This window comes from Platalea leucorodia (genome assembly GCF_965183815.1).
Source record: "Platalea leucorodia genome assembly, chromosome: 3".
Lineage (NCBI taxonomy): Eukaryota > Metazoa > Chordata > Aves > Pelecaniformes > Threskiornithidae > Platalea > Platalea leucorodia.
The window spans coordinates 4,773,800-4,845,517 of NC_138825.1; the positions used below are offsets into that span (position 1 = coordinate 4,773,800).

The 71,718-nt window shown below is 42.7% G+C and overlaps 1 protein-coding gene across 1 annotated transcript; it reads right to left on the reverse strand.

The window, feature by feature from the left end:
- Positions 1-4,041: 4,041 nt before the first annotated feature.
- Positions 4,042-26,366, reverse strand: FERMT1 (FERM domain containing kindlin 1). The gene is made up of 15 exons (XM_082306323.1): positions 26,295-26,366; positions 22,474-22,646; positions 19,415-19,648; positions 17,726-17,872; positions 16,925-17,138; positions 15,811-15,913; positions 14,104-14,211; positions 13,066-13,197; positions 12,869-12,918; positions 10,144-10,268; positions 9,034-9,140; positions 8,157-8,378; positions 7,360-7,484; positions 5,531-5,672; positions 4,042-4,246 (listed from the first exon to the last, which is right to left on the reverse strand). The coding sequence occupies exons 2-15, from the start codon at positions 22,622-22,624 to the stop codon at positions 4,073-4,075; spliced, it is 2,034 nt and encodes a 677-aa protein (XP_082162449.1). The 5' UTR covers positions 22,625-22,646; positions 26,295-26,366; the 3' UTR covers positions 4,042-4,072.
- Between the last annotated feature and the right edge of the window lie 45,352 nt (positions 26,367-71,718).

Consider the following 71,718-nt stretch of genomic DNA (forward strand, 5'->3'; position numbering starts at 1 on the left):
GCCTCGCTTTGCCTTGGGCTATTAAGTACCAGTTTTGTATTTGCTGCCTTTAGCTCAGTATTTACGGACAGTGAATTTTCATTGGTTATTGTATTGTTTTTAATCTCTTAGAAAACTACTTCATGAAACCTGGCAAGCCAAATGCTGCCTTACTTTTAATGTGTTCAACCATACTGACTTCATTTTGGAGACTGAGATAAGCAGCCTTGGAAGACCGGGAAGTTCGCAAGCGGGCCACGCATTTCAGTGAAGGTGGGAGGGAGGTGGAGTCTTTGCCCAGAGGCTCTTGATTTCTGAGTGATAGGGAGAACCTCTCACAAGAAGCAGAGCACTCTTGGAAAATGAGCTTTTGTTATTTTTATTTTCCACCTTTGTTTCTGCTTTTTGGATGCCCAGCTTTTGAGGCAGGCATCGTATTTTCCCAACTCTTTGCCTAGCTGCAGACTCTAATCATCTGAAACGTTACTGCTACGGTACTATGTCGCAAACAGCTGCCCAGGCATTGGCGAAGGTTTCCCAGGGCAGACAGCAGCTCTCTCTCTCTCACCAGTTTCTTTGAAATGGTCTGGTAGCAGCAGGCAGAGATTTCCCCTTTGTGAGTCACTTTGGCCTGTTCTTATGTCACTGTGTTTCTTCAGGTTATTCTTCTCCTTTTTTCTACTTTTCTAAGAGTTTCAGTGGCAACTGGGGGGAACGTTTAATAAAGGCAGGCATTTTTGTCAGCCTTTTCACATGGATGATGCACAAAGAGCTGAACCAGATGCCCCCTCCCCGGGGCTGATTCAGTGCTGCACATCCCTCTGCCTGCAGGGATGCTAGGGATGAGCGCTGCATTCCTGAGTGACACGGAGATAAGCAGGAGCACGGGGAGAGCAGGAGAAGGCGAGGATGGTACCAGGCTGTAAAGTTTAAGAGATGAATATTTCTCACTGGCCGTGGTCCAAGTGATGGTTAAGAATAAAACGATCTTGAAAAAATCTGGAGAATGGCTTTTAAGGCCAACAAAAGAAAAGCAGAATTTTGCAGGTCAGTTCACAGAGCAAACGCAAGCAAGACATTTTCCTGCAGAGAACCGGGAGAGAATGCAAGAAGAGGGTTATTTAGCCAGAGGTTTCAGGAAACTATGGGGTGTGCGTTGTCCACCGCAGTAACGCATGCTGAAGGCAGTGGTGAAATCCCCTACGGAATTTGTTGTGAGTAAGAACAGACAGCAGCCATCTGACATCGGTAGTGTTTCACCCTGACCTGACTTTGGTTTAATTAAGCGCGATGTACAGAATAGGGTTGCAGCTGAGCCGAGGTATTAGTTTCCTAAAGGTTTTTGTTTTTATCTAAACAACATTCCTGTCCAGGATTTTGTCTCTGCATTGCGAAATTTCAGGGCAGACGCCCTTGTCCTGCTTTCACTCTCTGTGTAAAACATCTCGCGCATCTGGCACCGTGCAATTAATAACTCGGTTACTACAGACCCCTGAGCCTATGGTCTTTAACCCTATGTATAAATCAGATGGTACGAAGAAGCGAAAGCCAAGTCTCGTCAGGTTATCGCATGAGTAAGGGAGGGTGTGGTACCCCGCGCGCACTGGGGGGAATGTCTGGAGCCTGGCTGGGACACGCTCGGTGGCTGACGTGGGGAGGGATGAAAGATGCCTCGATGCTGTGGCTGGCCCTGAGCTGGGCTGGTGCAGGTGCCAGGCAGAGCAGGCTGGTGCAGGCCTCCTCTCAGGAGCTGCCGACCGTATCCAGCCCGGAATTACGGAGGCGCAGGAGTGCCCTGGGTCGTGCCTTCCCACTCCGACCTCTTCAGGGGCTACTTGTAGGAAGCAAGGCTACAGTCACTGCCCCCACGCAGCACTGAAGGCAGCTGGATAAAAACAGATTCCTTTCCTAAGTGTTCCTTACCTGTCATGGAAAAGCCTTGCAAGGTGAGTGGAGCGAGGAGAAAGATAGCTGATGATCTAAAGAAACACGGAGACAGGACAGCAGCAAGGGATCATTCCCTTCAAGCTAAAATGACAAGGGTGGGGCTCACAGCCAGCCTGGATGAGCTGGCAGAGCTCCTCCTTGCAGAGCGGTGGGAAGTCTTCACCAGAAAGGCAGTGACACATGGAGTGAGACTGAGGGAGGGGCAGGAAAGAAAACGGAAATATTTGATAGTTTCTCTGAAATCCCAGCGCAGGCAACTTGGCTGCAAGTAGGTGTGTTTGCTTAGCACTAAAATGAGCCATACGCTCTGCTAATGAGAACTACGTTCAGAGCTCCTGTATCTCTGCATTCATGTGTTCAGATCATTTAGACAACAGGTGGCAACTAAGGGCTTCCCTGCAACAGTCATGTGGCAAGCTCTGCTCCGAGCGTGGCAAGCACGGGGCTGTGCTGCCCGATGAACGACGTAAGGGAGTCTGTCATTGCCAAATGAGGGGCTCTAATGCAGGCACGGTCACGATCCCGACCGCAGCTCAGTAGCCAAAGTGGAGGCTGAGTCTGGAAGAGGGCTGCCTGTGGAAGAAGTGCTGGCACTAAGATGTGCATTCAGCTCTCCCACAGCACCCTTGGGCAGGTTTTAAATATTGCAAGTGTTTGGACTTGGACTATCTGTTATAGGTGGTTCTCACACTGAGGAAAATACTTGGCCTGTGTCGAGAGAGAAGCGGGTAAGTCAGTCCTCTAGGGAAGGAAAACTGGGTGGTCCCTCAGCCCCCGTGTAAGAAGTGCTGAGGAGAGGGAAGTACAGAGGGCTGGGAAGCAGGCTCTATCAGCTCTTTCTTTTGAAAAATGTAAAGCTATAGTTTCTTTAAACTGGCAGAAATTGGGAGCAATTCCACTGCAGCCTACTGACAGCCACTGGAGAAAGGCAGAGGACATGACAGAAAAATGAGGGGTATCCAGTCCCGGCTGGGAATTATGCAGTGGTTTCTGCAACATCTCTTGGTGATATGACACCACCTGTCCATTGTGTTTCGATATGCGAAACCAGTTTCGGCTTGTCCAGCAGTTTCACAATCCTAGCTTCATTCTCTCCTTGCTTTACTGATCACTATGCATTGCAGGGCAGAAATTTCTTTCAACTTGGTGGATGTGCGTGGCTCCTTCCAGCAGACAGAGCTGGCTGCTACAGATCTGGTTCCTCAGGCACAGTATCACCGAGTAATCTCTTTGTACTCTGCATTACATACGTGAGATAATTTCTGCAGGCATTTCTGCGTCTTACTCAACTTATGAACAAGTTTAGTTTAGAGTTAGATGTCACAGTGAAACAGAGCAACAGGGACAGAAAATGGAAAGGCCTACTCTCAGAGGCCTTTTTAACAAGCCAATAATTTTAAATAGTACCTAAAGCATTTTTTTCAACCCGGAAATTAACAAAGTTCCTCAGAAGATCAACGTTTTGAATCCAGTTTTGCCAAGATTAATGCTTTGGTTTAGCTGTCTGGTAGCTCCTCAGGCTTTCAGGGAACTACTTAAGTGGGTGAAGGTAGACACCGGTGCTGCATTTTTGAACGTTTGTGTAATCACTACTTGGGTTGTGATAGCTCAGTCTGCAGGACTTTGGAACACTGATGGAATGTTTTCTGTTCCCAGTGCAGGTGTTACACAACTACTGGAGCTTTAAAATATGTATTTATTCAGCTTTCGTTCTGTTAAATGCTGGTCTTTTCAGCAATGGCCAGTTTAACAGTGGGAGTTGCACGGCTGTAACAGAGAAGAAAATTTGCTGTACAGTATCCTCAAATTACTTGTTCTAGATGCTTAAACGGATTGTTGCAATTAAAAATAGTAGATTAAAAAATGCCCAGTGGCTAGACACTGTTTATTTAAAAACTTCTAGCTGTACAAAAGGAAAATAAAGACAATTTAATTTTCCTGTTGTAGATGATGGAGTTGCCATACTGCATCCAGTGACCTTGGCTTCAGTATTTAACAGAAACTGTAAACAATCCAGTCATATTCCAAGATGGATTGACATGTACAAGATTTATTAGTCAGCAATTAATAATCAGAGAGATTTTTGTTTAATCTCTGGTCTTAGCTGTGGGGAGAAGCAGGCAGAGGGAGGAGAATTTACTTCACCTCATTCCTGACCTCCAGTTAATTTATGGAACAGATCTTCGTCCAGTGTTTCATTCTGGTCTTTGGAGCGGGTTGACAAGAAGATGTAGCCCCCGATATACTCATGGATGATTTTGCAGTCTGCGCTCAGACATGTAAAAGCGATAGATACATTCTGGTCAAACTCGATTGCAACCTAAAGAAAATACATACGGCAAAATCAGGAACGGAGATAAGCTGCATCTGGGAAAAAAGAGCAAGTGTGAGAGCACAGCTGGACCACAAATACTGGGATAAAGCAGTACCTGTCTCTGCTAACCAAGAGCTGTAAAGATTTCTGGGTCTGCAGGATGTCGAGAGTGTTTGGCCGCTTGTTTCTTAATTTTCTGTTATGGCAGGGCCCTCTTGTGGTCGAAATCTTGTTGCTTGTTTAGGCAGGCAAGAAAAACGTGCTCTTAACTAGTTTTTCTAATGGTGTATAAAGTGAGCACTGAGAAGAGCAGGAACGGTACTCCTGACTCTTCGTACACTGAACCAATAATGTTTACTACTGTCCGTTGTTATGTGCTGACCTTAAATCTGCTTTTTGGGTCCAGGTTTTGATTTCCAGCTCCTGTCAGTTCTAAAATCCAGCAAACTGAGGTTAATTGCTAACTGTGGTTTCTGCCTTTTCTGGGAGAGATTTAAAGGAAACCCAACAGTTTTACCCAGTGTTACAGGCTCTGGCACAGGGAGTACTGCAGGAGAGTACTAGGGGTTATATCTGATCTCTCCTGGCTCCTACAGATGGATGCAGAAAACTCTATAAGCAGGAACAGTTTCCAGGCTGCTTGAATTTACATCAGGTCACACGAGTTCTACCCCAGAAACGCACAATTTACAAAGCTGGCTTCGAGCTTTCAAGCCCAAACTCTGCAGTGGACTGCTGGGCAACAGCTGGCCCCGCTGCGCAGCCTTCCTCAGGGTCAGGAGCACCCTGGTGTAAAGCACACGGCGGAGCTTCTTTCTCAGGACCGTGTACGGACACAGAGGAGCTTGCACCCTGGCCTTGCAGTCGCAGTTTGGGATTTGAAAGACAAACTGGGTTCCTGTATCCTCAGCTTGTATTAGAGACTGAATCACCACAATTGAGAGGATGATGCATGAGCTAGACTATACAGAGAGTTAAAAGGAGATTTTTACTGACAGAGTAGTAAACATAATGGGTTGGAATTTACTTTTGAGTCTCTGTATTTCATCCCATCAGAATCAAGGGCAACTTATAGAGAATAAGCTTGGTAGGAACCTTTTAAACTGGAGATCTTTTACTTTCTGAATTTCGACTACAGACTCCACTAAGAAAAAATTTAGACAGATTATGTAGTAACATGTCACAACACATTCAAAATCTTTTCACCCTGAGGTTTAAAAAGATTTTCTGAAAGCATCCTCCAGTGTTTGAAATGCAATGACTGAATGCAGAGAGCTGTTCCAGTTTTACCTGGCGTATTTCCCAGTTCACATTCCACTGCTTCATGTTGGAGAACCTCCACGTTGTGATAGGATCTCCTGTGGCTATATCTATTCGTATCAGCCTGTTATAGGACACCCCAAGCACATCATCCTTTTTGCTTCCTCTAAACCTGAAAAAAAACCCAAAACAACCAACAAAGCCTTTGAGAAGATCTGGTTTGCAGTGATTTCTGTCTAGAGAACCATTTCATCTGCCTTCCTCTGAAAGTGCAAAAAATGTGGGAAAAGTCACAACAGCCTGGGATTGAGGAGAGCTTGGACCCTTCTTTAGAACAGTATTTGTTATACGGCAAAAATGTAGGCTGGTGAACCATGGTATAAGATGGAAAACGATCAGGCAGGTAGATCTAGCTGCAATCTTTCCAATTCATTGTTTTCTGCTAAAAAATACTGTTCTGCCAAAATGCATGAATTTGATTATACTTTTACTGGAAAAGCATCAACAATAATTTTCCTTGCTTCATTTCACTAACGTTGAAACATGTTCTTGTACTTACAGTCACCTAAATTATATGCGCATGTAATAGGAATAGCTAGGAAAAGGTTACTCTGGTAAAGAAACTACCATCCTCTACATTCATGCTGAAAGTGGAAGAAATCTCATCTCTCTCCGCTGTTAATATTGTCAATATTTTTGATCCTGTTTCTGAACCTTCTCTCCTTAGATGAAGCTGGCTTTTAGGGAAAGAATGTGACCTGCACCACATTTTGTGCCTTACTTAATGCCCTCACTGAGATACTGCCCATCAGTAAATTCACCACAAGGTGTTTTGTCACGCGACAAAATGCAGTTTAGGTGTTGGGTTTGTTTGTTTGTTTAACAGAATTAGTGCTGACAGATGGGGCAAGACATCTATATCTATGTTAGTAAATTCAGTAGTGACAGGGAGCATTCCCAGGCACTGAACTTGTGTTCTGTTCGATTGCTAGAAGAGTCCCTGGCAGAATTCTGGCTGCAGCCAAGCAGCGCTCTCTCGATGACTCCCAGGTATGGCTCAGGAGCTGGAACATCCAGGGACCAACACGATCTCGTAGTTTGCATGAGGCTACTGGGTTTTGGGAAGTCAGAAAGTTTAATTATACAGATGTGGGCTGTTCTACGCCAGCTGGCTTCTGTGCCAAAGAATGGTTCCCAGCCGGTTCAATTTATACCGCAGATGATTCCTAAGCAGCCCTGGAAGAGGTGTTAAGCACAAATTAAGGAAGGTGCCTCCAGGTATGGTTGTATCAGTACTTTTCAGTTTTTTGGTGGTTTGTCAAGAGAAAAGAATGCAGGTCAGAACCCTGCCATATTCAAGGTAAGTGTCCAGGGAAACTGCTGTGAACACAACAGGACCTTTCTTGTGCTGACTGCTCTTCCCGATGAACCTAAAAAAGGGATCGTTTGCCATTTTCTTAATCAAATGCCAAAGAAATTAGCATTTTATCATATTCCAATGAGCAAGAGTTGGAGCAAACAAATATACTGCAAACCTGAGAACACCAAAATATGCATTTTTTTAGATTTTAGTGAGTTTACGTCAGTAAGGGTTTAACCCTAGTGATATGTTACCTGAGGCAAAACGCAACAGGTCTGTATGAAGGCAGACATAACGGAGGGTCTCACTCCAGGAATGGAGCTACTGAGTGGTACTGCTGTAGAAAAAACCCAGCAATATGGAAGTTACTAGAATTAAAAAAAGTCTGTGGGGGGAAAAATAGAGAACGTTTCCAGAACAGGGAGTCAAAGAATTTCCTGCAAATCACTGACCGTGAACACGTTATGGCAGCTTGACATCGCTGTAACGGTGTGATTACCTTACAATGTAGTAGGATAAGCCAAACTCGGGGAGGGACTGCCATGCTTGAATAAAATGCAGCTTGGCCTCCACTAGGAGCATCTGGGATACATTTTGGTGGGCTTCCAGAATACGAGCAGCCAACTGGGAAACACAGGACAGGAGAAAGGTTTCAGTTGACTGGAGAACAAAAATACCCTTGCTTTCACTAAATCAAACAGCATTAGCTCTGATGCCATGTTCAGACACTTGGTTGTCACCGTTCATGCAGATCCTGATTGGGGACAGATCCCGAGCTCCAAGGGCAGAGCAACACAGGGAGGTCTCAGTGTCTGGGTTTGTGCTGCACTGGGGCCAGCTCCAGCACACTGCTCTGGAGACTGGGTCCTGAGGATGGGCAGGCTGAACTCTTTCGCAGCAAAAGCAGTGGACAAGGGATTAGGTGGAGAGGAAGGAGAGGCACCCAGGCGAGGACAGGAAGACACTGTTATTTAAGATGTAGACGGTAACATCCTGTCCTTGAAAACCTTCCTTTCTTACTCTGAAGAGACTTTCAGGGACGGTGTTAGCAGGAGGAGAACATGATGAGTGACTTAGGAGGCGGTGTGGGTGTAGGAGGAGTACTTGGAAGAAGTGTCGGAGACCTGTCCGTGTGTTCATTTTAAACAAAAGGCCTCTTGCTAAATATCAAAGGGACAAGTGAGTATTGCAAGATGATTCTACTGTATGGTTTCCAAATGCTGCTTCGATCCACCCTCACTCCTAAGCAATCCTTGGAACCACCCATTCCCAACCACCAAACCATGCTCAGGATACCTGCTTGGACTTGTATTTTTTGGTAAAACGTAGTGAGACGAAGCATTCTGGTTTCATATCTATGCTTTCTGGATCAGAGACAGCCTGGGGAGACATGGTCCAGTTCTTCATCTTTAGAAATGAAAGGATCTTGTGGACCTCAGGATGATAAGAGCTATCAGCCATCGTTTTGCCTTTTGAGGCTAAAACGCAAGCAGCCATCCACCGAGCATATTGATTCTCCTGCAACAGAAACAATCGTTAGGTATTTTTGGACAAACCATTTATGAAGATGGCTACTGCTCACGCATCTTTCACTGCGCGATAAAACCACTCTGGAGTTCTTCCGCTTCATTTGCGTGGATGTGTAGTTACCATAGTACTGTTGTTCTTCCCTGACTGGGCTCGTTCCACCTACAGGACTGCCTTTGCAGAATAGTTAGGTTTTAAATTTTCAAAGAAATCCAGTACTTTGGAATAGATTCCCTTGGAAATGGTATTGCATGACTATTTTACACCTAGTGAACATTTGTACACAATTTGGATCGATACATTTCAATACAAATGAAGGAAACTGAAATTGAAAACAAATGTAAGATCCTTACCACACTACCCTGATCTGAATGGGGAGAGTTCTAATTAAGAAAAAAGAAGAGAACAAAACCCAAGCCCCAGTCCTCTGAAAGCACTGAAGCAAAATACTGTAATTTCTTTTTACTTTTTTGATAGGATGTTTGTTAGACCACCACATCATTCTTAAATTTTACTAAACACGTAGATAATAAACTCTCTGCAGCATCCTTATTTTTCTATACAAATCCTAGAACAGGACAATGGGTCTTCTAGGCAATCTGCCAATAAATCTGGAATACAAACCTTCCCTTGTCTTATTACTCACGTTTTCGCATCTTAAATATACTTCATTCATGCCATCAGCAACAGGAATTAGTAATTTGATTCCAAACTTCTTCGCTGCAACATTTACGTCTGGTACAACTTCACATCCTAGATCACAGCGAATCAGAAAGAAATGAATTTATTTAATTACTACATCACTAACTTTAAGTACTGATCAATACTGAAGAACAATACTTAATAGTTGTTTTTCTTTGAGATCAAGGGCCAAGATGTTTGAAGATTAGGCCTCTTCTAGCCTTCTGTTCTAATTCACTGCCTGGTCTGTCTTGCCAGGGTGATGAATGCTCTGAGCTCAAAGAGCATCTTAGTCAATGTGGCAGAGAAAAGATGCATGCGCTCTCAAAACCTCAGCCTGATCTTAGGAAATGCTCAACGCTTCAAATAGAGAGGAGCTGATGAGATGGGCACTTTTGGAAATTTTAGCCTAATTGTCTTGAAAGCCTGGACTCTATTTTCAGAAGCAACTTAGTACTGACAATGGGACGTAGGTGACATCTGCAACAGGGCTGGCCAGTTCAGGGATCCCGGAGAACTCTGGGGACCTGGTATTTCATGTCGATGGTGCTATTACAGGCCTTCTGGATTCAGCTGGCTTCGAGGATGCCTACAGTTCCCCTTTGTGTCAAGGGACACCAAGGCTGTGGGCTACTTGGTGAGGTTCCGGTCACCCTGGCTAGTTTTACCATGCATTTATCTGACCTACTGAGGATATGCAGATTGGTATGCAGAGCCATTTGTTCACAGGGGTCAATCTTCTTTTTATTTCAAAGGTTTCTTCTAGGATGAATCCTGGGCATCACTGGTTCCCTGACGCTGAACAAATGATGTCCCTGCAGGAGCAGATGTAGACGGAGGCTATATATGGTGCTGGTGTTTGCCGTGTGTACACCCGGGGTTTCTCCTCCAGAAGTACCTAAAGCTGGTTGTAGCTATGGAAATCCCCATGCGTGATACAAACAAGGCCCGGGGAAGGTCTTGGAGCTGTCCCTGCACAGCAGCATATAGGTGCAACCTATGGCATTCCTGTCCACTGCATCATCCAGAATCCTCTACTACCAGTGTGCATTTGCCAAGAAAAGAAAATTCTTACCTTTTAGGTTTAGTTTCTCAATAGGTTCTCCCTGTGCAGATTCCTTGTTTTTAAAATAAGATACAGAAGTGTCTTTAAAGACAAACCAATATGGCTTGATAGTTTTGAGTGACAGCTTCCTGGGCCTGAAAGAAAAAAAGAAATCACATTTGTTTATATTGAAATGCACAAATTGCTACGTCACTCACAAATATTACTGTGGATCTCAAATTGCTTTGAGGTCATACACGTGGCTTCAGTTGGGTTACTCATACTTGTGTCACTGGGGGGGGTGGGAAATGCCTGGAACCAACACCACCCCCAAGTTATCCTGGGTATGGATGTATTTTTTACCCCAGATTCTAGCTGAATCCCATCTATGATTTCTCCCGGGTTTTTTTCTTTCTCTTCTATGTGGTTTTTCTTCCTTTTTTTTTTCTTCCATTCCTAATCAAAGACATTCCCTTCTAACAAAGACTAATTCTGTTTTTTACACGAACTCAGTAATGCTAATGTAACCCACTAGTTTGTTCACATGCACTAGAATTAGCTTCAGATTTTCATAGCTCTTTATCTAGAAGATTTGCACCCATAAAACTAACCTGTAGTCATTAAATTCTAAGGGAGTAGAGACCATCTTTTTGGTTTTATCTGAATATTATCTAACACCACAAAATTCTATTCCTTCAGTAATTTTATAGAGGTTCTGTAGCACTCCAAGAAAAGGTAATAGTTTAAACCATCTTCTTCCACTAGGGCAGCGTTATTCCATCTCCTCACACAAGTATATAGACGGATATAACCCTAATTTTAATTATTTTACTTAATTTCAATACTTCGCTAATGTAAATTGATTTCTTTCATAGATTAAATTTAAAAATACCTACTTTGGAATTGAGAATTAACTGATAGATACTAATGGTCAAACATAATCATTGTGCCCACCCCACCTCTCTTCAGTAAGAGATAAAAATCATAACGAATTCTACTAAGAAGAGACTAACAAAGTCACAGGGCGGGGAGGGAATAAAATCCCAGGTTCAGTATATTTCAGGAGAGAAAAACAGAGGTATTAGGGCTATTTTAGTAGAGAAATACTTCACAACTAGCTACAAAGGTCAACAATGAAGTTAAAAAGAAGAAAAAAGAAGAAAAAAATAAATTTCACTGTCTAATTAGTACTTCCCTGTAAATCTAAGATGATGGTACAAAGAGTATACAGTTAGCTGGGAAACAGTGACGACTTATACCCACTCTTGCTTTCTCCAGAGCCCTTCTAGAAATCCTAGTTTAGAATCCTTTCTAGGAAATGGTGATTTTTATATTTAAATTAAAAAAATAACTTGGATTTTCAAAACTGCCAAATGTTCTGGCTTTTAATTTTCCAATACAGTGACATTCTTCAAAAATAAGGGACTATAATTTTTGTAGACTAACAAAATTTTTTTCTATCCAAAAGAAGTCGCTGAAAACTTTTTTGAAAGCTTTTGTTGTTGTTTTTGAAAAGAAAAAAATCGTAATTCTCCACCATGTTGTCACCCACCTGGAAGCAGTATTTACTGGTGTGCTAATGTGGTGCATACTGTGAATAAAAGTTCCCTGTATGAACAGACCCAGCAGTATGACAGGCAGAGCTTTCCCATTACGCTTACAATTAATAATTATAGTAAGAAAATGCTGTTGTTCCTTTAAAGAAATGTTTTACACCTTACCTAGTTTCTACAATGTCTTAGGTTTAGTAAGCGATTTATCATGCATATAGGAAATTTTTCATGATGAAAACCGCTGAATGCTTTTAAAAGCAAACTGCTCTACCGCTGGGGAAAAATGAACAACGCATTGTTAGAGGCGAGTAACTGACAGAACTTAAAAGGCTTAAATTCCCTCTCATCTTAAGCCACCTTAGTAATTTGAATGTCAAATAAAATTTCTTAATTGGGAATTAATAATTAACCATTCTTAACAGTTAACACCAGTTAACACTGTTCAAGTGCAATTTTCAGTTTGCTGACTACCAACATGATTTGTCAACAGCATGAATCGTAAGTATTTGTGCAACAGAAATCTTTATCTTTCTAAACCACGAAGACTGTTTTGTGATAAAAGGCATTACAGACTTGAGGTCACTGCAGTCCTTTGAATAACCCATAAATCAAGATATTATAGTGGGATCACAGATTTGTACTTCCCTCAGTTTACTTATTTAGGTGAGGTATTACTGGTTTGGTTTACCATACTGCTACTCCAATTTGAAACTCGTTTTGATGTTAGAAACAGACTCCATGTTTGGTTAGAAAGGGGTAATTTGTTTGTTTCTTTTGTTAAAAAAATAAATAAATCCCCAGGGTTGCTTTCAGAAATTCTTCTCAGGGAGAGCTGAAAGTTTTTTCTAGTTTTTCATTGGCAAAACCCAGTAAAATGTGATTGAAAACAAAATTGTAGATTCTCTTGTTTAGAGGTGATGATTGATGAACACTAGGAAATATAAAGAGCCTGGCCTTCTAATAAGCATAAGTATAGCTACCCCAGCACCCCAAGAGCTAGAAAGATTTGCTGAGAATCTTGCTCAGAAGCAGTAAGAGAAAGATTTGAAGAGGATGATGTTAGGCTAGTTAGACCTATTTGGTGTATTTGTTGATTCATAACCTTAGGATCTACTGTTAGATTAGAATGAAAAAATCAAGACATCTCTTGTGTGGTTAAGGTTTTTGGTTTGTATGTTTTATTATTAGTTTTAATAACTCACCTAACTAGCCTGAGATTATCAGCAAGTTTCGGGATGTCTGTGATGTCCTCCTATCAGGAATAATTAGGAATAATTTTAGTACAATGCATTTTGTAATCGTCTGTTAACTCTGTTAAAAAAATCAGGAACCAGGTGGGCTTATCAGAGTCAATGCATTTGACACAGTGAAAGCAATTCTGGGATCCGAAAGGACGTACCAAAATGTTACTCGTGTTTCCGCCTTCCAGTGTCACTTCCAGATTAGAAAGTGCAGCTTCTACTTCATCTACTTCTGATTCAGAGGTGAAATCTTGTGCCTCTGATGATAATGATAACTTGCTTACATGATACTAAAATAAAACATCAAATATCAAGCAGTCAATATATCAATTAGCAACACACAATCACGGCATATGAAAATAGGCCGTTTGGTCTTCTGGGGCTTGGACAACTGCGTAAAGTTCTGCGGCACGGAACTATGGGCTGTTTCACAAGAAAACAGGTAAGTCCACTGTGATCTCCAGTGCAATTACTGATAACAGGTTCCTGTTTTAATTGCCAGCGTTTGTATTCCTTCACCGTCTAATCATCCTGTTCTGTGAGGTTGACTCAATGCTAACATTTCCATCCCTAGTACTGTCAGCTCTACGTGCCATCCATACCAGGTGGAAACTTGGCAGCGAGGTTCTGTGGTGTCCCGCAGGGGCAGGCTGTGAATTTTTTGGCAGCTCCGTTTACATTTAAAAGGAAGGAATTTATTATTAATAAACATTTGTGCCTTGTTACCTGCAGTCAGGGACTAAGTCACACCAAGCCATGTTAAATTTCTATGTACTCCATAGTGTCCCTACCTTCACGTGGTGCTATAGCTTTTTTTCGGTCTGTTGTGAACATAGGTATTGATGTATTAGAGATGTTTTCAGGAAGAATGTGGGAAAGGGTGGTAGCTGGTATGGGAAGCAACACTTCGTAGTAATCCCCTTCAGAACAGACTGGTATCAAAGTTACATCCTGGGTACAGTTTGCTTTAGATGATTTTAGTAAACGGTTCCATAATTGTATGTGTCAGTTTGAATAATGGTGTGCTGCTACTGAATTTAGTTGGTTTAGCTGATGGATGCTGCATATTGTTGCTCACTCAAATGGCAGACCCCCAATCCAAACAGAGCTGTTGGCCTGGGCTCTAGCCTAGTCTTGTCCTAGCTTGCGCCTGCCTCTTGAGGAAACAGGTTTTGCAACTTGGATCAAGTACGTGCCTGTAGCGCAGCGAAGATCAGCATTTCTTCCTCTGTGCAGTCAATTTCTTCTAACAGGATGGCCCAACGGGCTTGTTCATATATTTGGTTTATTCGCACTGCATCATACTGTAGCAAAAAAGAACAACTTGTTGTCGTTAATGACCATCAAGATACAGCTTCACGATCTGCTGCGGCTGACCTAACATTGGGCTGAAGCCACAAAGGTGGTTTCCTTCCTCCCCCCGCCTCTGCCCTGCTGAACGTCGCCATCCTTCTCTTGTCCTAGCTCATGTGATTGTGTGTAGTGTCAGAGCGGCTTGCTGACCCAACAGAAAATTAATCAGAAGTCCTTGGCTGAAGCAGAAGGGGAGATTAAGGCATCCCCTTTTGTGGTGGTAGGCCTCGGACTGGCTTAACCGAAATGTGAAACCACACTATGAGAGTGAAAATAACGTGACGCGGCTGATACGAACGTGATGTGCAACAGCTTGCTACTGCCGAAAGACAGAAACTCTTATTCCTTACTTCCCCTCTTCTGCTCTTGGCTTTTTCGGTTCTGGCTCTATCTTTGCACTGGCTTGACATTTGTCAGATCCTGCTGTGAACTGCTTTAATTTGCTATCCGTTTTTTGGATAGTGCTTGTTTCATGTTGTCTACTTGGTTAACAAGCTGAAGTGACTCACAGAAATATTCAAGCCCCAGAGCTGGTGAAAGGTAGGTGATGGGAGGGTAAACCTTGGAGCATGACCTCTCCCAGTAGTGGTGAGCTATTCAGTTGCCTGGAGCTGTTTTGGGTTATTTCATCCTATGGCTCCACGGCTGCCTGGGGCAAAGAAGGGAAATGTTTGGGCTGCTGACGCTGAGACACGTACTTGAATTTTAGTGGGGAGGGCATTTCATCCAAAACCATGCCACCTGAACTAGAAAGTGCCCTTCTGTTTATCTGAGATGCCTGAAATGAGAGAGTTTTACAGAATTTACAGAAAATAACAATGTGAAGGCCAAATCCTCTAAAATTCACATTTGAACTCCTGATTTACACTGGTCAATGATCATGCTCTGATTTCACTAAATATATCATCCAAACCTTAAAAACACTGGCTTAACACAACCACCGTGACTGACTTCTAGTGAAAATATAGGCAAACGAGCAGCAACTTGAGAAAAACATTTAAGTGATTTTTGGAGACCAAGTCTTGTTTGCAAATGGAACTTTTTTTGTCCCAAAACCACTTTTGCTGAACTTTCCAAAGGTGTTTAATGACTCAGTTATATTGAAACAAATTTGATTTAAGTGCCTGAGTGCTTCAGCCCAGAAAAGCTAAATATTCAGTGAAGGGCAGTGGAACATAAATGTCATTTTTAAGTCCATTTTCAAAACTAGGGCTTATACCTTTACATCATTTAGGATACCGTTGGTTTAGTTTTCCCCTTAATTTTTCTTGTTAAAAGAGAGGCAGAAAGTAAACCAGCCCCTCTGGAAATCTGGATAGTTTCTGGTGCTCTTCAGATCTCATCTTTACACTTAAGATCTTATTTCAGGTGAGGAACGGTGATTCAGTGTCCAGGGGGGGAAAAGTGCAGCCTTAGCTGAGGGGAAGAAGCAGAATTTGATCTCTGAAGGGCCTGTAACAAATCCTAGCTAAAATTCAGTATCCTTGTGCTATAGCTCCGTGACATGAAAGCAGGCAAACAATGAATAGCAATAAAAACAAAGCTCTTACTTTTGGATTCAAATCAAAGAAACTGTAATATTTAAAGCGTAAAAGAAGTTGATCGTCCTCCAGAATGCCTTGTTCCATAAGTGATCGAGATGAATCTAGCCAGCTGCGGAAGAAAACAACCCACAGATTCATCTGTACAGGAAAAACTATCACACCTGCAGAGCTCCAATGTACTTGTGAAACAAAAGTGGGAACAAACAGCTCTAATTCCTGCCAGTCTGGGGAAAATTCACATAACTCGAGAAGGTGGGACGTTCCTGTGGCTTTCCAACTTGCGTTGTATAAACACAATACCTACAATCTTCCTATCTTTTTCTCCAGCACTATTCAAAACTTCGGGAGTAGATGCCAGAAACTGAGTAGTAACTAGTTGTGGGGTGACCTATGCCAATAAGATTCTTTCTTCTTGATCTCCAGAAATGCGAGGTTCATTTCAGCCAGGGCAAAAGCCTGCCTGCAATATTTAGAACTCCCGCTTTTCATTTCAGTATTTGCTGTTTTATAATTCTAGCTACTTCTGTTCTCCAGTGAAATCCAATGAAAATATCGATGTCACTGTTAAATGCTCCACAGATCTAAAAATGACAATTCATATTTTAATGCTAGAAAGACAGTCCTCTCAAACACTTGCACCGCTAAACTCCCTAGTGCTCTGTATTCTTCTGTGGTGTACAATAAGCAATGTTTGCTTGTGCATAATTCAGTAAGTCACCTATTTGTAACGCATTAGAGCTTTACTGAATTTACCCACATGTGTATTTTCACTGTCCACTTAAAGCCTTTAGAGTTTGCTATCCAAACTGTCCTTTAGCTGTGCCCACAGTGCTAAACTGGATTTGCCTTCATCTGACAATAGAATTTAGTCCAGAGCCTGCACAATTACATCATTCATCGCTTTAAAACAAAATTGCCTAACCAAGAACGTTGAATAAGGAAAAAAGATGAAAAAGAGTAAGTATTTCTGAAGCAAAACCTAGATCAAAGCATGTTTTTAAGTCTCAATGTAGCCATATATCAGGGGTTTGTTTTCAAATGCTACTTTACACTTAAAAAGCTGGATTAATGCTACCCTTGTTCAGCCAGCTAACAAAGGTCTCAAAGAGAGGCATCTTACCCTGCGTTGAGTTTGGCTTTGTCGGCTAAAGTCCGAGGCTGGTACATCTCCGCTAGTGTTTCTGGAGAACAGATGGGATGGCTGAAGGCGAGGATGCTGCAGTTCTGCTCAGTCAAGGGACTGTCGCTGAACCAAGTAATTGTAGAAGAAGCTGGTGTCCCACTGGTGGGATCATAAGTGGGTGTCATGGTTTTACTGTATAAACCTGGACTTCCTGCAAGTTAAGAGAGTAATGTATTATTCCAGGGAAAACTGCCTTTGGACTTAGGTAGTCTACTACTTCCCATCATAAAAGACTAACTCTTTTCTTTCAAGACACTCTCCTATCTTTGCTGTTTACAGCAGGCCTTGTCCTGTCACAGCTGAAGTGACCTCAGGGACAGAAGTGCTCTTCCTTGTTCTGTGAGATAGTTGTGTTGGAGATAGGAAACGGATACTTTCAAGCCTTTACTTCTCCTTTTCCATGGAGGTTGCCAAAATTGTTGAACATTTTTAAGAGTGGTCTCACATTTTCAAAGAGCAGCAGCACATCCTGTGTGCAGGGCCACGGCCGATCACCTGTTTTCTGGTGTAGCCTTTCTCATATCAATGGAAATGAAAACATTTAAAAAACAACAGAAAAATACTGATACACTGGAGATTTCAGTAACTTCTTGAAGCCACTAATTTCAGGCCAGCTGTGGCTCTCTGAGCACCATCCTGCATTAAACTGGTCTCCCTGGCTTTAATTGTGTAGCAAAGGATTTCTTCCTCTTTTTGACTTTCAGTCAGGAGAACAAAATCATATTGGTTTTTCATTACCTGATAATCCAGAACTCACTGGAGAGTTGCACAGGTTTAAAATATCTTCTGTAACTGGCTCTTTGCTGTTTTTGTCTTTTTTCTTTTTCTTTTTGAGTGCATCTTCTGATTGCTTCAACAAAGAGAGTTCTTCTGACCGTCTAATATCTACAATGGCAATTTGGGAAGTGAAGCAAGATGAAATATTTGAAACTGAGCAGCTTACATCCAAAAAAAGCCCATGGTTGGTAATAACATGTGAGGAAGCTCCATGTTGCAATCTGAATTTTATTTTTAGCAGGTTGAAAGCAGTAGCCGTGGAAAATCCAGTAATTCAACAACAAAGCCAAAGACTTTGGGCTGTGAGAGTGAGTTTTGACAGGTCTTAAGCCTGCCTTTGTAGCAAGCAGAACTGCATTTTAGAACACCAGGGAAAAACTCTTCCTCCCTAACGGCTCTGCAGTCACCTTTGAGCATAACAACATCAATGAAATGTCTGACTTACGAATAAGCAAGAACAGAAACAGAACCACCATACTTGAAGTTCATGCCTTCTATTATTCACTTAAGAATTTTATATTTTACATACAAGATTCTTTCTTGGCTATACACTATTCCCTAATGCCCTACTGATTCAGACCTGTATTCTCAGTTGCAAACCTGACACACTGTTTCTGAAAAATACTTTTATCCTGGGGTAAGCAAAGACATTTTTGACAGTGTTCACTCATGAGAAAACTTACAGGGTTCCTGTACTGACCCAATCGGGAAGAAAAATGTGAGTAGAAATATTTAATTCGGCCAAATGTCAGTTGAACAATTATGGCATCATTTTATCAGAGCTGTTAAATGTAATAAAGACATACTATCCCTTTCACAATCCAGTGCTAGGAGATGAAATTGAAAGCTACATTGTGGTCAATATGAGGTGGTAAATTCCTTCTGAAGATGAATGTGCTATTGACCTAAGCTTTGAAGATCTGAATTAAAGAATCCCTAAAACTAAGGGATTCTGACGACTCTTTGCAGACTCAACTTATCCCTGTGGATCAGCGGCACATGGGTCTGGCACGCTCCAAAACCTCGTCTCTGCTCGGAGGTGCTCCATTACTGGGAAGAGCAGAGACAGGGGGACTCAGTGCTGCAACACATTCATGGGCTTGTGTGGGGTAGCTGGGTATGCCCTGGCCTGAAGAGGCTTGGGCATATAAAAGTTTTGAACGTTTAAAACATGCTTCTTCTGAAGTAAATACGTATAACCAATAGGCCAAGTTGAATATCATTAATGCTAGTGAAAGTAGGTGATAAATCAGTTGACACCAGTAAAATTGCCTACGGTGAAAGCTGGTGTCAGAGATTGATAAGATCAAGCTCTTAGTCAATGGCTTAGAATAAGCAGGACTGAGTCCCGCTCAAGGAGGACAAGAATCCCTACAAAACCATCAACTTTAGATAAACTTCGACTATCCAGTACTCGTGCAGCCCATGGGACACATTTCTAACACTGTTTGCATCAGTTATCACGAAGACTGAGAACCATTGACATGCACTGGATACTAAAACCAAAAAATCTGTCTTTTGATCTTGGGTCAACTCAATCAAATTTCTCCTTGAGCTAAACAGTTTTGTGAGTAAGGACTTCACATCAAAACAAAGTCACCTAATAAAATGCTCCAGCTTAGCTGCCAGAGGGGATTTAGCTTTACTTACTGAGAATTTTGCAGATGTCACTGACAGCTTTGAATACCACGGAAGAGAAGCTGACTTTCAGTCTCACAGTCTTCATGTTTGGCAAGCGAAGCCGCAGCATTTTGTGCTGCGTAGTAAATAACAGCTTAGCATCTGCCTGCACCCCGCATTTATCGAGTGTCCAGTGGGTTTTCAGAAGCCAACATTTTTTTTGCTCCCACCACAGAGCATAGTCTGACCAATCTTGTGATAGTTCTAGGAAAATACAAAATGGTTATTAATAAACTACAGAGCAAATCTACTAAAAAACTTCGTTTGGAAACAGTGCTCTGCAAACAGGAGAATTTATTTACATTAAAGTAGCGACTACAGCTCCTGAGACCTAGACCCCATTTGCTGAATACTTGTGGCAGTCACTAACTAACTTTGGGAACTAACTTTGTTTTCCCTGAAGAGTTAACCTAGGTGCTGACTGTGGCACCGCCTTCATCTTGCAGATATCCACAGGGAAAGTGCATCTCCTGAATCTGGTGCTATACACGGTCCAATGCTGCTTGGATTATGCTGGGATACGGACTAAGAACAAGGTACCCACTTCACAACTTGATAGTGCAAGCTGAAAATCCTCCGACAAAACCTTGTGTGCCCCCAGATGGGCACAAGTTCTTCCACCATCTCCTGGGAAGCACCACTGAACAGCTCCTCTCTGTGGTGTTAGGAACCAGCAATGAGTCCCTTGAAGTCTTGGTGACACACAGCTAAGGGCCATTCTCAGCTCTTCTCTGTGGCTGCACAGACTAACAAGGATGCTCACCCGAGTGCAGCCCGCTTACGACAAGTTCACAGTGACAACGTTCTTTAAATAATCAAGGCAAAGAATTATTATTTTTGGAATAAGCCCTGTGACAATTAGGAAATAGTTAACAAGCTCTTTAACAAATAAGATGACCTTCTCTACCGCACAGGGTGCAGAAACTTGTAAGAGAGGTAGCAACTTGTAAGGGAGGTGGAATGGGCATGATGTGATACGGTACGGTTAAATCTTTTATTAGTCTGTGCAGGAGGGCAGCCTGGTGTGACTGAGCGGGGGCTGACAAGGGTTGCCTACAGAAACTTCTCAGAGAAGACAGGCCTGCCAAAAGATGACTGTCTTGTTTCACTAAGGTGGACTTGCCTGTGTTTCACTTAAGTAAAAACTGTTCGTGTATTTTGTACTTTGAAAACATACAGATAAAGTAAGGCTTGCTGAATCAAGAACAGATAGAAGACTTTGTTGATGACTTGTATTAAGAGTTTTGGAGGGGGAGAACAGTGGCTTTTGTCTGATTGCTCTTGAGCAGTAAGCTATCCTGACCCGAAAGGTGTCAAAGTCTTGACTAGATCTGCATGAGAAGCACATGCGTAAGGAAAGAGAGAAAGCACGGCTGCTCTCGGTTCCATGGGGAATTCCAAGATGAGATGACTTCCCAGATGCCAATGAGGTGTAGTAGCAGGTAAAGTTTCTGTGTGATCTCGGTCAAGTTGTTTCATTCTTCTGCGTCATTTCTCATTCCTCCTCACCAGCTCCGTCAGGCAGAGGCTATTCCTCAGCGTGTCCATAGCACAGTAGAGTCCTGTCCTATTCTGGAGTTTCTTGGTAAAAAATTGTGCCTCCAGAGAGCTGCTGGCACAAATCACTTAGTTACAGGTTTGCTCTAAATATTATTTAATATAGAAAGCTTTTTGCATTAGTACTAGTTGTAAAAATACTGTGAAAAATTACTCTTCTGACCCAGTGAGAACTGAATTGCGTGTGTAAATATGCACAGAAGTTGGTAGAAATACATTACAGATACGCTGCCTGCTTTAATGCTGGAAAAGGGATTCCCTGATAAAATCACTATCTCCAAGTAGAGCTTTTCCATCACAAAGGGTTTTCATGTAAAAATGTCCTTCCATTGAATGGGAGCCTTTTGGAAAGGATATCTCATGCATCTCCCCTTTTTCTCCTTTAAAACCTGTGTTTGAAAACAAAACCATTCATTTGGCAGTAAGAACTCTGAAATTAAGTCGCCGATTTTGAATTTCTTGATGTTATTTTGCTGAAGGGTTTTGTTATGATCCAGTTTTTCTCTTCTTGCTTGTCTGAAGTCAAGCTATGTAAAAAAGACTAAAGTTTCAAGGAGGTTTTTTTGACATTTTTTTTTGTTGCCACAAATTTTGTATTTCTAGAGCAATGCATAGAAATGCAAAGCTCACGGTGTTCCCGCTTGGTGAGTCTAAGCTAGCAGACAGGTTCCTTTTTTGTGTGAAGTTGGTGACTGAAGACTTCTAGATTCAAGAATTCCAGGAAAAAGAACAATACTTGAAGAACGAGTTGCATATGAAAACCCTATGGCATAGATATAATAATCAAATACCATACCATCTTGGCTGTATCATTCTGCGCCTCAGAGTGCGGATGCTTATTTTGGGAGGCAGCTCCATTGGATGGCTTTGAGTTACAGAAACCTAGGTTCTCTTATTGCCTGTAGTGCTGACTTGTTGTGACTGTACACAGGATATTTTACATTCATCTCCTAACTTTAACTCGGCCAGTCTCTGCTCTTCACAGCTGTTCCCTACTGGACATACCCAATGGATAACACGGCTCCGATTTGGGCTAGAATGCTACTATAGCACAAGAAACAGTAACTTCTGAAACGCCTTTGTAACAACTAACCCCCTCTCTTTAACTGCTACAGATGGATAAACAGGGTAGCAGCTACCTGTATCGCCCATCAAACTAGCCACCTACAAAGTCTGTCTGGAAAGGGAGTTGAATAGTTCGTCTAGTCCAGCTACATTCGCCCAAGTGGAAGACAAAAACAGAGTAAAGTTTTGTTTGCACTGTGATAGCATAGGGGCTTTAGGCACAGACAGGGAGGGGTTCTGGCCACATAAAAACCCTGCGCCCGCAGCACCTACGTGCTCGGTGCACCGTCACAAAGAAGTAAGTGAGGCAGTGCCGTTTCAAAACACGCAGGAGCCTCTTTTGGTAGAAGGAAAGCTGCATGTATTATTTTAATAACACTGTGTAAATTAGTCAGGTCTTTACTCACTGATTTGTTCTACTAATTTCAGCATCAGTCCTCCAATATGAAGGTCCCCTGTGACCCGTAGTAAAAATTCCTTTTGTACCTCTTCATACTGATGATCAACTGTCACCAAGAGCTCCCAGGAATGAGACCCATATTCGCTTGAGGAAATCATTTTGGAAAGGTCTATGTAAGCTCTGCAAAAAGAAAACAAACAAGCAAAAAGGCTATTTTTCCTCTGCTCTCTGAAATAAATGAATCTCTCCACAGTCTCAAAATACCTCCATGCTGCCAAGACTTGGCAGTGGCCTTGGCTGGAACTTCAGGTGTGTTATCTTGTTACCTCTGAACTAGACTCTGCTCTTGCGATTACTCTTGCGAGATAGTCATGTGGGACTTTCTGTTTGTACTCTGCTTCTTCCCCGCCAACTCAAGTGTCTCCAGCTGGGTAGAGATAGCCCAGTTTTACCTGGGTTTCCCCACTATACAATGCTAATCTGCCAGTCTGGACACCGTAAAGCCTGCAGTTGTGGGTGGGATCTCTTTTGGCAATCTGTCCAGTGAACAAAGGAATTTCGTTCACTGGTACGCTTACAGCTGTAATTTTCACTGCAAATGAAAGTTTACACTTGCCGTTCTGCCAGCTTGGTCCCATGGGACCAAAACCAGGGAGCAGTTTTACCTATTTGGGTAGATGCGAGGGGAGACAAATAACTTTAGTTGCTCTCTGCCAGCAATACCCAGGCACGTAACTGCAGTTTCTGCTGATGGTCTGCTTGCACAGAGATGCAGGCGTGCAGCCTGTCTCAGCAGGGTGAATCGTCTGAGATCCCACCAGGCTCCTGCCGGGACAGGTAAACAGTAACCACGCCAAGCCAAACGAGAGAAGATGCTCAAAGTAGAAGCTGTGGTTATCATCAGTAGAGTTCTGCTCATTACTGAAGAAAGATCATGTAGGTGTAAGGTGATGCTGCAGGAAGGATTTGAGATGTTTAACCAGTGAGAGAAGGTACCAGATTAGTACTCAGTGTCCTGTTAAACTGAACCCTGAGAAACAAGCCTTTGCAGTTGAAGCTTAGGCAGTAAAGTGGATGACTTCCATTTATTGCAGACTTTCAGCGATACCTGAGAACCCAAGTCACAGACAGAGACTCTGTTAAAGGTGCCATACGCAGACTGCTTCTCACATAAAAAATAACTAGGATTTGTTTACAAAGACGACTAGAGGCGATGTAACAATATTAACAGATTTCTGTGGATCGTTGTAAAAAGAAGTATTTAGTAAGTTAGAACCCTTAGCCTAAAAATTAGGTCAAAACCAGAAAAATCAAGAACCGTTGTCACAGTGGAGGAGTGAGAGAAGGAATGACCTTTTCTAGGACTGACTGCAGGACAAGACCAGACTAGCTTACATTACACTAACATCAAATTAAGCTAAAGGTTAAATAAAGCATGCCTGGAAACAGGGTGAAAATTGAAGATCACCTATTTACCGAATTTATAATAACAAAGCTTTACATTACTGATTAGATAATACAAGGAGGTTTTAGTGCCAAAAGATACTACTTCAGGGCAGAGCCCAGTTCAATGTTCATTCTGAGGTTCCCTTCCGGAGGTGCAAGGAGGCTCTTGCAACTCAACAGCTGGCCTGTTACAGCTTAAACTTACCCAGACTTTCAGGTGTTATTCATGTTTCTTAACGTCTTATGGTTTAAGAATTTCAACAGGAAGACTTTTGGTATTTTGTTAAATTACATGTCATGCAGTATTTGTATTATGGAGTACAACATAAAGTCATCTAATCGTTTCAGTGAAATTCTTTTAAAATCTCTTCTCAGAATGCTAATGCTGTAGACTTGGTTCCTTGAACTCCTTTGGGCCGAGGCCACGCCTGGTGTCAACACTACTGATATAAAATTCGATATCAAAGGGATAACAGAAATGTGGTAGTAATGACAAATTCTACTAATAAGGAAAAGTGGTTCCAAAGGTAAAGGCAATGAAAGTCTACCTGTTAAAGATTAGATTAATCCCCCCCTACATGAATGACAATATAAACGAAACAATCCGTCCAGCTCAAACCCGTTCTTTTAGGGGAAGGTCACCTTACCCAGGAGCTTCACCAGAACAGAGTCTGCCCTGAAATTCTGAAATCGTGATGCCTTATAGACAGCCCTCACTCAGAAAACTGCAACTTCATAATCATATGACTCCAAGAGGTTAATTTACACTGAGGAACAAATAGTATTGTTAATTATGTTCTTGGATGTGCCAGCCTACACCTTTACACCAAACAGTTACTAAACCAACAAAGGTTGCTACTTACCCAAGAAGTTTGTTTGTTTTGCCTTGGTAAATAAAGACATTATGTTGGACACTGGAAAATATTATGGCTCTCCCACCGCAGGGATAGAGCTGGGATTTTGAGTTTGTGCTGCCGCGTGCCACGTGGGTGTAGGGGCTTAGGTGTGCATTAGGCCAGGGGGTAGCTGGTGGAGGGGAAGGGCTGTGCCTCTCCTGAAGGCACAGCGCCCAAGAGACAGCTCCCGAGACCGTCTCCCAGTCGGGTGAGGCTTTCAGCACAAGGACAGTATGAGGTGTAGAGAACAGTTCTCGTTGCACTGTATTCAGAGCAGAACAAAAATCCTGGCTTTAGAAAAGTCAAAATGCCGCTAGTCAGTCTCCTAAGCATCAATAACAGCATTAAAAATAAATAAATCTACAGCTGGACTGAGCACGAGAACTACATGCTTTCATTTCAGGAGCACAGGTATGAAATCTGGCAGGGGAACTATACTTTTGCCTACGCTACAGTCCACCAGAAGCCAGTATTGTTGCTGAAAAGCAGCTGTCTCATCTGCCCTCTTGTGCCAGCGAAAACGGTTGGGAGCTGATCTGGATTTTTTTTTTTTCTTTTTTTAAATTTGGTTTAGCTTCCCAGTCTTAATTCTGCCTACAATTGCTTGTGCTGACAAGGGTGAAAATGAGCAGCCCAAGGGGTGGGTGAAGCTCTTCCTTTCATTCACGCTGGCTTGGAAAACCATGGCCTCAGCGCAGCTAATCCTGGCACTCCATCACTCCCTAAAGCTGCTCTCTCCCCCACCTCCTCCTCAAGCCAGGAGGTCGTAGTTCGATGATAAGAAAACACGACTAGTAAGTCTATCCCAGAACGCAGCACGAACAGAGCCTAGTCTCAAAAAAGAGGCAAGCTAAGCACCAAGGACAACTAAGGATTGTGGATGAAACCCCAAACGAACGCGAACTGTGCGTGCTCCCTGCCTTACAACCTTCGGGTCAAGACTGGATCTGCTGCGGGAACGCGCCCCAGCTCCTGGGCTCCACGTGGGGTGCAGCTGTACGGCCTGGCACAGGCAGATCAAAAAGGCCAGAAACATGTCTTCAGGCTACTGCTGGCTCTAGTCAGGATTTCTACCAGAGCCTTTCAGCCAACACAGCTATAAAAAAGCAGCAATTACTCTACAGATCGAGCGCTCCGCAAATTTTAGCCCCGAACTTGAAACTTGGTGCGGAAATACAGCAGGATGTTAGTTGTACTAAAGCAGGGAAAAAAATCCACGTTAAGGTGAAGGGGGGGAAAGCAGGGTACGGTGTTTCCCCGCGTGTTTCTCAGCCAGGCAGCGCCCTGGCCCCTCTCCGAAGGCGCCTGCTGGGAGGCGAGGGGCGAGCGCGGCGCGGCGCCGCCGGCAGAGCAGGCGTCTGAGGAAGTGCCCCCGGGGAGGAGGCTCCCCGCGGATCAAACCGAAAATACTTAAATAAATAAATTAAAAAAAAATATATATATAAAATGGCGAACAGCCCTTCCCCGCGCTCCCTCCTTCACTCACTTGCGGTCTCCGATGGCAGCGCCGTCCCTCGCCTCCCCGCCCGGCTCCCGCTCCCTTCGCCTCCACCTGGCGTCTGAGAGGCGGGAGAGGAGGAGGAGCGGCGCCCGGCCCGGCCCGGCCCCGCCGCCGGCACCCCGGGGTAGGCGGCCCTCCCCTTCCCTCCGCCCCGCTCCCCTCGGCGGGCAGGTGGGGAGCAGCCGGCGGGGAGCGCTGTCCCTCCTCGCCGGCGGCCGTGGAGGGTGCCGGGCCCCCGCCGCCCGCCTCCTTCCCCATGATTTCTCCGCTGCAAGCGTGGCAAAGCCTGCTAACTCGCCAGAAGCCTTTGCTCACCATAGAGGCCACCGCAGGCCTGGGGCTGCTCGTGCGGCTGGAGCAGGCGGCGAAACGCGGCGGTGCGAAACAGCTTTTTCTGGTGGAGGTGGCTGGGCCAGGGGTGAAGGCTGCCGCGGGAAGCCGAGAGCTGCCCTCCAGAACAAAGAGTGGCAAGGCCATATCTGAGATACTTCCATCTCTCCCTTTCAGGAAGTGAGGACTGGTGCAAAGTTAAATATTAACTTTAGTGTAAATTTGAAACATCTATGATTCTACTTTAAGACCCATTAGTGTTTGAAAAGGTAGCTAGGTAGATGTAAATCGCTCTATAGTGACCATGGCCAGAAGCTTTCCTTCTTCTGTCCGAAAAGCCTTCCTGTCTGACCTTGGATGCTGGGTGTGAAACCGATAAAAGTGACAGTGAAGCGCCCACGGGAGCCACGCTCAGGCATGCTGTAGCAAGGAGGGCTTGTTGGGGGACTCCGCCTCATTTATGTTTAACTGCAACACCATAACTCCAAGGCCATCGAGCCGTATTGGGTGTACGAGGGGTTGTTGCTTTTAGGCTGCAGTTGTTGAGAGATCTGAGATTAGTCGGAGAAAATAAGTTCAGTTCTGAGGGTGTAATGCCAAAGAATAGAAAGGCGTGTTTGTGATGTAGGGATGTGTTACGATGCGCAGAGTAAAAGTGGGTTGAATTGACTGGAACTGGGCAAATGCTTCCCCAAGAGGCGGATTCCCACAGAAAGCCTTTCTTGCCTTAAACTTTTAGAATCATAGAATCGTTTAGGTTAGAAAAGAGCTTTAAGAAGCCACACTTGTCTCTTCAGATTGTCTGTGCTTGCACCAAGGTTGTGTAAGTATCAGGTGTCCTTTGAGGCAGGAATTTGAGAGCTCATGCCTTTTGGGGCTCTCAGTCGCCTGAGGGCACAGATAGGCCTTTAATTGCCCAAACCAGCCTCACCTGGGACCAATTCCAGGAGCTCTAGTGAAGCTTGGGCTCCGTCTTCAGTCTGGGCTTGAATGATGTTGTGGGTGCTCTGGTTGGTGAGAGCACTGAAGGGGTCACCCTCCAGTCCTGGCTCATCCCTCCATATGGAGCAGCTCTGCGTTTGATGCTCCTTGGCAGTTCCTTAACTCAATGGCCTTTAGATCTTCATAGGACAGTTTGGTAAGCCACCTATTTGGTTTGTTTGTTTTTTTGTTTTAATGCAAGTATGTATGCAGATGAGCAAATAACTTTTCATGGAAAAGGTCACGGGGTAATATGAAATTCAGCTCTGAGTTACTTTCAATAGTTGGAAAAGCAATTAGAAAAACTTAAAAGGTTGTTCTTGGGCCAGAATATTCTGATGTGTGCTTCTCCTGGCTATGTGAGCTTGTTTTGCCTTACCTACGTGGCTAGGGTGCAAAGCTAAGAAGCTTTTTCCTGGTGCTCTATTCAGCCTAAGCAGAGAAATGATGCAGAGGTCTAGGGAAGCTTCTAAACAGCCGAGTCTGCTGCTGCTCAGCTCAGAAAGAAATCCTTGTGTTTTGTTGTTTAAACAAATAAAGCATCCCTCTTGGGGGCAAAACTGCAGGCCCTTGATTAAATTGGGCAAAAAAGATGCTTGGAAGATAATAGATACAAGCAAAGGGGGTTGCCAGGCCAGAAGTATTAATAAACATTGATTCTCATCTCCAGGTTGGTCCAAGTCTTGACCTCTTCTAAGTGCAAGCACTATTTTCTCTTTTTTTTTTTTTCCTTTCCTCCCCCAGTTGCCTGTGAATAACTAACTTGAGGGAAGAGACTGTGGAGTTTGATGTCAACCTTGTTCTGCTGTGCCAGGAGGGCTATGGCGCATGTTCCTTGTGAACTGCTCGGGGACTGCTGGAGAAAATTCTCTGTTACCCATCCGTCAGATCCCTTTGAGAGGGAAACGTACTCACTGTATGCTGGAAGAGCTGGATGAAGAGGAAGAGATCTGGAAAAAAGCCAGAAGACAAAGAAGTCTGGGTAAGTTCTCTCTGAATCTAGCATAAACTGTTGCAAAGTGTAGGTGTCGGGGAAATGGGTGGATTTTCAGTCAGCATCGACCATACCCACAGCGTTAAAGGCAGTGATGGTTTACCTCTGAAGCGTTGCAAAGTTAAGGTATGTTTTGGAGGCAGCACGCTCATTTTCAGCTATCTCGTGGGAGGCTGAGGAAATCAGATTTGGAGACCTGTAATTCTCTCATTCATTGAGATGGTGAGTGGGGAAAACTGTAATTGAACAACTACTTTTCTCTGCCAGAGTTCCCATGGAAAAGGACAGGAAACCTCCATTTTTACCTTCTTAATCGGTTTATATGCTAAAACCCTCATGTAGTCAAGAATGAGGCTTACTGGATATGGGTAACATGACTTGGAGGCTTACTGGATATAGGTAACATGACTTCATTCTTGGAGTGAGGCAGCTAAGACTCAACATGATCTGTTTAGAGTTTGATTCCTTTTCCTATAGGGTCTACTAAATGCCTATAGCTAGGAGGCGCTTAGTAGACAGAGGTATGTTTTGGGAGCATGGGAATGTAACATGACAAAGACAGAGTAATACATACTCAGTTTTTTTGTAAAAGATGTATTTCTTCTTCCAATACACTTTTTATAGCTCCTCTGTACTTCTACTAGGCCAGTGTTTTAAATTATCACCAAGTGGACATGCAAGACTGGTGCTATTGTTTCTTGTGTTTCTGCTCCTATTAACAAACGAGGTGTGGAGAACGCGTCTTCTCTTTTCTTGGTAGGCCTCTGTATACCTGTATTGATCTTGCCTAACTATGGGAAAAAAATTTGCTCAGGATTAAACTTCAAGTACTGTTGGGGTCACTTCAGCTCACGGATGCATCTGTTTTCCAAATTCCCATTCCTATCCAACCTGCCTTACTTAGATTCTCTTCGCATCCTCCACGTAATAGATGCAATACTTCCTCCTTCTCCACAAGCAGACTTTCCCACTTGGGGTGTGTCAGGCTGTGTCAAAAGCGGATCCAGAAAAGAACCGCAGGAGGGGTGGGAGACAGTGTCAACTTGTTGCAAGTGCTGTGTTTCCCCCAAGTCTCATTAGACGCTTAGTCACTTCAGCTTTTTCAAGTAACTACTCATGAGAGTGCCCTGACTTTGGAGGGCAGTAGGCGAGCTCCGAGTGTAGCCTTTGAGGTGAAAGCTGCATAAAGACATTTCTAAAATACTTAGAGATATACATAAGTCTCTGTCACCTTTGAATTTACTAAAGCCTTGAAGGTAAGAAGCTATTGTCGCTGTGCTGAGTATCTTGGCTTAGATGCCAAGCGAAGACACTGATAAAGCTGAGAAGAGAATGTCAGTGTCATGTCCCTGTGTCCTATAGTTGGTCATCAGAGACCTGTTCTTCACGTAACGGCATCAAAACCAAAGAGTGGAGGTGTAAAAGAGCAGTGCCTTCTCTCCCCGTGGAGAATTTGTGTTATTTTGTGATGTGATTTTTTGAAGTTGACCTTTGAGATGCGTAATGCAGGCAGATGATTTTTGTTGTGCTAAATAAAAATATTTTTCACTTGCTTTAGGCGAAGAAATAATGCGTGTATCTCTTGTATCCCCCCTGTTACTGACAAAAAAATATAATCAGTGCAAACCCTGGAATGAGTACCAGGCAATACTGATAAAGCTGTTGGGAAAAGCTGATCTTTACCACAGTGGATCTGTAGGCCTCCGTGTTATAATTCTACTCTGTAATAAACAGCCAAGATGAGAGGTGGTAATAAACTTTTGGTATCCCTTGGCCAGTTGATGAAGCCAGTAGCCATGATCTAAATACCTGAAACTTTGGAAAAATTCAGCTCCCAATCTGAGTCCTGTAAGCTGTACTTGGATTAAGAGGAACAATAAATACATCCCCCAATCTTACTCTTGGTTCAGGAGAGTTCAAGCTTCTGTTGCAGATCTGAACTGGGGCCTGAGGTTGATGCGACTGGGTTTTCCTTGGCGCAGAGCAGACAGCAATGATCCACAATGGGTCAAGCTTGCAAAGAGTGTGTCTGCCCTCTGGGCGCAGGTGCTTCTGAAGGATTTTGAAAGTTGACCCTCTGTCTGTGGCTGTCTCATGCCTGAAAAGCAACTCGTGGTGAAACACTGACGTGTCTAGCACAAGGTCTGAGTCATTTAGCAGCGGTATCAGAAACCCCTTCGATAGGAGGAACAGAGAAGGGTGAGTAGAAGGGGTCTTGCTACACAGAACAGACCAAGGATGATAATGCCTGAAATGGACCATAACAATGTGTTTATTCCCCAGACAGCGGATTTAATGACTCAGACCTCTGTCACACAGCTTTCAGCTGAAGCAGTGAAGCTTTGCAAAGCTTTAGTTGCAAGCAAAACGGCTTTTTCGTGACCGAGGATGAACTCATCTTACCATTCAGCCTTTTACCTTCCTTCAGTCCAGTGATTGTAACACAGAGCAAAAGATGGTGGTTTGGACTGTCCTTCAGGCTTTTTTAAAAAAATAATTAGCGGCTGGGTTGTCAAATGTGCTAGATGGTGTAAGACTTTCAGAAATTCTTGGTGTTAACTTTTCTGTGCTCCTGTCAAGTTAGGGCTACGAGGAGGTGATACCAAGTGGATGTTGGCCAATTTTGAAAATTCTGCCCTTAAATACATATCTGCGTGGTTAATGAAAAGAAATACCTTTTCCTTCTCCACCCTTAGAGTCTGAACACCTGCTGTGGAGTTGTAAAAGTTATGAGTTACAAGTTATTATGCCTGACTGTGTACATAAAAGTTAGAGGCTACAGGATACAGCATTATATAAAATGTTGGCCAGTGGATTTAGTCCGCATTCGTATTGTGTTGCATTTCTTGTAGATCCCAAGTCAAATTTTAACACGTTCATGACGGCCTTGTTGCAGATGTGAGAAAAGAAGTAGCAGTTCTCATTCTGCAAGTAGGAAATAGGAGGACTGGTGTGGCTACAGGTCCGTGCAAAGTTACGTGCCGTTCAGAGGATGGAACTAAGGCTAAAATCCTGATGTCAAGTCTGGAGCTTTAGCTGGAAGGCCATACACGTCATAGTTCTTGTACGTGAAATACTTGAACGTCTTTTGTTTGTAACAGCCTTTCGGTAACAGGATGAGTTATTCCCAATAAAAAGTGGCTGCATCCTACAGAACTGCGCGTGGGTTTGGTTTATGCATGCTGATCTGGAGCCTGCTGCTTGCCAAACGAATAACTGAGCCTCTGTTTTCCGTCCTGTAAATTTTGATATAGTGTTCCTTTATGTTTAAAAATTTATTCTGTGAGCAAAACTACACAGTATTGTCCTGTGGTGTGCTGAACTGTGTCTGTTATTAAGGTACTGGATCGTGTCTGATGGGGATGTCTTGCAGTTGTACTCTTAGCTGTAGGAACAGGTGAAGAAAAAGTCCCAAAGGCAAACATAGGATTTGGTACTATTCCTTCCAAAACTGGAATGTGAAAGAATGGGTTCAAAATAATCGTTTGATTACATGCTCTTATTATAACTGTTTTCCTTAGGATACTATTTCTGAGTTGGAGTGACATTCTGAGATGTTATCTGAAGCTGGATCGGGGCTATTTGGATGGAAGCTTTTAAGATAAATAGACTCACCTTTGTTTGACCTCTTCAGTTTAAAATTGTTCATATTAATACTACCCTAAGTCATTCTTCATCCTTTTTAGACACTTTAAGTATTACAGCTATACTTACAAGACCTAAATGAAACTGAATGTTATGTGTCTGTGCAAGTTGACTGAAGTGTCTTTTGCCCTAAGGAGACTGGAGCTGCAATAGGGGGACCTCTCAGGCTAAAAGGGTCTTTACTCTGTTCGTGCAAAAAGAAGAACGAATGGAGGTTGCAAACTGGTTCAGTTGTAAATCGGGTGTTTCTGAGCCACAAGTGGTAGAGGCAGAGTTGTACAGGTGTTCTCCCGCTCCAGTCTGGGAGGTCTTGCAGAGCCCCCAGCTCTGGGTCAGGCTGGTAGGTGCCAGGTGCCTCTGCTTCAGGGCAGAGTTTGGGCATACAGCCCTGAGGTTCAGAGAGGACTTGTGGTGGTGGGATCTGTGCTGGCTTCCAAGGAGCTCCTGCCCTGCGAGCTGCTTCTGCCCATTTCCTGGCCTTTGGGCCGCAGCCCTGGAGAGAGCAGACTTGCAACAACTCTGCCTCTGAGGGGGCCACGAAAGTGTGCTCTGTGGGCTGGATTAGGCTTGTGGGCCTACATTGGAAGATCTCAAGTGAAGAGATCTTCCCTGGTCCATACAACTTGGTGGGGATTAGAAGGCTGCATCTGTCTATGAAGCAATGCATAGTGCTTCCACAAAGGTGGGTTGTGCAACTCTCCTGAATGAATAATTTCTGTTGAAATCAATGCAAATGCTGTGTTGCTAAATTTGGTTTTCCCATCCAAACACGCAACTGTGTCTCTCCTCCCCCCTTTTAAAAATAGAAGCTTTAAATAGGACTTTCCTGTCTCTATTCTGGCACCTAGATCAGTGGCAGCATTTTCCAAAGGGCTGAGCAGCACCTGGAGTTCCCCATGAGGGTTGTGACTGACCGGTGAAAGGTGTAGCATAGTTAACGCTCTGAAAAACCATGTTGCAGAATCCTGTGCCTAAGGGTAGGTTTTTTCTTCCCCCCGCCCAGCCTCTGGCTGGATTACCAACTCTTATGATTTTATTGTTACCCTCATGTTATTTCACGTTTCTCAGAGCTTCACCTCTGAGAGCAAGGCTAGACTTTGAGAACAGTGAAGAAAATTTGAAAATATGATTCAAGAGTGTTCCAAACACAACAGCAAATATTGTATTGCTTACTTAAAAACTAACTTAAGGAAAAAAAAAATCTCATCAGGGCACAGCTCTTTAAAAACTGGCAAAATTTTCAAGCCTTGAAGTACTGCTTTAAATATTTTTTTAAAAAGGAGTCATCTTTGAAGATGACTAAAACAGCAGTTGTCATAATAATCGCATTACTTGCATCTCTCTTGTTTTCTGGCCCTGACCCAACGTTGGGCTTCTTGCCTGTGCTTGCGCTTGCGGTTGGACCAGTTATTATTCCCCGTGACAGAAGAAAACTCTGATTTCTTTGTAAGGTCAAGTGAGTGTTGGATACTTGAGTTTCTGCAAACGGAGAGCTATAATATCATGCTTAACTGCATTCCTCAGACTTGGCCCTTATTTAGTTTTGCTTTGCAGTTAGAGCTGAGCACTGATAAGAGAGAAACTCCCTAATGGCAAACTACTCTCTTGCACTGACACATATGTACACAAGTCTCGTTTAATTGTTCATGCCAGCCTGAGTTCAGCTTTTTTTCCTCTCTACCTGTGACTGAATCACATCCTGTCTCTCACTCATGCAGCCCCTTCTGAGTACCTGAAGAAACATAAATATTGCGCAGTGTGGTAGACAGAAATAGCAAGGGAGGTCCAAACGTCCCAGCTCAGTGACTGGAAATAATTGGCCTCATAGGCCTTCTCAGAAGCCCAGTTAATCCAAGCATAAAATGGCACTGACTTTTGTTGTACTACTGGTAGGATACAGACTAACTGTGGGTTGGTTGGAGTGATACATTCATATCCGAGGTTTTTACTTACCTCTTCATTGATGACAGGCAGCTGTAATATCCATTGCTGTAACATCTCCAAAGCGACAATAATAAATAACAACAATAAGGAACAGCAATGGAGAGGAAAAAAAAAGCTGTGAAAGAAGCCTGAAAAGCTCTTCTGTCGCATGAGAAACCTTTGAAGCTGACAAAAACACTGCCTGCCTCTCTGGGCTGTGACCAGTAGATGCCACTGCAGCCTTATTAATAGGGGCCACAGCAACATGGCTGTAACTGAATATAACTGCAGCATGGGAAGGGGCCATCTGGTGGCCTTCTCAGTCATGGTGGCTGGTGAGAGCGTATGCCACACCACCTGGTGCTAGGGGCGTACAGGATAGACATGGGGCATGACCACTTTTTGTATGCACCTGCATGATTAATTCTTAGGGCAGCCAACACGCTGCCTCTTTCGGACTCTGGAAAGCTTGCTTTTCCTGTCGGAGTCTCCGGCTTGCCCTTGCCTTATGATAGAAGTGAGATCCATGATGGTATCTCTGTCCCCGCATCAAAGCGTGCAATTTGTATTTCTTTCCAGGTTGCTAGAGCTTTGGGCCCAGCAAGCCCTGAAGGTTTCTGCCGTGATAGGTGTGCTTGGCATCAGGTTCAGGATTTGGTAGACACTGACTATTGCGTGTTCATGAAATAGTGTGAGCCACCTGTATTTGGCTTTTTTTTTTTTACATATAAAGATGATATTTGGGAGGAAAGATCTTCCCTTGAAATGTTATTTAATAAAAAAAATAGGTTATGATAATAGCTTTATATAGTTTTTTTTCTAAAGAAAAGCAAATAGTGGAAGCCACACAGCTTCTACTGTAGTTCTAATTTTTATGTGTACATAAATAAGTATATATTTCTAACCTACCTGACTATAAAGTCTGTCTGGAGCATTATCTGTTTAAAAAGTACCTCTTAAGCCAAAGCGTGGAACTCGCTGCTCATACAAAACATATCCCCATAAGAGGCCTTAAATTGCTAGAAGACTTTGTGGTGAGGGTATCTGGGATTAGAACCAGTGCAGCTGTACTGTACAGATGGCAGGAGAACTTGAGGATGTGGTGGTGTTGGGTCTACATCATTCATGCTTTCGTGTGGAACTTATTAAGGGCAAAAGGAGCTGGCTCTCATACCGATCTCTATTTGGGGTATTACAAGCTTGCAGATGCTATTCCAGCCAAGTTGCTTCAGATGGAAAGCACCTCCTTCCTGTTGCATCGTATCATCTCTACCAAGCAGGTGTGGGCAGGGGTTTTGTGGCTGCTCTTGGAGGAGCTCTGTTCTGAGCACCTGTAACATGTTTGGGTAGACCTCAAGGAGCACACCATCAGGGGATTCTCTTTTCCTAGCCTGAGCTCCTCTTAACGTGAGCTCTTTTTCCTAAGGGTAAGATTATGTATTCTGGATCAGTTCTGCAAAGCACTTCGACAGATGCTCAACTTAAGGATATGAATAATCCTGTTGAAGGTGTTCCTTTGTGCTTTAGCCTGGTGTGAACTCGTTGCTGGACCTTAGATCAAACCATGAGTGACTTTTACCGTGGCTGACACTGGAAAGGTGGGATATTGTTTTGGCTAAAGAAAGCTGCCGTTCAAGCAGTGCAGATCCCTCGTGGTTTGATACAGATACACTCATCCTAACAAATATACTCCCTTTTGAGGCAAGCCCCCATTATCAAGCCTTGAAGGTCTCAAGGCATGAGCCGCACCTTCCCAAAAATTAAATCCCACCCCAATATTTTGGCTTTATCAAACTAGCTCTGCCCAGTTTCAGTATTTTATTTGTCACTTTTTATTTGTCATTTTGAGCCCTTGTGATGCACGCGAGTCATATTGTCACTCTTTACTGTGCAGCTGAAAAGGAGATATACCTTGATGAAGCGAAAGGTGAGATTCCTGAGTAATTGCATGAATAGAAGAAAGGCATAATCTTAGAAATACAAAATATCTGAAGAATGGGATCAGAAGTTGTGGTAGTCTTTCAAGGATTTGATTAAACTGAATTGGAGTTAGGATCTTTTTTCCTCTAAAAGAAAGCACATGAATGCATTTAACAAAGGAAAAGTGAAAGCAGTTTAAATGGAGCTGCTTTTTTTCATAGATGGATCTTGAAAAATCCTTTGTCTCTGTATGTGGGTTCTTCTAAACTGATTACACTAATGTGGTTGTTTCTGTAATCTAATTATCTCCGCACTCAATGAGAACAAGTTAATTAAAAGTCTCTTCTTTTGTTAGCTGAAACGTATCGGTTTTTCCTACACGGAACTTCATGGCTTTTGTGTGCTCCTCTTGTCGTAGGCTGTTTTTGTTCAGCACAGCTGTGCTTTCTGTTGCATAACAACTTAATATAGCTGGCTTTATAGCTCGTCCTTTTTATAGGCCGGACAAAATTACCTCCAGGGATTTGCAAATGTAGGTCAGTAGTGTAAAAACACAAATCTCACTCCTATATTAAAGTTTGCTCCTAAGTGGCCAATCAGTTTTGCTTCCAGTCCCTTCGGCAGGTTGTATTGCAGCTGCTTTGATGTTAAAGGCTAAAGGTGCAGGTAGGGAAATTGCTGGCCTTTCAAGCACGGTCCCGGTAGCCTGGGTTTGGAAATCGTTGGAAATTGTTTATAACCAGAAATGTTTTTACTTCAGAAAGCTTTTGGGAGATGAGCTTAACCTTGGGCTACAGTAATGTCAGGACTGAACAGGGCTGGGCATAGCTTGTATTTAGATTGGCGACAGCCGATCCTTTGGAGCTGCGTGACTCAGTAGCTGACACACTTCCTTCTGGGTATGAATGCCACAGCACGTTGGTAGGAGGAACTGTGCTGCTCCGTGAGTCATTAAATCCAAAGCACTGGATTTTTCCTGGTCATTAAAGATCACTTGGCTCCCTTAGTAAGAGCACGGCTCTGCCTGGCTATTCTGACTAACCACTGACTCCTGTGCACTCCCTCCCCTTGCAGTTCCCGCCCTGGCAGTCCAGTTTCATCATTTCTGCTGCAGATTCATGATGTTGGTATAGAATAGCTGGTCCTTTTTAGTACTGGGGAGATCCATGTATTTTTACAGCTCTGGAACTAGAAGGCTAAATAATCAGATAATGTATAGAATAGATTCGTGATGTTGGTATAGAATATCTGGTCTTTTTTAGTACTGGGGAGATCCGTGTATTTTTACAGCTCTGAAACTAGAAGGCTAAATAATCAGATAATGTATAGAATAGATTCGTGATGTTGGTATGGAATAGCTGGTCCTTTTTAGTACTGGGGAGATCCATGTATTTTTACAGCTCTGGAACTAGAAGGCTAAATAATCAGATAATGTAAACTGGATAATTTCCTTTGATCATCAGCATACACAGGCCAGGGGTCTTGTGCCTTCTGTGAGTTTCTTTTCCTTTCCTAAGAAAAGTCCTTGGAGTGAAACCCACCAACCTGAGACTCAAGCATTTCTTGTCCATTACAGGGGCAAGGAGGAGTTTCCCTTTCCCTGCAGCAGGGCGTGGAGGGGCTTTGAGCTTTGCAGATTCCCAAGGACCTGCTCAATCTTGCGATAGCGGTAGATATGTTGGTGTCTCCTTGCGTATCTCTTTCACAGAGCGGCCTCCTCTTTGTGTCCCAGTGAACTGCAGGTGGTATCCCGCCATGGGAAGGGTGAAACATTTGCATTATAGCTGGCAGGCTAGCCATGTGCCAAGGCTGCCGTGAGTTGAGGATGTTTTAGCAGCTTTCTGCTAGAATGCTATTTATGCGCAACTGCTTTAAGCTTGACTAGAGATGTTGGCGGTTGGTTTATGCTGTGGAGCCGCTAGCTCGCCTTTCTGACCTATACAGACTAATGGGACTTTCCTAATTTTAGAAATTGCAGGTTCTGAACTGATGAGGATGGAAGAGGAAAACACAGAAATGAAAAATGGGCAGTCATGCTCCCAGGACTCTGGACAGCTTTCTAGATCTGTATCTGCTGTAATTTACCATCTGTGAGGGTTCATGGTGGCTTTTGGAGATGTCCTTTCCAGCAAGATTCATGTGTTAATCATAAAACAAAATTTCTTACTCATTGCATATTATAACCTGCCAGCTCTGACCTGTGTTTGATCTGGAATTGTGTTAGGAATATCCAAGTATGAAGGAAATGTCTGTCCGTTAGGCAGAAGTAGAGGCTCCATTTGTAGATAAATGTTCCGTAGTCTTTACAAGTATCTTATTTTGATAATGTGTTTTTTACTTTTCCAAGAGCCCTAGTTCTGTGCTTATTGAGTTGATGGCCCATTTTGTCTGGTGTATCAGGTAGGGTTCTTGGTCAAGTTTCCAGCCCAGAGATAAATGGGAACTTTTCTTTTAAATCTATTTTTCCAACTTTAGTTTCAAAACCAAAAACTTGGCTGCAAAGGAAGTACCTACATGGAAAAAGTAAACCGTAGAGCTTTAGCTATCTTAATCCTCCCCTAGAATTTCTCTGGAAATTAAGGTGACTGTCACTCTAGTGTTTGAAGTCTTTGCATATTGTAATCGTTCTTAACATGTTTTGAGATGTTATTTGGTAACTATCCAGTATATACATGTTTAATCAGAGTTTTTAAAGGCTCAGTTACATTTCTAGGATGAGAGGTTAGCAGTTAATAAGTCTTTGACAGCAACAGGAGTCTTGTCTTAACCCCTTACTAATTCAATACCTGGAAAACTCCTCGAAGGTCTCAGACTCAATATTGCTTTTAAGTGGATACTTGCAATAATACTTGTAGCTCACACACCGATACCATGCTGTGCTCGTTCTGACCTCCCTTTAAGGACCTGATCCAAAACCCATTTTGAAATAAGCAGAAAGTCTTCCATTGATGTCGTGCTTCAGAACAGATCCTAGAAGAAACTGCAGAGGAAGCGATAACATAGTGGTGGGTCATGTGTCTTGTGTCTGCAGTACTGGGGAGCTGATGTCATGTTTATTAGAAGCCAAGATCAGAGTTCACAGGCTCAGGAAATGTCTGCAGAGTTTAGGAATGGTTTGTAACTTCTATCCCAATGACAGGTTTATTTGGCACTTTTTGATAAGTGGCCTGTTTGAAATTTCCTCTCCAAGTAAGCAATTTGTAATTCCCACTTGAAAGGGCTACTGTGGGGGATGGTGATGGGGCCATATTTGAAAACCATTTATGGTTACTAACATCCTGGCATCTGTCATCCAGGAGTCCTGTGCCTTTATTGTTTTGATCTGTCCAAAATGACTTCTTTATATGGAAACTGGAAAACTCTCTTTGTGTCCTGAGTGCAGATAAAAATATTTATGGTCCTTTAAAACATATAAATAGAACTGGTGACTAAGCTAAAGGATCATTAGAAATGGTTCCGCTTTTTTTCCGCAATTAAATTTGCTCCCTTTATTGTGATCACCTTGTCTCATACAACCTTACAGTGCGGTTTTCACTGTTCCTCGCCAAAATACCGTCATTGTGACACTTAAAATCTGCCAATTCTGAGCTGTTGCACTGATTCACCGTCCTCTTATGCTGAGCCCGGCTTCTGCTTTCTTAAGCAGCGATGTAGTCATTTTGCGGGTGTTGGAGGTTTCTTCCACTGACTTCTTCTATTGGCTGCTGAAGAAAGAAAAACTCTTGTTGTAGTGGTGGTGTAGCTGCAGTACTCTAAGGATATCAAGAAAACAAAATTTATTGGGACAGGTAATGGCTTTTCTTAAACCAGCTTGTGTAGCTGGAAAGAACAAATAGTCAGAACCACAAGGGATCTGACAAAGTGAATCTGAGCCGAGAAGTTTGTTCGGTCTTTCTAAATATGTTGGATAATTCTTGTTTACCTTCCTGAATTTTCACAGACTTGTCAAGCTCTGTGGATGGCAAAAGCATGTCATTATGTGCTTTTAGGATTATGGTTAGATCCTAGAACTGTAACAATGCTTGGTTTTGATGATAGTTGGGATTCATGAGCTTTTTTTCATGTATGATTATGTGACTGCCCCTTTGAGGCATAGGAGTATGAGGAACACTGGACAGCTGCCTGCCAAGAATGAAAATGGAGAGTTTCCCTCTGGCTGCTTTTTTTTCTCTGTTTCCAGAAGCAATCTGGTGCGGTACACCTAAACTTGGGTTTCAGCTACGCTAGTTTTTATTTTGAGAATTGGAGCAGGTATTTAGGGAAGTGTCACCAAAACATATGCTCTTCAGAATCAGCACTTAGGGATGTGGAGGAACGCAACAAAGCAGCTGTCAACTCCACTGTGTTTAAAGAGGATTAACAGGAGTTAGGTTGTTGCCAGAGTTCCTGGGAGCACCTGGGTCAGGTAAGGGCCTGTATGCCTCTTGGAAGCTGAGCACTCTGAAAATCTAGTCTTTAGTATGTGTGTAACACTTTTAAATAAATCCCGGACTCCTGTGTCATTTGTGTGCTCTTGAAAGTACCTCAGCTCCTTTCTGTGGTAAGGTCTCGTTGGACAAATAATGTCTTCACTCTTCTGATGCTTTCAAAATCTAAATAGATGGAAGAGACCTGATTTGCCTGAAGACACAGGGAGGACAAGCCGTAAGGTTGAGTGGAGAATCTGGATTCCATTTCCACGTTGTTGCTCTGTTTGCTGGGGCATGAAGTCACATAGGCTAATCTTGAATCATTCCAATTTATTTCCTCTCATCAGAGGCTTATGCATTGAATATACCCCAACCTCTGTCCTCATCTGAGGTAAACCAGACAAGACTATCCAAATAGCACTTTATCGTAGTGTTGATTTTGTTCTATTCTTGGCTGCTTGTTCAGGCCATTTAATGATGATGTCTCCAGAATCACAGGCAAGGTACTGCAATTCAGCGTTACAAGTTGAGTCTAGTTCCTGCCAGCAGAGGACATTGTTGTTCAATAAATTTCTCCAAGAGGCTGGCTTTTGGCATTTGCTGTGGATCTTTAGCCTGATGGCTTATAGAGTTTTGGACAATTTGTTCCACGTACAAAAGAGCCTATTTTTGTGGAAGAGTGAAAACTTCTAAGACTTTAGAAAACAAATTGCAGCTGGACTATCTCCCAGGTCCTGGAAGTAGAGTGCTTTTTGCCATGCCAGTTTTCAGCCAGTAAAGAAAGCGCTGCTTATGGAAGTGCTGTTGATTGGCACCAGTACTGCAAAGACTGTGTCAGATAAGCAATCAGCAGGAGGAATTGAAATCTAGGGAAACGTTATGCATCTGTTATTAGCGAAACTTTCACCTGCCCACGAGGGATAAGCCGGCGTCATGGCAGAAGTTGAAATTAAGGAGGGATTTAAAGCTGCTGGCGTTGAGAAAAGTGAACTTGTATGTGCCTTGTGCGAGGGTACCTCTCGATGGCAGCAGCGGGCTGATGCTGCCACAGAAAGTTCGGGGGGGGAAAATTGTGTTTTTTCAGCCATTCCCTGATACCTGGGGTGGAGGTGGGAGCTGAGGAATAACTAAAAAAAACCCAGCCTATTTATATAAAGGAATATTTATTGGGCTAACAAGAGAAATGGGAGTCCCCGCAGACACGGCGCAGCCTTGAGTCATGTACGCAACAGGGTAGGTGCTCGGAGGTGTTGATGAACCTGGAAAGCCGTCCTTGTTTATGTGTAATTAGCTGTACCCTGACCTGAGAGCATACACAGGCAAGTGTCTTCTGTAGGAGGTGGGCCCCATAATTTAGAGGGCTCTTGAAGGGCATAAATATCTTGTTTGCTAAAATGAAACAAGCCAACCCCCAAAATCCTATCCCCCTCCGAGGGTAAAAATAGAGATTTAGAAATTTTTTTTTTGAGAATTCACCTCAATTTTGTTAAATTATTTGCTAAATAAAAGTAATGTGAAAGCTAAATACTTGGTGCTTTAAAAATCTTTCTATTGTTCACTATAGTAGAACAATCCTTTAATTCACTATTAAGTTTTAAAGTTAAGATGGGAGAGAAGGTTTTAAGCTGACTTCAGTTGAAATGTTTTTTGACTTCTGAGACTGTTGGGCCAACAGGGAGGATTCAACTCTTCGATAGCGAGCCAACAAACATATTCTTTGTCCTGCTTCTCCTTCAGCACTTCTGCTGCCTACCATCGTCCATTGCTTTGCTCCTGATGAGTACTTGAATGAAAACGCCCCGGTGCCACTGCAGACCCCAGGCTCTGGCCTCCTGTCCCGAGCATGCAAACAGAGCAATACTGTTCCCTTCTCTTGTGCGTTAGGGAAGTTATTCTGCCTCAGCACTCCTAGAAAGGATTACAGCGGGACTGGGATGTGCTTTACAGGCCTTGCTCCATCAGCTTCAGTGGCACCATATTTATATTAGCTGAGGATGTGGCTTTGGGTTTTGATTTCAGCTGTTGGTTAAGTCGGGAAACTTAAGTTTCTCAGCTGTGATGCCATTTTTTTCATTTGCACGGAATCTGCTTTTAAATAACAGTATAACTGACTGAATGTTGCTCTTCTGATGGGTTAGTTTTCCTTTGGGATTTTGTGGCCAGATGCCTCCTGAATGCTGCCAAAGCCAATTGTTTGCCTTTTTTTTTTTTTTAAGAAGTAGTAGTTGATCTCTGCAGAACGATGGGTGAATGCCTCGGTGCAGACTGATCTTCCCCTTACTCTGCCAAGCACGGAGGTGGGCACACCGCGGCTGATTGTCGGTTATAGGCACCGGTAGCGCTGATATCGGGGACACTGACAGTTTGCAGCAATTTAGGGCTTGGCCTCAAAAGTGTATCTAGACTAAGTGTTGGAGATAGGTCTTTAAGCAGAAAAATATGATGGCTAAAAAGAAAAAACCTGAATCTCCTTTCACAGGGGAAAAGGAAAATTATAAGGAAAGATGTGGTGAGCTTCATTCTTTGTAGCTTCCCCTTCCTACTCCCCCCCCCCCCCCCCCCCCCCCGAAGTTCAAGAGGTCTGCAAAACCTCAGGTTCCACAAAATATGACCATCCCTAATTATAAGGTTAAAGTATTAATACTGCATATAGCAATAGGAAGTGTGAGGAGGAAGCACTACCCCCTTTGCTGAACACCCCCTTTTCAATAAAAATAGCAAAATCAAAGTTTATATTAGGAAATGTGAAAGTCCCATGAGTCTCAGCGTCCTCTGAAGTAATTTCTTCCACTGCTGGGTACAGGCAGCTTCCTATTTATTCAGAAACACTGTAACATCTGTGGGAGAGCGAAAGACATGCTAGTATGTGTGGCCTCCTCGCCTGAACCTCAGGGCCTGGTAGTTGGGGGGAAAAGCAACGTGTTCCCTAGCACTGTTTTTTCAGGTTTGCTTTTAACACTTGCCCAAATCTGGTGATGCCCCAGGAAGAAAGAGGGCAGTCTAGACTACTTAAACCAAAGAGTCGGCAGCTGTTGTTGTGCTGGTTTTAGGGTGGGCGCCACTGGCTTTGGGACCTCTTGTGTTCCACAGGTAGCAGGGCTGATCTGGCACCTCTTTCTTGGGCAGAGCCCCAGTTAAAGTCGGTCTCAGATGGTTAGGGATGAGTTTTGAGAGGTTGAAATGGATGTTATAGTTCAGTGATGGAGAAGAATTAAAACTCCTAAGACTGATTTACTTAATAAACTTTATTATGTCATAGAAACTGGGTCGTGTCCATCCTTGCATGGTTAAGAAGGCAGAATGTAAGGAGTTCTTGAAATCCCAGTGTCCTCGAGCTTTCCTGGCTGAGTGGTTTAATGAGTGGCCAAAGGCCCAGGCTGGCTCTTGCTTCCAGCACCAGTTGGAAGTGGCAAGTTACAGATGAGAGATGCTTCTTTTGGTAGTATTGGTGTGTTCTCCCTGTTCACTGGAAAGGGATAGGAGGCATGTTGGTACCTGATGAAGCTTGAGAGACTGGTTTATATATGACTGATAGGTATTTACACCCTCGACTAAGCAAATATCAACTATGTTACGTTTTGAATGTATAAAAACAGCTGGGGTGGGTATGTCAGAGGAGGAAGGAAAAGTATTTGTCCCTTCCATGTTCCTAAAGCTGAGTCTTTACCCCAAGGTAATAGCCCATAATTGAAACATTCATTTGCTTAATAATTTTATTTAGCTTTGTCTTGCGGGTCTGTCTAGTCTCTTTCTTTCTGTGTGAGACTTGCACATCTGGCCCCTCTGTCCTGCTCTCCCATCGTACTACTGACTGCACGTACGTTTTAAGCATCTCAGCTTTCCTCTGAATTCCCCAGCCGCCTCTGCTTCCAGCCATCCACATCTGGCATTTGTTAGTGACAATCTATGGCATCACAGATCTCCGGCTGTCCACAAACGCCGTCCTGTGCTACGGCTGTGTCCTGTTGTGCCACTTGGCTCGTAGGACACCTCCCTCTCCTGATCTGAGGTGGTGGATCCTGAGGCAAAAAGCCCAAAGTCCCCTTCTTGTGTCTTAGACTGATTTTTATTTGAGGTATGAGATAAATCCGCCAAATGGAAGCTTAAAAATAACATTCTCAATGTTTTTGAATTCTTTCTCATAAATTAGCTTTAGTAAGTTAGAATTTTTGAAGCTGGGTCCTTAAAATGGCAGATGGAAAAACTTCTTAAGTGGGGCCTAACCTGAGTGCCTGGTTTTCAACAGTGAAGGACGATTCGCAGCTCCTATCAGCTCAGTGACGGTTATGGAGGGCCCAGCACTGTCGAGAATTGGGCTGGTTCTTGTCTCCGGTTCATCAAAGTCTTTTTAAGTAGATGCTTATATCTAATCCTGTGAGTAATGCTATGTGATGGTCAAATAGAAGTTAGAAGATGTTGTGTTTTAATATTAAGCTTCATTTTTTCATCTCTGCGTTATGTACAGGTGACTTTTCATACACTTGTGTGACCGCTCTGCATCAGAGGATTCAATTTTGGAGTTACTGAATTGCTCACGCAGACAAGTAACTCTCTTGCATGTTCACGTACCAGTGCTGTCAGCGTGCAAAAGTAAGACAGACAAAGATGACTTTGTGCAAATTCGGGGGTCTTCAGTTGAAAATCAGCCCCTTCGTGTGAGTTGCTTGGGAGTTTGCTTTGGGAAGCGACGTGAAGTAGCTTCACCTCTAGTATTGCTAAACTTCAGTCTTCTGAGAACAGCCTCTTCTGATGTGATTGTCTTTTCCTTTTATTTACACATATTTGCTCTTGTTCTTTAATATAGAACAACAGAATTATTTTGGTATTGGTGCCTATGTGTAGTTAAAAATGGATGTCTGCATATAATGTGGATGTGTGTGTGTGTGTGTGTCAGTTTTTAGAAGATTATTGGAAGCAGCTGTGGGTGGAAGAGAAACAAAGCCATGGGTTTGCAAGCCAAACAATTAACATAGGAGTGGAATACTGTAGTTACATCAGTCTTTCTTTAAAAAGCCAGAATTTCTCCCTTATTCCCAAACGTACATTATTAATTCTCTTGGCATGTAACATAGCAAAATGACTGCGTTTATGAACTTGACTACTTCTTTTAACAAGTTCCAATAACTGCTTCCTAAACCTTGTGTTTTTATATCAATTACATACAGTAAGCATTGAAATCAACCAAAGAGAACTGCTGAGGCCAAGAAGGGTTATTTATGTTAAATGGGGATTGCCAACTGCCAAAAGTAAAATGTGGATATAATTTTATAACACCATTTTATAATTAAAGTCATAAGTGAGGTTTCCTGCTATTGTTTAAAAATGTGTCATGATAAATTTAAATCAAGGATGAAGGCACAGAATGGGCTGCTAAAGAACATATCAATACAACAAAGATGGTACGGCGAACATGTCTGTTGCAAAAGAAAAACATGTGCTAACAATTTCAGTGAAATAATTATATTTATTGCATATAGATTCTGTTTTAGGAACTATAACCACTTAGAAACTGTTTTCATTCATGTCAGATTGAGGTTAATTTGTTGTTACTGTATGTCTATAGATAGATTTTACTGTCAGAGAAATTTAATATGTTGGTTTAATGATAAGGCAGTCTTCTAGCCAGACCAGATTTTTTTTTTAGAAGGCCAAGAAATCCAGAAAAAGTTAATAAGTTTGGCTAATATTTCTGTGTCCACAGCATTTTGGAGTTAATATTGTATCAATAAAGAAAATAAAACTTTGGCAAGTAAATACCCACTGGCCAGATTCAGGAAAATATTTAAGCACATGCTTAACTTTAACAATTTCAGTGGGATGTTGATTTTAATAGGAGTTAAGCATATGCCTAAGGACTTCTATAGGGATTCTTTTTTTTTTTTTTTTCAGTCATGGCCTAAACTGGAAGAACGAATAACATCAAATTGTCAGAGTGAACAGGAATAATAATAGTCCTTTGTTTTAATTTAGTCGTTGTCTGAATATACAATGTTGCTACGGTACTGTTAAAGCCATTTACTTCAGAAGATTTTAGGGCTGACCCTTTGCAGCCTATTGGTAGTTGATAATGCTACCCTTTTCCCAGAAAAAAGCAGTTTAATTCATATGCATTCGTAAGAGTTAATCGCTAGAACATTCCTGACTTTGGTAAGTCATGTTCATGGAACAGGTAAGTAATTTCCAATGTATCATTTCATACATCGCTTTGCTAATATAACCCATGTGTTTCGTATCAGCACCGAAAGGACATTAATCAGTACACACCGCTTCTGCCAGACGTACTCTGTGCAAAGTCCCTGGTTACAGCTCAAATGTCAATATGTGGAAAAAGATGAATAATAAAATGCAATAGATATCATTTGTTACACATGCCATTTGCAAGTTCATTGTAAAATAGATCCCATAGAAAGAGCTGATGGTAATACAACATTAAAGTTATACGGTTAAGCTCTCAGAGGTAAGAAATGCCACAGTCAGGCGTACAGTCGTAATTCTGCTGCCTTGTGCGCATGCATTATTATCTGATAGACTTTAACTATAGGATCACAGGTTATTTCTCCAGTGACACAATAGTTTTTTTCCAAACTGGAAAAAGCTTGGAAGCTGCACAATGCAGGAGCCATTGATGTCGCTATGAATTCTAACTCGTGCCTAGAAAATTTCAGCCAAAATGTATGCGTTTTTAAGTTATTCATGACTTCATGACTCTTGAAATGAGGCATGCTGGCATGGCGGCAACTGTCGAACCCTAGCATAAGAGGTCACTGTAGCCCCCGGTCTAATAAATACTGAAAAAGGTTCTCATTAATGACACTAATTCTAACTTAATTTGTTAGTCATTTGAGGCAGAATTCTTTAAAGTCTGATTTCCCCCTCCTCGTCCCTGGGGAAAGAGGGGAAGAAGGGGTGCAAGGAAGAGATTGTGAGGCAAGGAGAAATGAAATGGGATGGCAGGGACAAGGAGGGGCTCGCGGAGGTGCTGGGACTGAAGGGAGGAACGGGGGGCTGGAGGGTATACCGGTAATCAAGTAAATAATTAGCCCGAACTGCCCTGACATGTTCTAGAAATCTGTGACAGGTGATTTCAGAGTCTCTCCAAGTAACTATTACTTAACTTTTAAAACTCTTTTTGACCTGTCAACTGAATATCTTGTTTATAAAATTTAGCCCTTTACTCTTGTCCTGTCCACCCCACCACCACCACCAAATTTGGTGTCCTGCAAGATGTCCCCTTCTTTTCCCTCTCTGTACTCTCTAAATCTTCTGATTTGCTGTTATTCCTGTTGATTTGCTGTTTTCCAAAGGTATCTAACAGGTTTCTGAACTTTTTTTTTTCCCGCTGGCTTCTTTAGCTGACTGATGTAACTTTAAATTCTGATCTTGTCCTCCAAAGTACTTGCACTCTCTCCTGGCTTGCTATCATCCAATTGTTTGTTTGTTTATTTTTTAATTAAAAAAATGTCTCTCAAAAGCACTTTAAAGACTTCTGAATTACTACTGCACCATGACAGATGTGTGTAGGATGAAGACTGTAGTGAATACATTCTCTCAGTCTCCCAGTGAATGGTTCACAATGACTGATTGAACGCAACTTTTCAACCACTTGTTTTGCTACTTTATAATCATTTCACAAAGACCATGTTTTTCCTTGTTTTCCTAGCGGAGCTGTGTTGCGAGTAGCTCTTTTGCTATACTCAAAGCCTTGCTTGCTGGTTTGTATAATCTCCTTATGTACTGTAGGCCAGTTATCTTGTAAAGCGTGGCATTTTTGGCAGGGCTAGGTTAATGGTTGGACTTGATGATCTTAAAGGTCTTTTCCCAGCCTAAACGATTCTGTGATTTTTATTTGTTCTGTTGCATGTATACAAGGTGTTTCTTACTGTCTTATTTGTATGGTAGGGTTTAAAATCGGGTATGTAGACTGGGCTACACGTTCCCTATCTCTTAAAAATCAGTAAAATTATGCTTTCTGATCTCCTGGAGTTCCATACACGTCTTCAGTGAGCACTCTACAGATAACCAGGAACGGCTCAGGGTCCTTCGCTTAGCTTTTTAAGTGCTCTGAAGCTATCATGTGTGGCTGATCTGGATATATTTAACTATTCCAAATATTTTTAACATGTTTTTTTTTTTTTTTTTCCATAGTCTGGACCGTGCACTTACTCTGTTGCTATGAAGTTCAGCTTTAAGTATCTGATCTCAATTAACCTCCTTTAAAAACTGAAGCAGGAAAGGCCATGTTTAAGCCTTCTAGATGTTATCGATAATCAGGAAAAGCATCACAGATGCCCTCTCCTATTAAGCAGTTTACTATCAATAGCCAGAGAAGGCAAACATGGAAATGTCTCGGACCGTTTAGAGAAAAAGACTCTGCTACTGTGGGGGGGGTTATGCTGCCAGAAAGCTCGAATATTTGTGGATTACTCGATGTGAGAGCTGAAATCACAGCCTCCTGTGCTTAACAGCAGCAGGAAGCATTTTGTTGTGCTACTTCCCTGGGTGCTCTCTAATGACAAAAAAATTGCACATTTCTGTCTGGTGAAATTCAGTCAGAATCCTTGGTAGCTGGACAGAAATTAGGCTAGACGTAGCTGCTTAACGTGGTTTGCATTACATACTAGCTGCAGATATTGCCTTGAGGAGAGTATGCATACGGAACATTTTGTCTTAATTGACTCCAGTCTGTGTCACCAAGAGGTTTCTACTCTTTGTCCTCTGAGTTAATATGTTAAAAAGAACATAAGGCTTCTCTCTTTCACATATCTTTTCTCATATAGATACAGAAGAATTTTGAGAAACAAGTAAGGAAAATACAGATTGCACTGTTTAAACTGAAGTAAAAGGCAGTGTAAGATCAGTCCAGACTTGGCTAGTGAAGAGGAACTGGAATTTGGTGGAGCTGCCGCTTCTGTAACCAAGAGGATAAATGCAGTTGCTGTTAGGAGCTGCAGCAAACTTGTATTTGCACACCGGGCAGTTGTGACTGAGTACCAGGTCTTTAGCAAGTCTGCTGCTAAACAGGCCTCTCCAAGCTCCGTTGTGGAAATCTGCATGTGAATTCCTCAGTTCAATTAGAAATAAAAATGATTGTTCTTTCATTGCTTGGAGATAACTGCCATATGCTGATGCATATTCTGCATTTCAAAATGAACACAGAACTACTGTCACTCCGCTTATGCTTAGCGTCCTTCTAGGATGGAGCGCAGGCATAAACTAAAACCTGGCTTCAAATTGGTCAAGCCGCCAACTTCACTCAAAATGCCTGTGTTGAGCAGCGGCCAGTAGTATGTTTTGATAGTACTGGTGAGACTCATTGTGAATTTTATACCTTCTTGGTAAGGTACATGAAGTATTCATGTTCCCGGTCCTTATTACAGCTAGGCACCAGAAAGTCTTTAAAGCATCTATCTTTACATGACTTCCAGGAGGTAGGAAGTCTCAGTTGCTTGGAAAATGAGGAGCCAGAGCACAGACAAACCAACAGCATAGGAAGACTGTGACAGGGCAAAACGCTGATCCTAGATTTCAGCAGCTGAATTGTTTTCTGTAGCTTTTAATCCTTCTAAAAAAATGTGAGCTTAAAAGCCACTTTAGGACCATGCCAGAGAATACATGGCAACTCGGAGTCCCTCTTGGCATACGGAAATCATATCCTGGATCTAAGTGTGTCATTGTTAGTATTGATGAATCGGCATTTGACAGCAAAACCCTGCTTAAAAAGAAAAAAATCCAGTTCTTATTTGTTAACAGGAGAGCGGTGTTGCTCTGAACAGTGCTTCTCTTGCTCTCTGACTGGCCCTTGGAGCTCTGGCTTACAAAATGGTGAATAACTTCTGGTCTCCTTGGGCCTGCTGTATATTGTAATACAGTTGTCATGGCTTTCCTCAACAGCTTGTACAACTCTCCCATGGGTCTTGTGCATCATGAGCTTGGTGGCGAAATTGTTAGGTGATGTGGAGCTAGAATTGAGAAAAGCATTCTCAAAAAGCTCCTATGAAACTTGCCTGGTTTCATGGTACATTAGAAACTTTACACTCCTGCCATGCACGTTGAAAGATCTGCTTAAGTCGATGAAGTCTTTCGAGTGAACCTCATCAGGCAAAATTGGTGGTTCAACTGAGAATCCAGAAGAATATTACCAGTTTCAAACAGCTTTTGCTCTGAGACTTCTTTGATTCATTTGGAGCTGACACAGTAGAGCTGTGGAGCAACTTGAGACAAAATACTTAAGTGATCTACAAAGCAAAACCACAGAGTTTTGTGAAGTTATCATTAGAGCTGTGTTGAAAACTAGATGGTTTTTTGAAATGAGAGGGGAAATATGAAACTAAGGTCTGCAAATTTGCCTTACTGTGATTGCCACAGTAAGAAGTTTAAACCCTGGAAACTTCACCGACTGCTAAGCTTCATCAGAGAAGTCAGCCTAGCCATCAATGCTACAGCAACACGTACAACCTCCCAGTCAAAGCCCTCTTTGCTGAGCTGGACCCTATGTGAAGAAATGCAGAATAGATTAGTCCTCATCTCAGAAGGCTGCACAGGCACAGGAGAGCTTTTCAAGTCAGCTTGAGGGAGCTTTGTTACCCAAACGTTATTGAAACTCATTCATAATTTTAAGCTGGTTTGAAAATCTTAGCTGCAGGAGTCTGATAACGTCCAATAGATAAAAATGAGAGAGAGTGGTCTGAGAAAATGGGGGATCAAAATGTCCTTTAGCTACAAATGGACATCCTTGGGCATTTACTTTAGACCCTACCTTCCAAGCTGTGCCTGCAGTACTCTTAATGCCGTATTTTCATTATATTTAAGTCACAGCCTTCTGAAGGTTTTCCATAGATGCTAACACTGGTACTTCTCTATTATTTTGATTTTACTAACCTGCTGAAGTACCTCAAAGGCCTATTTCAGTGCCCAGTGGTCCCATCGAGCAGGCTTGCCTAACCAGATGTCCATAGTGAACCATTCTTGAATATTCCAGAGATGCCTGTGCCGTTCTTTTCCTTGGGAGGACACAGTGGTACGTATAGAGAGCTTTCATCAAACCAGAGATAGGTGCCTATAGAGGAGTACTGGTGTAATTCAGTTGCCTCGCATTCCACCTGTAATACTGGAGTGACGTTTTCAAATGGGTTTACTGCTGGCTTTGGCTTTTTTTTTTTCCTTCGCCAAAAGAAAATTACGTTTTCTATGGAGAAAGCCCATCTTTCAGCTTGCTGCACCCAACAGACACATTTGGGAAGCTGTTTTACTCTGGGAGTGAGTCTTACCCACATGGTGGTGGCAGCTTGCTTCAGCTCGTTTCCTTTTCTTCTTGGAATTGTCTGGTGTCGTCCCTTTCCTTGAGTGCCTGAAACCAAGAAGATCAGCTTGTGAAGGTTCCTGCTGTTTTCTGTCTTTGAAATGGAAACCAGGAAAGGGGAAACTACACCACTTAGGATCCTATTTTGAATCTGGATCCCACAAGATTTAACTCTCATCTGGCCAATTTCTCCCTTGAATTATTACCCACCACCCAGCGATGTAAATCAAGGCATATCTTACTCTATGCTCAGCGTACTCTGCTTCCACCATCGCTAGGCGTTGCCGAAGCACAACTTCTAAATATAAAGTCCTTTCTGATACCACTAGAGCAAGGGGAGTACAGCCTTAAAATCCATATTAAATGAACCTAATTTCCTCTGAGATGTTAACGTGCTGCACTGATTTGAAGTTAATCAAAACAGATGTTTTCTAAATGCATCAAACAGGATGTAGAAAATTTGGCTATTTAATGCAGATTCAAAGGCAAATTCCTTATAACCACCACGGAAACCATGGCTGTTTGCTAAGTGCTGCGAATTGATGCTGTGCTTTTTAAGTGCCACTTGCTGACTTCTGCACACTGTTGCCTACATACTGCAGGCTTATTTAAAGCTTAGTTATACAGAGGCACTAAAGATAGTTGGCCAAACCTTGTTCTTGGGGACATAATTAATATATCCTGCCAATTTCTTAAATAGATGCAGGATCAGATCTAGTTCCTGTGTAAGAGCAAGGCACTTTTACATATATTATATGTTCTATTCTGGAAGCTTTGCCATTAAATTCAGGCATTTTGCACAAAAGAATGATACAAATGGAATTAAACTGAGGAGTTCACGTCAGTATGTGATGATGCTTTGAATCTGTATTTGATCAGACCCATTTCAACCCCTTAAATTCAGTACTGCTCAGAACCAAAAAAAATGGTTGTCTCATTCCTTCTGATTCAGACACAGAGGTAAAAGCAAGTCTTTTTAGTCTGTGATATCTGTTTGTATGTGTACCTGCCATGGAAGTAGGTGAATAAGTCCAGTTTATGTAATAACACTTTAGTTGGGGATTATTCAGTCTGAATCCCTCTGTTCTTAAAGCTTCTCCCATAGGTACTAAGGGATCAGGTAGAGAACAGTCTTAAGTAGACAGTCATGGTACTTCAGCATATATTACATCTGGTTTGGAGTTTTGCATTTTTGTTGATCTGTATTGCAGTTTAATGATTCTGACATGATCTAACTGAGTAGAATTTGATCTCTATCAGCACTTTTAAAACGAACCAAGGCAAGCTGAGGAGTTTCAGGAATTCTGGTTTCAGGAATGGAGACTCCACAACCTCTATGGACAACCTATTTCAGTGTTTGACCACTCTTGCAGTAAAAAAATGTATTTTTCCTATGGTCAAATGAAATTTCCTGTGTTTCAGTTTGTGCCTGTTGCCTCTTGTCCTGTCACTGGGCACCAGTGAGAAGAGCCTGGCTCCCTCTTCTTCATTCTGTCCTATCGGGTATTTATACCAGGTGATAAGATCTCCTTAAACACTTTCTTTTCTAGGCTGAATGATCCCAGTTCTCTAATCTCCCTCCATGTGAAAGATACTCAAGTCCCTTAATCATCTTTGTGGCTCTGCGTTGGACTTGCAGCAGTAAACCCATGGGTTTTGTGTACTGGGGAGCCCAGAACTGGGCACATACTCCAGACGTGGCCTCGCCAGTGCTGAGTAGAGGGGAAGTATTAATGACGATCCTTTTATGCCGTCTTCCTTCCATTATGGTTAAGATCTCTTGTCCCAAGTCTTCTCTTGTATGGCTCTGATATTCTTCACTTTCTGTTCTAAGCTGCATTGCTTTGGGGTGCCATTAAAAGCTTGGCAGTGCTGAAGCAGGCTTTTTTTCTTTTCTTTTTTTTTTAACACAGGCCAAATTGTAGGAGTTTTTGGAAGGACAGACTATGAAAGGTGATATATTTTCCTATTGCTGTATTTCACCAAAATGTCACTCAAAGCAGTGTGACAGTATTCAACATTTATTAAGATCTGCGTAGAATTTCTTTTAGCTAAGATACACGGAGAAAACTTCTTATCGGCCATGGAATGAAATCCCTTTAACCTGCGTAGAAGGGCTTTTGCATTTGGCACAAGAGGGATTCAGGTCAGTTTTTACGGTGTACAATACAATATAATCAAACATAACTAGTGAGTTTCTGTAAAGTAGCTATTAAAATCCCCTCCAATGGATTTAACCTTTCTTCAGTGACTAGTATACTGTGGCAGTTGCAGGCTTTTCGGACATCTCGGGACTATGTTGTTTGTGTTGTTTTATGCTCCAGGTGACTGAGAACTCTTTAAATTCATGACGCTCAGGCTGTGGTGAAATTGGTGTCTCTGAGCTTTGTCAGTAGGTCTGTAGTCTGGAAGCTTGTGCAAGAGCCTGGGTCCTGCCTCCCCCCAGGTACGTAGGAGCTCAAGTCCTGCTGATCTCAGCGGCAGTTTCTCACTTAAATACTTTTGAAGCTGTGGGCTGAGGTCTCCTAAGATCTGTTGGTATGAACTCTGTCCAGTCCTGGTATAAATGGGAAGTGATGTTCCAGAGCATTATACTCCACATTGCGCCTACTTGTCAGTTTTCTATTCTTGCACTTGGCTGTGCTTCAATCCTAGAACAATTCAGCTTGGAAGGGATCTCTGGAGGTCGTCTAGTCCAACCTTTAACCTCATCTCTGTAGAGGAAGGAAAATCACTCGTTTAAACTTCCAGCGATAACCACTTGCAGTTGTTTAACTATGTATGCCTCTGGGCACCTGTATTTAAATGTTTAATGTGCACACTTGCTGTATCAGTTCCTTAATGGCAAATTAAGGATTAAATGAATGGATTCCAAACCAAACACAAACCAGACCAGACACCATACAACCAAGCATCTACCATGCCTGTATAATCCAGACCACATTTATGAATAAATGGATATGTTCTCTTTGGTGATTTTGATAGTATGTTGTACTGAGTAGCAAATTCTAATTACGATTCTTTGATACTCTGTTAGCCCCTTGCATTTGTGCATGTTTTGTTTTCTGGTTTGTAATTCATAATCTGACAGGAGTATCTGTTTTCTTTGTGGAATCATCTATATTTTGTGAATTTGTGGTTAGGAAAATTGAAATGTATTGAAGGAACAGTCATGTGTTTGACTGGGCAGTTTAAAAAACAAACACAAAGGGGCTTTATTTTTGGATTTCTTAATTTTTTTTAATTCTGTACAAATGGCTGAGAGGCTGTGAACCTAGTGCAAATTTATACAGTAATGACTGACCAGCAGACTGGAGGGCAGGAACTTGTTCTCTGTCTTGTGTAGCAGGAAGGCTTATAATTACATTAAAAGGTTAAATTATGAAAAAAAATAAATCAAATATTTAAAAAATAAATGAACCACACTTTCATACAATGCACCTTTTGGAATATCTTTTGGGGTATCTTTGGAACTTAGTGCTGCTGATCTGTGGTGAAGTCGAGGAGGTGTTGAGTCCAAATCAGCTTTAGCATTTGTGTGCATAACAAGAATACGCAGCATGATCATAACAAAAACTAGCCGTGCTTTTTGAAGGGCTGTCGGGCTTTGGGCTGCAAAGCTCACAGGTGGGATTAGCTTTTACGTTGTCTATGGCAATGTTCTTGCACCTTCTAGTGAGGAATCCGGTGTGGGTGCTTGGTGGGTCTGGGTGACTGTCTGAGCCTGGGTCTACTCCAGGGTGGCACTTTTTGTCTCTGAGGTTGGTTTTTTTGTGGTGTGTTTGTTTTTTTTTTTTTTTTTAAATCAGAAGTTAAAATCCAGGGCAAAGCAGTAGGTGGCACTACAGACTCTCTGTTCTTTAGTACAGAACTTCTTTAGAAGTTCTTTACTTCTTCTTTCCACAGTACTTCTTCCTTGCCAGCTTGCCCTGAACAAGTGGACGTGTTTCCAAAAATAACAAGGTTGTTTCCAAGTTTTCTTGAAGTATATGTATGGCTGGTTAGTCATTCATAATCACTTCTTTGCAAACACTGCGGATATTTCACATAAGAGCAGCACGTCAGAAATGAGAGTTTTGCAGGAATTCCCAATATTGTGGAAAGGAGTCCCTGAAATGGTTCTTTCTGGCAGCAGGGGTGGGGGGTTTACCTACGTCAGTGACTGAGCTGCAGCAGTTTCCCTGCTCCCCTCTCTAAGCCCTTTCTGGGGTTACAGGCTGCAGGCACTGCTTGTCCAGGTGAAGAGGATGGGTAGAGCCTTGCTGGAAGACTGCTCTTGTTGTCTGGAGGGTCCTTGTGTCAGCTGAAGTTGTCTTGCTCCCTTCTGGACAGCCAACCCCTCCTATGTGAGGAGAGCGTAGGTGGGAGGAATGGCTGGTTTGGATTGATACCCACTGACTTGGTGGCTTTTGCTAATACTGTATGTGAAACCAAAATTGGGCCCTTGAGCTCCCAAGCCATTACTGTCCTCTTAACCTGCATTTCTATTTTATTTCACTAGAAGTGCAAGATTTGATTACACAACAGGTACCTAAGCCAGGACCAGCGTGATGGAGCTGTATATTGTTGAATGAGTGGAAAAACTTCCGTGGGTCCTTAGGTGAATGATGTGGAAGATAGGACGCAGGATATCGTTCTTTCAACTACGCATGAGAGCTTGGTGCCTACCTGGCTCTGTGGGACTGGCCTGAAGTGCCTCAGCCATAAGCAATAAAAAGCTCACAAATCAACGAAGAGGCTTTAATGGTGTGTTGGAGTAATTACCCTCTTCCCTAGAGACTTGTGAGGGTAGCTAGTGACATCTAAGGAAGCTATGCAACCTCAAGTGCCAGGTGAGCCGAGTACCTCCTGCTTGGCCATGCTGCCTTTCCTGGCACAAGCCTGTGAGCAGGAGGTCAGTATCACCGTGGTCTCACTCTTGTGGGGCTGAAGCAGGCAGAGGCTAAGGGACTGGACCCAAGTGATACGAAATCTTGTGGCAGAGGACAAACTGGAACCAAGGTTGCTGCGTCATTCTTGCTCTGACTACACCAATGCCTTTGCTCAGGTCCTGCAGACCGGAATACTTCTCTTGCTGAAAACTTGTGACCAAACATGTCGTGGTTTGGGTTTGCTGCTACTGCAACTGTCTGCTGGAGTCTTCCACGTGACAAGTTTATACTGCATCTTCCTATGACTTTGAACTTTATCCTCTCTTCCTCTCTCCCATCTCCACCAACCTGTCCCACCTGCCTGTCCCATCTTGACTCTTACACCCTGATTCATGAAAGTACATCTGTTATTCAGGGAAGCATATAAGCACCTGCTTTTGGCAGGTGATAAAAAGCAGCTGGTAATAAAGGAATCAGTGGGACATGTGCATGTGCTTAAAGCTTCAGCACCTGAAGATGCCGGCTAGGTGTGCTTTCCATATGCTTGTGATAGCGGTTACCTTTCCATTCACAGGGTGCTGGCATAACAGGGCTCTGAGCTACTTGATACCTGAAGTGAAGCCACAGTATAAATAACAATGTTGATTATTTTAGCTGACTACACTGCTGCAAATGTGATTGCCATTTTTAATTTGATTTCCCTGCCAGCCTTTGTTCTTGAAGACGGGGACTGTTTTTCTTTGCTATCCAATAACCCATGGCGTGAAGGAAGAACAATAAATAAAGATGGGAGCAGCACAGGAAAGCTACAATGTGAGACAGAGCAATGTTCGTGGTTCCCCCCCACTGAAAAAGCAAGCATTTGATTATGTTTCTCTTTGTTTAGACTCTCTATTGAGAGATCAGTCTAAGAAAGCCTGAATCAATTAGAAAACAAAGAAATGTTGTCAAAAGGTTTTATAATGAATTGCAGTTTGGAATAGACCCGGTACAAATGGCTTGCTTGCAGCCTGGATCCAAAAGGGGCGCATCCCCTGCCTCTCAGGTGCTGAGCTCGGGTCCCTGTGCTCACGGTATCGTCTATGGAGAGCTGGCGGCTCCAGCTCTGGATCATCTGCAGAGGAGCCTCCCCTCCTCTCCATGGACTGCCAGGGAGCGTAGGGAGAATAGCTTCAATAAGGTCCTAAACTGTGGTACTTGAAATACTTCTACCTCCTCCCTCTCTGCTAAGGAAAGAGACTGGTTTGTTTAGCTTTTTGGAATGAATTGGGGGGCTTAAGCTCTTATTTTTTCCATTTTCCAAACTTGCCATGCAGACTAGAGGCCGCTTAGCTTGTGTGCTGTCGTTTCCTTCCAGCACATCAGTCATGCTGATGATCCGAATAAAAATAGGAGGTAACTGGGGCTGTCTGGTCACAGACAAATGCTGGCGCTCTAGAAGAACATGGCCTACTACTATGGGAATGCTTCCTGGGGGAGAGCTGAGATTTAGCTGCAAAATCAGCCGCATAGTTACTAAGCAAGAGACAAAAGTCAGTTACCCCCTGGGTGTGCTTTGGAAAGGAACTTAAATTCCTGCAACTGGATTTGGCACACGTGGGTTAAAATATCTCTGTAAAGGCTGCCGTATCATGCAGCGTATATAGCGTCCCCTCTAGCCTGCTTTCCCTTTTAGGCTATAATGTAAATACAGCTGCTGTCACAGATCAATACTGCCTGTCAGATCTTTGTTACTGTAAAACTACAGTCGTCCAACATGAGGGTAATGGTCTCTTTCTTTTTCATGCCCTTGTGTGCACCCTCTCTTTCTCTCCCCCTCTCAAAAAGAAAGAAGAAAAAAAAAAAAAAAGAGTTTGGGTGGTCTTAAGCCTATATTCATATAATTCTAAAGACCAAGAGTCAGAATAGCTAGGAGGCCCTGGGAATCTTTTTAATCTACAGCTGTGCTGTCACAAAGGCGTTGCCTTCCTTGAACTTACAACTTAAGGGACTTTAAATAGAGCTTTCGGGAACTTCTTGAAATTGTTATTTATTTCTTGACTTTTGTCATGAAAATGCTTGTTTAGCAAAGACAACGGACGCTTTAAAACCGCTGCACAGAGATGTGGTGGGCTGATGGTTGCTATGCCTAAAGGTAGCAGATGATAGAGCCTGGGAGCATCTTTGATTCATTGAACTGAATTTTGAGAAAGTGTGGAAAAGGAGGTGCAGTGTGATAATGTTGGGTCAGTGAAGTTGTGACAGGGCAGGCTCTGGACATACGTGGTAATTAGTTTACTTTCTCAATTATCAGCTTGGCTGAGGTTACAGTCTGGGGTCAGTTAAGCCAAGAAAAAAAAAACCTAATCCTTTCTAATGCTCCCCTTTTAAAAATACACCCTCCCTCCACCAAAGCTTTTGCACATCTCTAAAGGCCAAGCTGAAACTGAAGACTTTTGGGTTTTTTAGAAAGTTTATATAAAAAGCAATCTATATTCTATGTGTAAAAATGACCTAGTCAAGAGTTTGTTCAGCATGTGTATCAAAAAAACCCCACGTTGTAGGGGATTAATATCCCTAGAAAAGACATTGAAAGCCTAGGAAATTGGAGATAATGATGTCCTAAAAAAACCCCTCTTGACATAGTAATATGAGGAATTGCAGAATCTAAATAATCTTAACTCTACATAGGAGGAGACCCTTTATTATGATTTTTAGAGCTGTTGAGCACCTTTGGTTCTAAGCGAAGTCAGTGGAAGCTCTGGATATGCAGTACTCCTGAAACTCGGGCTCAAAAAGTCTGGTTTGTTCCCGTGTGGTCACTGTTTCTTCCACAGGAGCGCTTTTGGTACAGTAGCTAAGCAGGGAAAACCTGGGGTTATGAGGAGGTTATCTTGTGACCTCTTTGGATTCATCTCTCTTTAGGGGTAGGAGAGTTAAAGCTCGCCAGCCTCTGAGGGAGGTATTTCATCATGCCCCAGGGTAATTCCCAAGAGGGTTCGCTAGTTGTTGACACTGGACACAGATGCATGGCCCAGCGGAATTCAAGGGGACATCAGTTTCTGTGAACAGGTAAGCTGCCTGGATTTTGAAGCAGGGGTATAAATATCAGAACTCACATTCATAATCAGATTTTCATAGTGCTTAGCGCTCAGTTTTTAGAGAAATGACTGTGACATGATGTTCAAAAGTCTCATCCTCTGTGCTGGGCTCTTCTGAGAATCTGACTCTGTGCATAGACAGAAGCAGAGCTCAGCACAGCAGCGAGCGGTTTCACAATCCTGTCTTTATTTGCTGTGCAATGAGCAAGGAATTTTCTTTTCATTACTACATCATTCATGACCTGATGTGGCGGCTCCAAGAATCACATAACCTTATCCTGCACTCACGTTAGCATGAATAGTTTAAATCAACATTTCTGTTGGGGGAAATTGTTGTTTGGGAAATGGGGAGCATCCAGTAGGCGTGTCTGTCGGTATGTTTTTCCTGCTGAGTCTCTCCATGGACGCGAATACCTGTCTAAATACAGCTCCCTAACACTAGCTATGCTGTTTCGTTGGGGTGGGCAGTGAGTTCAGATCACTACATCACGAGATACAGTACCAACCTTATGTTGTGCTGTAGATTTCTGCAGCAGGAGAGCTCTTGTCTACATACGCAGTGGTGCCACTTTCACAAAAGGTGAGATTTAATTCAAACCAGAATAAAGGCTTGATTTTTAGTGGGGATGAGGTTCCTAAATATACAAGAAGCTGGGCCTTAGTCTCCGTCTCCAACATGGAGCTCCTTACTGCCTCGCTGGCTGCTCTGTAGGATACGTGGATGTCATGAGGCTGGGAGAGAAGTAATGTTCATGGTGCAGTAGTTCAGAAGCATGATTTGTTTGTTTTTTTGGTACAGGAGAAATAGTATTTGCCAGTGTAGTCTTGTGGAGACACCAGTATATAGAAGGCATTCTATTTTGGGATATTGAGATGATAAAGATGCTTAGGATGTCTAATGAAGTGTTGTCAGTGTCTGACACTGGCAACTGCTGTTTGTGAGGTGATGATAATAAAGATAACTGTCTTTTGGGTAAATCTGTCTTGGAATTTGACTGATAAAGCTTTATCACTACACTCACATCAGGCAGAAATATTGATAGCGGTAAAATTTGATTTTCAAATGTCAACCTTTGTCTACTAGCAACATGGTAAGGAAAATGGATCATTTTGATCATTCTAAATGCAATTTGTTCAGTTCTTTTCAAGCATATAATCCCAATACAAAGCAAGGATTTTTGTTAGGGCATTTTTCAATTCAAATGGAACAAAAGCGCAGACCACTTGGAGGTTGAATTATCACTTGCAGCTGCACTGATAAAAGAGCAAACACTAAATGCCTCTACAGTTCTGAATGCTTTAGAAGCAATGAAGTTTCTCTAAAGCAGCTGCTTTCTTCGCTGTTATCTGGTTTCTCATTGAAAGCAGTATCTCCCTCCTTCCTAGGGCATTCCTACATCTGTCTTATGCACGTAACACAGGCAAGTATCAACAACGGGGAGAAGATCAGTTTAGTAGTCTGGTATCTGTTTCCAGAGAGATGTCATGCTATTATCATTAGGCTATAGTTTCTGGCTCAAGTGTATTCAAAACAAATCAAATTATCAGTTGTGATTTGTTATGTTGTCTAGGGTTATGGACGTTCAGTCTCTTCATTCTGAATAGTACATACAGACTATATCTGTACATAACAAGTATACTTATCTTCTGCAAGAAGAGACAAATTGAATGGGGAACTTCCCTGCTTTCACCGATGCTTGGAACATGTATCATAGGTCCAGCCTCTGCTGTGTTTCTGGGATCCACCTGGAGTCTTGTTATGAAATCCATCAGTTTTTATTTAGTATTGACTAATATTTTTTTTTTTTCCCGTGGCCACCAACACAGATAGAGATAATGAACTCAAAAGGCATGTGTGAACTCAACCTCCTGGACTCTGTAGCGCAGATCTCGATGTTCAGAGAGAGTCAGGAGAGAGAGGACTCCTCAGCAATCTCAGATGCAGTGTTTTCCTAAAAGAAGCAGTAGGGTCTCTGCTTCTGTTCCACTCCCATTCATTTTCACCTCGCTGCTGACAGTCACTATCTACAGCCTGGAGGTAAGCCAACACCAGTGCCACTTTGTGAGTCAAGTGTCAGGACATGGCATGGAGTGATAGCGCCTGAAATCTTCCTGAGCCCTTAGAGATAACAAAGCCAGGTGCTCTTGAGAGCTGAAGTTCAATTCCCATCACCTTCCGTCGGGCCTGGAATCTCAAAAGGGCAAGCGGTGAGGCAGCGTGTGTTGACAAGTCAGAGGAGGGGTTTGCTCTGAACATTGACTTTCTGAGGAGCGGGAGAAGGTTGGCTGTATACACACACTTGCTAGATACTATTCTTACATATGTAACTGGTTTGAAGAGTCCACTTCTGCGGTATCTGGGTGCTGTAACCGATAGTCGTAACAGATAGCGAGGACCTGGAGCCAGGGTCCCTACTGATGTAAATCAGCCCGGAGTTGGGATGGGGCAGGCTGACTGGCACCCCGGGCTGTGGCACACGCCGTAGGGGACGAGCACAAGTACAACGCCACGGAGGGGTTAGTAAGTGTTTAGACCTCTCATTAGCACCAGTCCACGCGCGCTCCCCTACGGCCAAGGCGCTTGTCAAAGCAAGGCTGTGTCCATCGTGTCTTCGTGTACCTTGTGTTTTATCAGCTATTGACAAAAAGGTTATGGTGAAATTGCCAATATTATTTTTACAGATAGGCAAAACAAGTAGTCACTCCTCTGATGTATTTGCTGAAAAATCAGACTCACTTCAACTGAAACTGTTTGCAGTCAACCTTGTCAAACTTGGCAAACAATTTTGGCCAAACTTTCCCAACCTGGAAGAAATGAGTGAAGTGAAAGCTGTCACTTCAGCATTTTTTACATGAAATGTTTAGGCTTTGTTTCAAAATGGGGTTCCAAGATGGGGTTCAATTAAACTTAATAAATAAAATTCTAAAAGTGAAGAAGCGCCCTCAAATAGAAAAAAAGAACTTGCCAGTTGTGAACATAATGAAACATTTGTTTTCATCTGAAATGCATTTTCTCCCAAGTTTATCTTTTGACAAGAAAACAGGCGTTTTGATCTTAGAATGACCCTAAACAATTAGAATGAATAACCTGGAGAAATATTCCCTAGATCGTTCCCGAATCGAGGCTCTGGTAGATCATGCACATGTGCTGATGCTAATGGATGAGGTTTTGTGGGGGCTTACTTTGTGCTGAGGAAGCAACGTTATCTAGTCCTGACTGGCTCAATGTCACCAGCTTAGCGCTGTAAATCACCCTCAGGACGCCGACCGGTTGTAACGGCAGTGCTGGGACAGCGATGCGGTGGTGTGCTGTCTTGATGTCCCGTTTGTTTATATTTTACATGAGGGAGTGAGGGTGTCCACAGCATTTTTATCAGATAATGCCATGAAGCAGGATAGATGAGGGGAAATGGAAGAAAGAAACTTTTACAGCCCATCACCAGAGCAGAAATTTGCCTCAGTGAAAATGAGACCCAAGAGACACATATAAAAATAACTTAGGATATGTTTAGTTAAAATAAGACTAAATCTCAGCATTTTGGCGAAGCTAAGTGGAAGAACCAGATACTAACTGTACATCTGCAGCCAGAAATATTTTGGACATGGACCTGTTAAATGATCAAATGCGTGTTATGTGTGGAACCTTGTTTAAATCTGAATGTTAATACCACTCAGAAGATTTACAGAAACTGTTTGATTCTTAATACCTCTTCTAAAGATATATCTCTACAATCCAAGTGTGTTTATTGCTCAATAATAAACAGTGTCGACAGGAAACTCATACAGAGTAAACATGATCCTTATGTTTTACTTCTGCGTTTTCATAAGAGGTCAATGCCCTGCTATAGCTTTCTTCTCCAAATTCTTAGTAGTTCAGTTTAGACGTTTCTTCAATGATACGTGTCATTGAAGAGTAGAAAGAGTTTAATTTAGTAATACGCTTTTTAGGCCTGTGAAATATTTAACTGGTAAATGAGTCCGTAGAAACACCTTACATAAACAGGCATCTTTTTTATTATTATTATTACTATTTTATTTTTATTATTTTTTATTCCCAAAATGGCTAGCACTAGTTTAATTCCACTGACACTGATAACTCTTCTACAAACTGTTTTCTTCTAATATGTTAAGCATTATGTTAACTAAAGCTAGAGAAAACAAAATTCAGTGTTGTCAGTGTATCTTGTTCATGTTTCCCGTTCAAAACATTTGTGATGAAAGGCAGCCTTACTAGATTAGAAACAACACTTTTCTTGCTTTCTCATTAAAAATAGAAATGTTAATCTTGTGGAATTTTGATATTTTAGTTCTACCTCTTTCTCCTTTATTGATACTGAATACAATTGAACAAGGGCATTAAAAAGTTTCAGAAGACAAAAAAAAAAGTCTAGAAAACTTAAAAATTAAGAAAAAGCTGAAAAAGAAAAGTAAAACAAAAGTTATAGTCAGCAACAGCGATGTTAGACATGGTTTGAAACAATAAGAAAGGACAAAAAGGAATAGCCTGCTACATTTTTAAAAATATGCTTTTTAAAAGTTATAAATATTTGCTATTAGCTTTTAATTTTAAAAGAAATGTTGCTTTGTAAGTCTTTTAAATATGAATTAATTCCATTAAGGAATAAAAATTGCTTCAAAATCCCCCACCTCTGTCTAGAATTTCTGTATAACACAGATTTCCAGCATCTTTTAGCCAGGACTCGAAAGATTAGTGTTTAACTAGGGAGAGCGTCTTACCCTTTTATGTCTTTATTTGTTAACCAGACTTTTTTTTTTCTTTTCTGTTTTTACCTGCGGCGTTATAAATTCTGTAGGTTCTGTGAATTCTTGGAACCAAACAAGACTCATTTCCACCCCGTGTCCTGCTGGAATCCTTTGAACCCTGATGAGCAGTGATAGAAGTTGTAGGCACCGCTTTCTAAGATCCGCAACTCGGGAACCTTCTGTATTAGGTTTCATTTTCTTGTATCTCTGAGCTTTGAGAAACAGAAGATTCCTGACTTGTTTTTAGAAGATGAGATAGATGAATGTGTATCAAACTAATCATGTTTACAAACTTCCATCTTTTCAGCTTCACAGAGTTTAAGTTTGTGCAGACTGTCTTAGCTGGACACCAGTACAGTTGGTTACAAGACTGCTTAAAGAAGAAAAACCCAAATCAAATAAAACTCTGGCTTATAAAAATCACTATGTCAATTTACATCAGGAAGAGGGTCTTGCCCTGTTTATTATTTAGTGTTTAAATGATAGCATGCTTGTCCCTTAGCCTGAACAGCTCTGCCTGCGTTAAGGGGTGCACTACAGCAGGGAGTGCATCTGTAGGCAAATTGGTGGTGAAGAAGAGATGTCCGCAGTGCTTGAGGGTTTCACTGCAGACTTGGTGTGGAACCATAGGCTTAATGTCTTTTGATAGTTGGAGCACATCTTCTGCTTTAGTTTCATGAGAAAGAATTAAGTTCTTATGCCCTGAGTCTCCTTTGTGATGGGAGCCAAAGCACAGCAAGTGAAGATGACTGAAAGATTTGTTTCAGGAAGGTACTTGCTGATTAGCATTAAAATGCTAGCATAGACGCACCCAAATGAGTTGGAAACAGCAAAGAAACTTCCTTTCAGTCATCTCTATAATTAGCTGGGTTCCTTTCAACTGCAGACTGGTGGTTTTAGGGTAAAATTGAAGCTACATAGGTTGAGAATTGATTTTTTTTTTTTTTTTTTTTTTTTCTTCTGGTGTTCTCTGCTGAGCTTTCTTGAATTTGGAAGCTGATGGTCTGTCTTTCCACTGCCAGAGCTGTTGACTGATTGCTGAGGAGCAAGTTGTGGGAGGCTGAGAAAGATGAAAGAGATGGGAAACAACCAGATGTGAGATCTGAACCTTCCTGGGCTGAATTTGTTCCTTTGCTAAAACCTACCTGTAATATCTGAGCTGCTGCACGGCTGAGGTTCTATACTGCTGTCAAAGTTGTGTTATCATGTATTCTCCCCTGGGCCTTTAATTTTTCTTCCCAGCCCTTTGACTGATGCGAAGGGGTGATTCTGAGCAACTTCTCTGGTTCCCGCATACCTTTGAAGCAGCAAAACTGCCTTTTCTCTGCGAACACAACAGCCGGAGCCGCCTACTTATGAGCTTTTTCTTCTGCCGATAGGGAGCAATGGTGTTGTCAGGGTATTTGGGTGCCGCTGAAGGTAAGGCCTGCAGGCAGCTGTCTCCTTGGGGCTGTTGTGACCTGAGTTTAAGAAAACACAGGAACCTTTGTGCAGATACTAAAATCTCATGCTTTGTAAATGCTATTTGTGATTTTGTTTCTTTTTCAAGTTAAAACAGCTGTATGAACTCCAGACTCAGTGATGTGAGTGAATACAAGTGCTCTTCTCCAAAGTGACTGGGAGCTCGTGCTGCCTGTAGTATGGCCTCACCATCTGAGGTTTTTAAAGAGTCAACTGGCAACTTACAGGAGCGTGATAAATATTTTTCCAGACGTGAGCCAGCAAATGGTGACTTCTTAAATGGATTCATTCATTAAACTGCTCTAGTGTGCAGTTAAGACCTTTTGTCTGCATGGTTTTTAGTAGCACTCTTCTTCCTATTTTTGAAGAAGGGTTATGGATGAATTTCTGTCCATCTCCTTATTTGCTCACTTGATAATAAATGGAGCACTAACTCATCACAGCTCTTAAATGTTAAATGTCAGAGTAAATTTTATACTAATCTGGTAGGGGATAGCTGTAACGTGGGGCCTTGCAAGTCAGTTCCCAAGTGAAGGGAGATCGCTGGTAGACAGACCAGCCAGATGGAGGGTGTCTAGCTCTCGAGTCATGGGATCTGCTACGTATTTATGTTTTAATCGGCAACTGCTCTGTGGACTTAGGGAGAGGGGGAGGCTAGGCTGCAGTTCCTGTAGTCTCTCTGAGGTAATGAAATAAGGATGTATGTTTAGAAATACTTGTTTATTTGTATACTCACATGTACCTATTAAACTCATTCATGGAACAGAGGTGGTCAGACAAGACATAGGCAAAACCCTCTTCCAGCAATATCAACACAGCTCCGGCCCTGCTTTCCCAATAACTGCCTCTAAAACTGAGTTTAGAGGGCTGTGGTCAGAGAGGAAAGCTAGTCCTGCTGCTAGTTTAAACAGTCTAAACTAGGAGAAGCAAGAAGGAAGAGCGAGCAGTTTGCCTGAAGTCATACAGCCGGGCTGCGGCCTGCTGTACACCTGCGACTGCTGTGTTCGCTCTACCCGGTTTGACCTTTCTGGATGCCAAGGCTAAGTTCAGCTCTTAAGTTTTTTAGCTCTCTTCATTGAGAAGATGGGTTTGAAGGTGACAACAGCTGGTTGTCAGCATTGGTAACTGGGCACCTGGCTTTTTCTGAAGAATGACCAATTATCCCTGTGTGTCCAAAGAAGCAGGTAGCCTGGTCTGTAAAACCTTGTACTGGGTGATTTCCTGAATCTCTGAATCCTGGTGGACAAAACAGCTCCTCAGAAGACTAGTTCTGTCTCTTTTGTGATTTGTTTCTCTATGGAGCAATCAGAAAGTCTTCTCTCCTGTCTCTCTCCCCCCCCACCCCCCCGCCCCCCGCCCCGATCAGTATTTTTATTTTACAACTCTGCATCTTTCCAGTTCCTTTCCTGCCCTATGAGAAACTCTGGGGCTCATGCCCCTGCCTGATCCTGCCTTTCTAGAGCTCTTTAGAGGTGGCATTTCCAGGAGCTTGGTTCCTCTTGCTCCTTCTACTGACAGAACAGTGCTTTGCAGGGCCACCATAAAGTGCTTTTTCATCTTGGCAAGCATTGGGCATAACCCAGGCATCTCCTACCTTTCTGCTGTCAGTCAAAATGTGTTCAGCAGAGGTGGTCTTTCCTTTGAAGAAATAAAGAATTCCTTGTTCTGGTTTATGGATGTGAAATAAGGATATTAAGTGTTGAGCATGGCATTTGCCTACCCCAGTAGATTGCTTCCAGCAGGGCATTGTGGCATAGAGCATCAATACAACATATGTTGTGGTATCACATGGAAGGAGAGCCTGTGAGACTGGTCTTTAAGGGATTTGCAAAAGAAAAATAAAGGTGTGTTTAAATTTACTGTGCAGTCAATATTGCCTTTACCTTGTTTATTTTAGGTTTCAGTGAATAATTGTTAAGTTTTTGAATTGCTTAAACAATTATTTGCTGGTCACCTTTAATGTACTTACTGTTCTTTTGCAGTTGAAAGGCTAAATATTGTTACCTTTCACTGGTGCGTATTTTTTTCCCCGCATGAAATGCTAAAAACATTTCTACAAAAGGGGGCCTGGGAACACTTAAAGGCATTTATTATTCAGATCTATTTTTAACCAACTAATACCCTCTTAAAAAAAAAAAAGCTCCTCAACTTCTCAAACTGTCCATCTTGAAAAGACTTTATTTTTTACGTCGAGTATTAAATTCATTCTTGGAAAAGTTGTGACAGCTTCTGGACAGCCAACTATGCAATTAGCTAATTCCTTGAGCTATCTAAGGCGGGTGCAGTTTCCAACATAGTCATCTTCTCAGATAATATGCTTTCTACTTGAGAGTTAACTGGTTCAAATTTACTGTATTTTGCAAGGGATTTGAGATCTGGCATGTTTCTTCTGTTTTGGTCAGTGAGTTTATCAATATGAATGTCTTCTGATAGAATGAAATAAATCGAAGGTGTCCTCACTCAGAATCTGTGGATTATTTTCAAAAGCGGTGAAGCTGAAACCCCCCTCGTCCTTCTGTGTGAAACGCAGAGCCTTGCGCTGGAGCTCCGAGCGCTGAGGTCAGTCCTGGCCTTATTAAAGTCAGTGGCAAGGTTCCCATTGACTTCATCAGAGCCAGAATTTCACCCTTTATTTTTATAATTCCTTAAGGGGATCTTTGGGGAGGCAGGGACGTGTGGCTTTAATGCTAGCAAAAGGAGCTTGGATTCATGCGTAGGGCTCAGCAGATGATGGAAGTCTGGCCCATTCAAAACGGTGTCTGAGGGTAGGGCATGGAGTCAAGTTACTTGCTGGTGGGGCTCCGAGCAGAAGGTTGTCAGAGGGGAATGGCTTAAGGAAGACGGGACAATCAAGGAGGTGGTGGTGGCATATTCAGAACATAAAGTTTTTGATGTAGGTTACAGGAAGAAAATTAAGGGGTCATCAAACACAAAATAACAGAAAACCCATAATGGTCTGAAAAGGAACAGAAACTTGGAGTGGATGTAACACTGGATATAGCTCTGTTCATAAAAAGTGATTTTAAAAGTGCAAGGAAAATGTAAAAATAAGTAAGCACAGATGAAACTGCAGTACAGAACTGTGGAAGAGAGCTTGCAACTCGGTGCTGCCTGGAGGTGTGCAGATCATGCTGTGGAGCCGGTCTGCTTGATATTTAGAAATACCTGGGCTGAAATTCTCAAAATATGGAATTATATGCAAATCCTTGATCCATTGTGTGACTTCCTGGCAAGGATTAGGTAGTGCAATGTGCCGATCTCAGTCTGAAGCCTTTTCATTCTCTGAAATTCAAGACTGGACTATGCAAACATATAAATGGGATTAATGAATGCAGCTCATTACCGGCTCTTGATTGAGACCACACATGATGATAATCAATCACTTTGGAGTGCTAATGGCTTTGGGTGGCTGACCCCTAACCTAGTCTTTGATGGCCATCTTGTCAGGGACACTGAGCAGAGAGCTCTGGACAGCGTCCACTGCTCTGTAAAGCAGTCCAAGAAACCCTGGCCAGATGCGTGCGTTGACTGGAGAAATGATGTATGCTCCGCAGTACAAATTGCCTCTACGCTGAGCTTTTTCTTCCTGCGGCGATAGAAGACCAACTCGGGTTGTGCCAAGGAGATTTTGATGAGGCGGTCCTGTGAAGAAAGAGATAGGAATTGCGTAAAGGAAGGGGTGTTAGGGTAAAAGTCCAGCTGAATTTCCCTCAGCAACAGGGTCTGGCGGAGGTGTTGTTGAATTACTTCAGATGGCAGTTCGCTGGTGTCGCACTGAGGAAGGATGGCAGACGATGGCATACTGGATGCTATAGCCCTGTCTCCCCAGGGTGCCAGTGCGTGTGTCCTGGGGCAGCTCAGCAGTGCGAGAGCTGCGTGTAGGGGAGCGCCGAGAGGTGCCGTAGATTTGTCAAGCTTTGCTGAAGTCAGCCTTTCTGCAGGCATGGTTGGGTCACGCTGTCTCCATCTGCGGTAGGCTTCCAGGAGCATGGCGTACATTTCCATGTTGTCCTGACACTGTATGTCCTACTTCCCAAGGATAATTCATTTTTAATTACATCAAGACTGCCAATAAAGAAGCTTCCTGAAAATATCTGTTCCCTTTAGATTTGATAAATCCTAATGACTGGTTTCAATTTGCTGTAATAAAAATGAGCAGATGCAATATTTTTTTGTTGTCCCAGACGGCAATCTAAGTAAGATAATTTAGATGGCACCTCATCTGAAGCAGAATAGTGCTGGACTCGGAGACAGAAGAAATAACTGTGAAGAAAGGTTTGCAATGGAAGCCTGTGGCGGACCTTCTCATCCAAGGAGGAGGGTGTACAGCAGCTACTACAGGGGACTCGTGCCTTGATTCACAGCTAAGGTTCCCTGTTTCTTGTTGCACATTAACCCTGACTTTTGTGCCAGTTAATTCTGCAGTAGCTGAGGGTGAGCCAGATTTCCCCTCCTCCCTCCACCCCAGCCCCAAAATATAGAGCCTTTTGTTTGGACTAAAAATTACAAATTCAAGTGGTTCATTTTTGAATAGTGAGATAAATTAAAACCAGCTGGTCCTGGAATGGCTGAAATGAGTCAGGTCCCTAGAGCATTTGTGTTCACGGCTGAAAGTAGGTTTTTGGAGAGTCCTCTGAATGCAGGTCTGTTGCATCGCAGAAGGTAAGGTGTTCGGAGTAACAGCCAGTGTTTTGTAGCAGTTGCCTGTTCCCTGCTGAGACATTGCTATCCTTTCGTTGTATCGCTTACCTCTGATTATCTGTCCATTAGCCTCTATTTGTTGCTTTGTCATAAATAATAAGAATCAGGAGGAACTGGAGAGCAGATTGGATGGGAGTACCATAGCTGGCATGTCAGCGTAGGGAGACGTGAGCCTTACCCCGGGAGTTTTGAGTCAGATGGTGTGACTGCAGGAAAGCCCGTTTCCTACAAAACTCATGATGAATTCGCCTTTTGAAGTGTGCTAACATCCAGAATTAAATACAACTCTGCTCACCTGCTGTCATTTTCTAATGATATCTGATTCGCTTTGACATCAGTCTTTGGGGAGAGATTTACCCTGGGTGAGGAGCGTGGTGCCCTGGACTCTGGATCTTTGCAGAATGGAACATTTACCAGTGAGAGACGGGTCGAAGCCCCGCGGCTGCTCTGGACTGAGCAAAACGCAGGCAATGAGGGTGTCTATTTTTGGCGAGCTGACAGCAGCGGGCCCTGAATCGAGTTCCTACAGCACATAATTTGTCTCTGCACTTAAAGCATCAATGCTACTGGCACCGTGTCACACAAGTATAGAAGTTCAGAGCAGTATGTCCACAAACCCTGCTTCTTTTCCTAGTGCTGCTCTTGTAATGAACCTACTTCCATATCTACCTTCCTTAGTGCTCTCCCATCTCTGGATGTTCCTCCAGAGCTGTCTATACTATGGATTCATTCTAGATCCCAAATCCAGGTGCCCTGTGGTTGCCAGGGGCTGGATAAGTTGGCTCACAGCTTAAAAAATGGGCTTATGCTGCTAGGAATGGTTATACTTAGTGTAGACTATGAACCACTGGTCTGGAAGGGTTAAGAGCTAGATTTTGATATCCTTGCTTATGTTCAATAGTATGAAATAATCTTGGGGGGTGGAGGTTGTGGCTATAACAGAGAGAGGGAAAAGCAGGACTGATGAAAGAACTGCTCTGTCTTAATATTGGCAATTGTCCTTTTGGTCTCTCCTGTAATATTTGGACATT

Bases quoted from the DNA above. Each gene is read 5' to 3' on its own strand.
- FERMT1 (XM_082306323.1), bottom strand. From the start codon at position 22,624: ATGATTTCCTCAAGCGAATATGGGTCTCATTCCTGGGAGCTCTTGGTG. The intron at 19,649-22,473 runs GTGAGTAAAGAC...GTATTTTCCTAG, and splicing joins GAAATTAGTAGAACAAATCA to AACTATCACAAGATTGGTCA. The intron at 13,198-14,103 runs GCACGTACTTGA...GTTTTATTTTAG, and splicing joins TGATCTTCGCTGCGCTACAG to TATCATGTAAGCAAGTTATC.